At 40.3% G+C, this 72,089-nt stretch overlaps 1 non-coding gene and 1 pseudogene across 1 annotated transcript; one reads left to right on the forward strand and one right to left on the reverse strand.

Moving 5' to 3' along the window:
• Positions 1–24,949: 24,949 nt before the first annotated feature.
• On the forward strand, positions 24,950–25,021 carry trnaq-uug (transfer RNA glutamine (anticodon UUG)). Its single transcript has one exon. It is a non-coding gene; the product is annotated as a tRNA-Gln (tRNA).
• Positions 25,022–48,431: 23,410 nt separating this feature from the next.
• Positions 48,432–52,019, reverse strand: LOC114645033 (zinc finger protein 585B-like; annotated as a pseudogene).
• Positions 52,020–72,089: the final 20,070 nt, after the last annotated feature.

Consider the following 72,089-nt stretch of genomic DNA (forward strand, 5'->3'; position numbering starts at 1 on the left):
ATTTGTTAATTTTACATTCTCTATTACAACTACTCACCAGGGCCACATGTATAAAACTTCCTTATGCTCGGCCACATAAATGAAAGCTGTTTCTTATGCAAAAGTTAGGATTTATAAAACTAGAACTTGTCATTTAAATTAGCTCAAAGTTCCCTCAAGTTTTGAGCATTTGTAAGTCCCATGCAGACTTTATTTGTGTTGGCATTTTAGCAACTTCAGGTGGAAAAACGAAGAAGTGAATAGAAAATCTCATTTCATTACACATTTCACATTCTGATGTTTGACAGGCTACACAAGAAGTGAGTTTTGATGTATCACAATGACATTTTGGCTCATGATGATGACTTAGCTGATTTAGACTCCCTACTGTCATCCTCTTTGAAGTGTGTGCTGAACTGCAGCCTTCATTACAGAGACCACCATGCAGAAATCACACAATCCCTTTTCTCTTACTGGTCTTAACAGCTGTGGGTTATTTGACGATGGCAGCTTTTCAGTGTGAACTGCCTGACTGGTGAGGAATCTCTCAGTCACCCTGAGCCACGTAATGCCATCTGTATGGGATGGTATACTTAAGACGGTAGAGAGATACATGCAATGTCGTTACCATCAGGGTATGCAAGTCGTGATCAAATTGAAATCTGCAGCAATGTCTACTGTCTTCAGCAGTGGTGGTCTTACTTGGCCTACAAGTTCCTTTGTGATTACTGAGCTCACCAGTGTGTTCTTTTTGTTATTGATATCCCAGACAGTTGAATTGGGTAATCTTAAGGTTTTCCGATCTCTCTAATGATTTCATTATTATTTTCCAGCTTCTTTGACTTTCATTGGCACAGCTCTTGCCCTCATGTTGAACAATGGCAACTACAGAGACAAAAGGTAGTCTGTAGGTAGGAGTAAGCTGAGGTGTCTTAGGCCTGCAAGACTAAAGCAATGAAACACACCTGAGGAATCACAAACACCTCTGGCACCAATTGTCCCAAACATTACGGTGCCCTGAAATGGGAGGACATTTTCAGAAGAAGTGCTGTCATTTCTACAAGGTGTGATTGAAATGTTTGCAAATCCCCTTATATGAAAATCAGTAATTTGTACTTTTAAAATTAATTACATCTGAATTATTTAATTCATAATGGTGGATTAAAGGAGTAAATGCAAGAAGAATGTTTCTTTGTCTCCACAATTATGGAGGGTACTATATAAAACAGAATGCCACGCCAAGCATGAAAAGTGCACCTTCAATAATTAGAATGTGCCCTGACGTTTATCCACACTTGAACTAAAACCACTTGACACCAAAACAAACAACAAAATGTCTTCTTTCATTCACCAAAGCAAAAGAGAGCAATGGATGAGTGACACCTCAGTGCAAAGGCCTACAGAAGCTGCAGTGACATCAGAGAAAAAAATAGAAGATGAGAAAACCGAGGAAGAGCTTAGCTGTTGGTGTTTCAGCTCTACAGGGGAGTGGCAGGTGACACCAGGACTGGTAACCTTTGTGACATGCGGGTGACATTTAAACTCACCATTATAATGTTAAAGGGTATCTACTATCAGGACTTATTTATGTTGAGTAAGCTAAAATTTGCCAGGTTTTACTGTCTATTTGATCCAATGTGTGTGTTCATGTATGGAATTATTATCTCTGTTATGGCTGCAAACATCAAGCAGTCCAAGCCTGCACTTAATGAAGAGCGCTATAAAGAAGAAATACAACTGAATTAAACAGTAGTGTTACACAAATTAATCAGTCTTGAATTAAAATTGCCCAGTTGTTGATGTTTATTGTGAAATCGGCTTGTAGTTGGTTGACTGGTCTACTGATTTCATGACATGGAATATGTTAAGCTGAGGACATGCACAGCACTGACAGAGTGGAAACTGATGAAGAAAATAACTGCTGTGTGGAAATATCTTAAAGCATCTGAAATGTGATAGGAATTTTATATATAAAGTTTAAAGTGAAAAAGTTAGTTGTGGTGTATTTAAAGCAAAGACATTTGCCGCAACTAATCTGAGGAGAAACGTTTAGGTACAACACTTGGCTAAGCACATCGACTTTCAGCAATGCAGTGAAAGCAGCAAAACCTCTAAGGAAACAAATGTGTCTTAGCTGTCAATAATAGCACTGACTGAAAAGAACCAGACATATGATCAGGACAGGACAAAAAAAAATCAGAGTATCCCTCAAAAATAATTACAATTTATCATTTTAGATCTCATACACAGTGACATGCAAATGTGTGGGGACCCCCCTGATGAAAATAACTGTTACTGTGAATAGTTAAGTCAATAGCAGATTAACTTTATGGCTTTTGGAGATCAATTAAAGATAAAAAATTCTTTTCTGCATTTTGAACAAGATTTGTGTCTTATTTTTGATCTGTAGAGTGAAAAAATGAGTTCCCCAGAAATGTTTGTGCACCCCAAGAGATTGGAGGTCTGAGGTATCTTTTTTCCCCCCCCAAGACGTCAGACCCTAATTAGCTCCTTAGGGCTTTGGTTCGTTTACAATCATCATTAGGAATGGCCAGGCGATGCAAAATTCAAAGCTGTATAAATTCTCAGACTTCTCAAACCTTGTCCCAGCAATCAGCAGCCATGGGCTCCTCTAAGCAGCTGTCTAACACTCTGAGGAATAAAATAATTTATAGTCACAAAGCAGGAAAAGACTATAGAAGATGTCAAAGAGTTTTCAAGTAGCCACCTCCTCAGTTGGTAACGTTATTAAGAGATGGCAGTTAACAGGAATGGTGGAAATCAAGTTGAGGTCAGGAAGACCAAGACAACTTTCCAGGACAACTGCTCATAGCATTGCTAGAATGGCAAATCTAAACCCCTGTGTCTTAAAGCTTCCTGATGGTCTTTTGTAGTCAGACTCTGGATTGGTGATGCACTGTTCTACTGTGCAGCAACACCACCACAAATATGACCTGCAAGGAAGAGCCATCAAAAGAAAAAAATTCCTGTGTCCTCACCACAAAATTCAAAGGTAACAGATGAACATCTAAACAAGCCTGATGCATTTTGGAACCAAACCATGTGAACTGATGAAGTCAAAAAGTAACTTTTTGGACAAATGTGCAAAGGTGTGTTTGGAGGAAAAAGGGGCACAGAATTCCATGACAAGAAATTAAGGATGGGAGAAGATCAATCACGTTTCAGGCTTGTGTTGAAGCCAGGAGCACTGGGAACTGTTCACTGGTAGAGGGAAGAATGGATTCAATTAAATATTGGAAAATTCTGAAGCAAACATCACACCATCTATAAAAGCTAACAATGAAAAGAGTTTGGCTTCTACAAAAGGATAATGATCAGAACTGCACCCCAGAATTCACAATGGACTCCTCAAGAGGCCCAAGCTTAAGGTTTTGTCATGGCTCTCTCAGTTCCTTGATCTGAACATTAATGACAATCTGTGGTATGACAGACTGCCTGGGCCCATTCCCAGCAGTGATGCCTTCAGCACAGAAAGAAAGGGAGAGAGGGCTTATTCTGTATACCGTCTCCGACAGACCGATAGAGGGCAGCCCCCTTGGCTTGCAACGGGGCCACGGGTTTGGAGCATGGAAGCTCAACCTTGTTGGGGCCCATTGCCACCCCTTACTGGGCCCTGTTTAGCAGCACTTCCGCCACACCAGGAGGTGCTGCACGAAAAAGGTTATTCAAGCCTGAGGGCCTCATGTATAAACAGTGTGTATGCACAAAAATGTTGCATATTCCCGTTTCCACGCTCACATCATGATGTATAAAAACTAAACTTGGTGTAAAGTCACGCACATTTTCACGCCAGCTAAATCTTTGGCATATGCAAATTGGCAACACCCAGTGTCAATGTAGTGCTTTTGTTCCAGTGTGGTTTCCCTTTCTTTTTTAGATCCACATCCCTGACGTGGCTTTATCAAATACACTGAAATTGACCACATATTGTTAATTAATTTAAGGCATCTGATTGTAATTAACCTGCAACAATATAATGGTTAATGGAATGGCCAAATTATTCCAAATACCATAGTAGCCTTAGCGTTGTTACTCTCAAATATTCATCCCACTGTATCGGAGTGTGAAATCACAGCTCTACAGCAGCTGATCGGAAAGAGAATTATCGGGATACAGCATCAAGCACATGCTGCCTCAGCCATGCTGTCTATCTGAACTGCTTTCATATGGCAAACTCTTCAGAGCCTTTCCTGTAGGGACATTGCAGTTCAAAAACAGTTTCATCCCAAGAGCTCTGAACGCACTCAATCAGTTCAAGTGTTCATTGCAGACCTGTTTGTACTTATAAATACAGTCACCTCACTGTAAACTTGCAATATAGTTATAATATTGCAAAACCTGAGCCACTTTTTACAGTGCATATTTACATATGATGACAATATCATTATGAACATGAAATGCAGCAAAATACGTTTATTATATTATACAGCTATGAAGAGGATGAAGAATGGAAAAGCCGTTGTTCCAGATGACAAACCTGTGGAAGCATGGAGATGTTTTGGAGAGATGACAGTGGAGTTTTTAACCAGATTGTTAAATGGAATCTTGGAAAGTGAGAGGATATTTGAGGAGTTGAGAAGTAGTGTACTGGTGCCGATATTTAAGAATAAGGGGGATGTGCAGGAGTGTAGTAACTACAGGGGGATAAAATTGATGAGCCACAGCATGAGCGGTAGGAGTGAGAGATGCATTCAAAATGGAGGTGGGATTACATCAGGGTTCGGCTCTAAGCCCTTTCTTATTTGCAATGGTGATGGACAGGTTGACAGACAAGATTAGACAGGAGTCCCCATGGACTATGATGTTTGCTGATGACATTGTGATCTGTAATGATAGTAGGGAGCAGGTTGAGGAGATCCTGTAGAGGTGGAGATAAAAGGGACAGTGAATTCAAAATATTATCAAGAAATCTGACAGCAAAAAATCAGGATAGCAGAAGCGTAACAAAAGTTGAATTATGATACAGGATAACGAGCCAAATCACAGGAAGAAATCAAAAAGAGAAAGACTTAAACAGAAGGAAATTGGTGTTCTGGAATGGCCAGTAAGAGACAAGCGATGCTGTGGCATGACCTAAAGAGAACTGATCAGAAAAGAGCTCTCAGGAATAAAAGGAACCAAAAAGGTTTGGAGAGAAGGTATGGATTAAAATTCAAGGCTGATCAGCAGCCACGTGAAGTTTGGTGGAGGCCATTTCTATTAAAGAAGGGTCAACCAGTCTGTAAAGACAGGAGGGTCACACAGCGGACTGTGAATGTTAAAATGATGTGTTCAGGACTGACAAGAAGTCCTCCAATTGTTTGTGGGTTATTAGCTTCGGTTGTCTGTATTTGGAGCATAGATGAAGATCAGACCTCATTGTTAAGATGAATTAAAGCAGACATCCAGGGAATTCCAAAAGGTTCACAACCTTCTTTTGCAGCTGTATATTTGTATTGCACTCTTTACCAAGGACATGTTTAGGACTTTTGCATGAAAAATTGCAAACCTTACATAAACATTGATGAAATCTCAAACTACATTTAAGCACACAATAAAACACAGTATTTCTCATAAAAACAGCAAGACCAGACCTATCAAGCCCATAAACTCCAACTCTAAAACTTGCCCATTTTTTATTTTGCACTTACTTTTTCCAGACTGCTTTGTAGATGGTGGCCGATTTTCCTGAGCTCTAACAGATGTACTTTTCTTAGTCCTCTTTGGTTTAGACTGTAATGATTCAGTCTTCACATTGACAGAAGGCTCTGGAGATGAACAGTGTCTGCTTTGAGAAGAGTCTAACCAGGTTACCACTCCATCTTGACACCCATCATGAAGGTTGTCTTCATTTACACTGTCCAGATTTGTATGGTTAATTGTCTCAATACTGACAGACTTCTCTTCAGCTTCATCTTTAATGCCCACTGTCTGTAGTTCACTGCTCTCCTCCTTAATGCTCAGACTTTCCTGTTTAAGGTAGATGGACTCCAACTCACAGTCCTCCTCCTTAATATCCATGATATTTGTGTCCACATCACAGCTCTCCAGTTTCACATCCATTGAGATGTTCCAGTAAACATCAGCGTCTTCTTTTTCTCTGTAAAAAGAACAGGAAGTAACTTCATTAAAACTTCATCACTTAGCTCTGAAGTCACTTGAATGTCATTTCATAACACCCTCTCTGTTAAGGTTTATATAAAGACCAGTAACGGCGTACTGCACGATAATGTGCAGTGAATACACTTGACTTGTGCATTCCTAGTTTTCTTACTCTTCCTCTGTCTGTTTAGCATTCGCTTGCTCAGAGGTTGATGCGCTTGCTGCTCTCTGAGCAGTTCTTTTTTCTACCCTAGCAGCCCGCTGCTTCTCTTTTATCTTTTCGCGTTAAAACTGATTAAGTTAGTTTTTGTGTTGCAATTACTTAGTACATTTACTTTAATTTATCACTTAAGCTGGCACTTAAGTCTTCAATCTGCCTCAAGAATAAATTAGCGAATGTGGTAGGGAATAACGGCGCCCATATGCATGCACTGCACGGCCGCCCTGCTGCATGCTGCCGAGAGTTTATTCTACAATAAAAAAATAAAAAGAGTAATAAAAATTATCACTTTGAAAGTGGACAGTAGACGTCACGTAGTATATGTGTACCAAATTTCAAGTCAATAGGTGAAATGGTTTGCAAGCTACAGGCGATTTAAAATCCTGGACAGACAAACGAACAGCCACGGTAGTGTATTATATAAGAAGATTGACCGTTCGTAGCATGCCGACAGTAACACATTACTTTTTATTTCAAATTATCAGCGGATTAAAGGTCCAACAGGCTGAAACAAGAAGAACAATCTACTATGGGTAACCCTAAGAGGAGAAACCAGGTAAGTAGCAACCAATTACTAACCTTCATGAATATTCTACTCAAAGAGGATCTAATAACAGGAGAGAGGACAGGTGGTATGTAGGGATGACCATTATTTACCGACTCAGTACCAATACTGCGGTCTGAAAGCTGGTATTGATACCAAAGTCAAAAGAGTCAGTATCGATCTAACACTACCTTGGTAAAGCAAAGTTAGATTTATAAATACATCTTTAGAACATGGGAGAATAAATATTATTATTATTATTAATAATAAAGGCAGAAACAGGGCACACATGAAAACTGCACATGGGAAGTATACAGGCTGAGGTTTAAACTCGCACTACTGGAGATGTGCGACAATAACACAGACTTCAAATTGTTAATAACTTCTTTAACACTCATTATCAGGCATTACCAGTTGAACTTTAGCACCAAAACATATAAAATTGTGCAGTACGGTGGTATAGGATTAGGGAGAGAAACAAAAATCCAATCCCACTCAATGCATGGAAATGTATGCTGTTTAAACTGGATTACGCAGTTTACAAAAACCGTACATTGGCTCCAGCAGACCCCCGTGACCCTGTAGTTAGGACATAGTGGGTTGGATACTGGGTGGATGGATGGATGGATAGATGGATAAACCGTATGGAGGCTTCATCAGGTATTCAGAGCCTTTCATTTTCTGTACACTTGATTGTGTTGCAGGTTTAATTTTAAATGGATACATTTTACACTTTTGCCCATTAATTTACACTTAATAACCCATAATGACAACATGAAAAAACATTTTCAGAAAAGTTTCAAAACTATATTCTCTCATTTCAACAGTAGAAGTATTTAAACACTTTGCTGTAGCTCTTCAGATTGTGTTCAGGTGCATCCTATTTGCTTTCATTCTTCTTGAGATGTGTCTAGAACCTCATTGGAGACCACCTGTGACAAACTGACTTGATTTGACATTGTTTAGAAAAGCACACGTGTACCTGTGTATGTAAGGCCCCACGATTCAAACTGCATGCCACAATGAAACCTAAGCCAAGATGTCCAAGAAACTCTCTGTAGACCACAGCAATCAAATTGTGGTCAGGCATAGATAAAGACAAGGGCATAAAAACCATTTCTAAAGCTGTTGGCATTTCCAGGAATACTCTGGCCTCCAATAATTGTGAAATGAAAGAAGATTTGCACCACCAGGATTTCACCTAAAATGTGCAGTCCAGCCAAACAGGGTAACACTCCAAGATAGGCACTGGTCAAGAAGGTGATCAAACACCTAATGGTTGCTGTAACAGAGCATCAGAAGTTGGGAGAACCAGTTAGAAGAACGATCATCTTGGCAGTAATCAATCAATCAGGCATTTATGGTAGAGTGGCTAGATGGAAGTCACTATTGAGTAAAAGGCACAACACGGACCACTTGGAGTTTGCCAACAAACATTTAAAGGACTCTGAGAGCAACAGGAAAAAGATTCTCTGGTTGCATGAGACAGAATTTGAACTATTTGGGCAAAACTCCAAGCACTGTCTCTGGCAAAAATCAGGCACTGCTCATCATCTGCCTAATATCATCCCTTCATTGAAGCATGGTGGTGGCAGCATCATGCTATGGGGTGCTCCTCAGAAGCAGGGATGGAAAAAGTGGTCAGAACTGAGGAAAGAATGAATGCAGTCAAATACAGAGAGAACCTTGAGCAAAACCTGCTCTAGAGTACACACAGCCCCAGACTGGGGAGCTGGATTTCCTTTCAGTATGATAATGACACAAAGTATACCACCAAGTCAATGATACGCTGGCTTTGGGGGAAGTTTCTGAGTGTCCAAGAGTGGTCCGGCTAAACACCACACTTAAACCCCATAGAACAGCTGTGGAGAGACCTGGCAGATTTGCAGATGCTTCCCATACAATCTAACAGAGCTTGTGAAGATCTCAGGTCAGGTCAGGCTGGGGAGCATGCACTGGTACAGCGTGTTGCCACACCCACCACATGACAAAACAGCTCGCGATCCTTGTTGGCAACCCCCATTCAGTCCAGTCCTGCAATTGGTCCTCCATCTTGCAGGAAAAACTTGGGAGTTGGCGGCAGGATTGGTACGCCAACCACCATAAAGTAACTTCACACAACTCAAAAATGGAAGACAGATCTGCCAAGAAGAATTTAATAAACTGCCTAAATCCTGGTGTTCTCAGCTTATAGAGACTTACTTAGGAAGACTCAAAGCTGGAATTGTTGCCAAGGGGGCTTCTGAAAAGTACAGAAGTAAGAGTCTGAGTACATATATGAATGAGAGGTTCAGTTTTTTGATTTGCATTACATTTGCAAACCTTTCAGAAGACATTTTTTCACTTTGTCATTACTTGTTATTGAGTGTATATTGTTGGGTAAAACTGGCAAATTTAAAATTAAGTTAACTTTCTGCACACTTTGTGCTGTGGATGGATGACCTTTGCCAGTTATTAACATCTACAGGAAAATTAGAAAAATTACCGTGAGGAACTACACTTATCTCCCACTCTATACATTTGTATTCGTTCTCATCTCATATTCTGTCCACCACAGTCACAGACTCAAGTTCTGCTCAGTTTGTTTTTCTCATTTACTTATCAGAATTGTAAAGTTCTGTTCTGATGACATTGTGAGCTGTAGCGATATTAGGGAACAGGTTGAGGAGACCCTGGAAAGGTGGACATCTCCTCTAGAAAGGAAAGGAATGAGGGTAAGTAGGAACAAGACAGAAAATGAGTGTGTGAATGAGAGGTAGGTCAGTGGAATAGTGAGGATGCAAGGAGTAGAGTTGGCAAAGGTGGATGAGTTTAAATACTTGGGATCAACAGTACAGAGTAACAGGGCTTGTGGAAGAGAGGTGAAAAAAAGAGAGTGCAGGCAAGTTGAAATGGGTGGAGAAGAGTGTCAGGAGTGATTTGTGACAGATGAATATCAGCAAGAGTGAAAGGCACTGACCAGAAAGAAGGAGACAGCATCTTTAACTCTGCCACCTCCAGGTCTAAGATTTACATTGGGTGTGACGAGGATGGACAGGATTAGAAATGAGGACATTAGAGGATCAGCTCAGGTTGGGAGACAGAGAGGCGAGATTGCGCTGGTTTGGTGCAGAGGAGAGATGCTGGGAATATTGGGAGAACAATGATCAGGATAGAGCTGGCAGGCAGGAGGAAAAGAGGAAGGCTTAAGAGAAGGTTTATGGATGTGGTGAGAGAGAACATGAAGGTGATGAGTGTGACAGAGGAAGAAGACAGAAAGAGATGGAAAAAGATGATCCACTGTGGCAACCCCTAACGGGAGCACCCGAAAGAAGACTTATCAGAAATGTAAAGTAGTAATGGGCGGAGGGAAGCCTCAAGAAGCATCGAAACATTTGAAGCAACTGCGTTGGAAATCACGTTGAAGCATTTAACACTCACCTCCCTAGTGACATCTCCTGGCCATTTGCATTAACATTACACAAACTGATGATTAAGTTCAATGACATCTATTAAACTTTTACTACTTTTAGTTTTCAATTGCTAAAGGCTGGCAATGAAGAGAATGGTACAAGAAGAGTCTGAAATTTCTAGAGCTGAAAATGTATAGGAAATATGAGATAAGCATTCAGCTTTTGGTAGTAAGAATCTGCCATGAACGGTCAGATCTCTAGCCAGCCATGAGTTAATTGTTTTCTTAATGGAGTAACAACTGGATTAAGGTTTAGCACAGGGGTGGGCAGATTCAGTCCTGGAGGGCCGCAGTGGTTGCAGGTTTTTGTTCCAACCCAGTTGCTTAATTAAAAAACAATCCTTGTCAATTATTTAATTGCATGGCTTGTTAGTGCTTTAACTCTGCCATGTCAGGTCATTCTCATATCCTAGTTTTATTTTCCTTTCTAAGGATATCATCCAAATGATTTGAAGTCTAAAACAGATGAGTAATTATCAGTGCTTCACTTTTTTCTCTTCACTTTCCTTCCAAGTATTTAATTAAACCAAATAGTGCATGATAAATACACACAGGTGTAAATGAAAACAAGCTAAATGGAGAAATGCTGGTCTCTTTTGTCATTTGCATGGTATTGCTAATTAGGAGCAATTAAAAACCAAGAATACAGCTGTTTAAGACTAAAATAAGCAATAAGGGTTCAAAATCTTAACGAGCGAGACAAGTAAAGTGAAGCTGAAGTTTTACTTGAGCAATAAGGGCTTCTTATTAAGCAATTGGGTTGGAGCAAAAACCTGCAGCCACTGCGGCCCTCCAGGACTGAATCTGCCCACCCCTGGTTTAGCACACTGTTTTCACTTCTTGTTGTTGTTTTGTTGATTTTAATTTCCAAGTAAGTAAATGTGTTTCAAAAGGGAAATTTAATTGCTTTTACAAAAAAAACAAAATAATTAAATTTAAAATTTTTGTAGGGTTTCCCTAAATTCATAAATACATTTTTGTCAAAAGATATTCATGTCTTATTGCATCAAATACCCTTTGAAAATCCAGAAATAGAATCACTGAGTCTCCACAAAGCAATTCATTATATTCAGTCAAGTCTAAAAATCAAACAGAAATTATTAGAAATATAACCATCTTTAACATAACTTGACTGACATTCGTCAACAAGGTCATTTATCCCACATTTCAGTCTTTTAGCGAATACCAAGGCTAGTATCTTGTAATCATTGTTACAAAGCGCTACAGGATGCCAATTATCCAAAAGTAGAATATCTTTATTAGGCTTAGGAATTAAGGTAATGATGCCTTGTCTCACTGAATTAGGTCATTCTCTCATTTCAAAGCCTTTGAAGAAGTTGCACGTAAAAATATGAAATGTGACCTACGTTCCCAAGTGATTTATTATCTTTTACATTTTTTGATGGCCTATTTCATTTATACTTATATGCTGGGACCCAAATATTTCAATGGCCTTGTCAAGATTACTATTTAATATATAAAGTTCTTTGTAAAAAAATTGGTTGTAAATTCTTCACTTAATGTAGGATTCTCACAAAGGACACCTTCAATTATGAGCTTTCAAAGCATGTTGATTTTACCCCTCTATCTTCTAGACTTCACAAAAAAAAAAAAAGATTTTTTTTCTCCTTTTTCCAACCACTGTCTTATTGATCTCACAAAAGCCCCCTTTTGCTTGGTAAACATTTAAGTTATTAGCTTCTCTGTATCCAACTACATGTATATACACCTGCACACTTTTTTTGAGATTTACATAGTTTGTTTTTTTTTAAATTAAGCTATATTTCAGACAGGACCACTACCAGTCAAAAGGTAAGCAGTAAACTGTCAGAGGTTTACATTTCAAGTTTAGGTTAGCAACAACTTAAAAAGGGAATTTCAGGGAAAACTAATAGGTTACAACCTACAGATGTTCTGCAGCAATTCAAGTAAATGAAGCCTTGAAATTTGAAGCATACAATTTGCACAGGTGTCCCAACTTGTGTTGATTACTAACAAACCATCTGTCTGCATTAAAGCAGAGTTGGACCAGACTGTGTTACTACACACCCTGAAGTACCACCTGGACAATATTCCAGTGATAATGGCAAGAAAATGGCAATTAACAAATCAAATGAGGCAGGGCATCATTTCCATTAGATGTGTAGGCCTTTTCATTTAGAGCAGTGTATAAAGTATGAGAAGTTCTGTGATACGGTTTGCAAAGGAAGAAAATGAATCACGTATCATAAAGTAGTTTTTAATCCTGAGCTTGCACCCCTGTCAGGGGCCTTCACCAGAGTATAATGCTTAGACTTGCAAGAATCGAAGGCAAAATATAGAAAAATTGACTTGGAGGTGTGGCGGATGGGATTTGGGCTAAGTCAGTGTGATCGGGGGGTGGGGGTTTGGTTGTAAAGTTTTATGTATTATGAACATGTTCTTCTTAAGTTTGCATATGCTGAGTTTATGTCCAAATGTCTGTTGATGGCGTTGTCGTTTGCAAGATTCGACCAGCTCTCTGGCACTTTTAGTACTGGCCTTAAATCTTACTGACATTAACAGACATTTGGACATAAACCCTGAATATGCAAACTGAAGAACATGTTCATAATAAATAAAACTTTACAACCAATATGTGTGTGTATATATATGTATGTGTGTATATGTATATATGTATGTACTGTATGTGTATCATGACTTACAAACCAGAGCGCACATTAAGATCTCAAGATGCTGGTCTGCTTATGGTTCCAAGGATTAATAAAATAACAATGGGAGGTCGAGCTTTTAGTTACAGGGCCCCTAGACTGTGGAATGGTCTGCCTGCTACTATAAGAGATGCCCCTTCGGTCACAGCTTTTAAATCCCGGCTGAAGACTCACTACTTCAGTTTAGCATATCCTGACTAGAGCTGCTGATTAACTGTACAGACTGCATCTCTGTTGTTAGTCATTAGCACTAAAACATAAGTAACATGATAGTTAGAATCGGATACTAACCCTCACCTATTCTGTTTCTCTTCTCGGTACTCAAATGTGGCACTTGGTGCCACGGCCCACCCACCAAGTTGTTTTGCCTGCCTAAGGTAAAGTCATTCCTGATGAAGGATGGCAGGAATTGTGGGAAAGAGGGGTCCTTTCATTGGATTGGCTGGCCCAACACTGTCTCAGCTGTGGAATGGTCAAATGGGGGAGGCAGCTTGATGGATGAGGTCTCCAGGAGTCTAAAATTATCCAAATTTTATTATGTGATATCATCTACTGTTAAATTCTGCTCCGTACTTCTAAAAAAAGTTTCATTTTTTATTGAGGATTTGTTCTGTTCTGTGTATTGTATTGACCCCCTTCTTTTGACACCCACTGCACGCTCAACCTACCTGGAAAGGGGTCTCTCTTTGAACTGCCTTTCCTGAGGTTTCTTCTATTTTTTCCCTACAAGGATTTTGTTTTTTTGGGAGTTTTTCCTCGTCTTCTTAGAGAGTCAAGGCTGGGGGGCTGTCAAGAGGCAGGACCTGTTAAAGCCCATTGAGACACTTCCTGTGTGATTCTGGGCTATACAAAAATAAACTGTATTGTATTGTAATTAAATAATTGTAATAAGTTCACTTTTCAAAGCTGCTATATACAATTACATGTTGATAATATAGCCATTAACTTAGTTAATAACTCTGTAACTACAATACAAGATATACTGTGTATATGTATTTTTTTAAGATTTGGTATACTGTATTAATCCCCGAGGTGATATTGTCTTTTCACATAACCTTTATAGGACAGAGTGCGGGGTCGGCCATTGTACAGCAAGAGATCCTGAAAAAACTTTCAGGTTAAGGGCCTTGCTTATGGGTCCTTCATGCAGTAAAGAGATTTGAATCTGCATCCTACCCAATACTAGCACATGTAAGAGATGGATACCATCATATGCAGAATAAAGTGGGTATGAACCAATCTATTATTAAATCAACTCAACTACACCCATAGGTTTGTAATCTCAACAAAAAGAAACCATTTACTAAATCAACTGCTCTGATAAGAATTCTTAACTTAATCTAAGTTTGATATTCAATTTTCTGTGTGTAACTTTTTCCAGTTTTATCCTGTGTATTAAAACCTAAGAACCGTATGCCTTATATTGGTTATATCAATTGTCATGTTATGTATTCTTGGAACGTGTAGATTTTTTTTTTTTTAATAAAAAGTAAACGATCCTACACTACATGTCTCGCACAAATACTCATTCAGTTGGAAGAATTCAAATACACCCGAGCTTGTAACTCAATGGAAAATGAGGTCTAAACTTCATAGGAATAAAATGTAATTGTCTCTCTGAAGAGATGTTCGGGTGTTTGCGGGATTTATTAAAAAATAATTTATCGTAAAACCGCTTGCCAGGTAATCGGTTGAGTATTAGTGCCGTTTTAAACGGAAACACAAGGAGGTTTAAGTTGGCTAATTGTTCTCATTTTCAGTCCCACCTTAAATCGTGGTACCCCAAACGGCTTTTTTTGGCCATATTTGCTCTCAGATACTGATCGGAGGAGGAGGTTGTGTGTGCGCTTTCTCTTATCTGATGGAGTTTTAGGACACAATGGCTGTACTGCTGCACTGCTCTCACGAGTTATGTTTAATTTAACCGTGTGTTGCGGTGGGCGTTTTACTCACATCTCTTTAAAAAAAGCGTACTTTGACTATGAAATTGCCTTCTCCTCAAGCTCAAAGAATTCTTGGATCCCACGGAACACAGACAGAAGATACGGCTAAGGATGGCGAAGTTCCTCGGTGGTTTAAAGTAGAATCAAGTCTCGACAACACGAAGCGACGCGAGCCGCATACAGAAAACAATGAATGGCGAGTACCGAAGGACACACAGAAATGCAGTCGAGAACAATCTGTAACACTCCGTAGCGTAGCGTGCAGTAACTCGGAGTGAAGTTGAAAGATTGAAACAAAATTCACATCAGAAAAGTCAAGACTCCAAACTCGAACCACTTACCTTCTGCCTCTGGGTGACATGATGCTTTTTTAAAAGTCTGCTCACTCAACCGTCTCGTTTTACTTCTCCAGTTTAGTTCTCACAAGTAAAATACACGAAACCCACGCGCTCTCCAGTTTTGTTTTCCTCACTATTGATGACGTCACATTTCCTGTAGATTACGCGCGCGCCAAGGGTATCGCGGATTGGTGGAGGTGTAGCTGCGATTCTTGAGAGACGGCCTACCAAGAATTACCATAGAGATTTCTGTTCGAATCCAGCTCATGGCACATCGCTGAATGGAAGAATATACAGTATCTCTAAAATATATATTTTTTAAACTTTCTCTTCGACGAACGGTGCTTTGAATTCTACTTTGCAGATTTAGTTATTTTTATTTTTTGATTAAACAAAAACTGTTTAATGAATGATTTATTTGTTAAGGAACACATGGACAACAAGCATAGTTAAAATCACAATTAAACAAACTGCCTGCAAATTCTATTGAATCATAATTATAACAAATAATAACGCATTTCACTTACTTATAGAGCACCTTTACCATGGTCTCAGACGGCCGCAAAGATAATCAAGAGGGGTACAATAAAAATGAAAGCACAATAAGAATGAATAAATAATAGTTCACAGCCTTGTGTTTGTATGTATGTATAAAATTTGGGAAGTAATATATTCTAGTTGATGCTGACATTTAATTAATTTGAAGCAGGTAAAAATAAATATTTGGAAATATTGCGAAGAGAAATGTTTAGATATTATAGTAAACAGCACACACACCTTATCAAATAAAAGAAAACTAATCAATGGTTTTATTCACTTTCCTTACTTCAGCAAGCCGAAAAACAAAATGAAGTCAGGACAAAAGAAACAGCAAAAAAACACACCACACTAAAAACCCAACCCACATAAAAACACCCCACCTTTCCAGCACCCCAGAGGCTGTTTTATTAAGAGTGGCAGTTGTGTCTTAATTATTTGCCCCTCGGAGACGCAAACGCACCCGCCGCCGTCGTGGGAAAAGAGCCGGGATTGCTGTTAAACAACGGCGACTCAAGTCCCAGAGCTTTGTTTCCCGATGCCTGCGAGTTGTTTATGACCCATCTTCTCCTGCTCAGGACTCCACCACTGGTTCATGGGCGCTGGACACCGGATTTAATTTCTCCATTTCAAGACAGCATCACTTTTCCTCGGCCTGCAATCGAGTAGTAAACACTGCTAATCTTCACACGCTCACCCGTGCTCATCCTGCAGCGAGCTCTTCATCTATCAGGGCTGCTCTCTTGAACGTGAGATCAGTGTCTAATAAAACTTTTATTCTGCAAGACTTTATTAGCTCAAATAATCTGGATTTCTTCTTCATCACTGAGACTTGGATTTTAAATGATGACTCTTCTTGTTTTACTGACTTGACTCCACCACCCACCCACCCATTTTCCAACCCGCTGAATCCGAACACAGGGTCACGGGGGTCTGCTGGAGCCAATCCCAGCCAACACATGGCACAATCCCGGGCAGGGTACCAACCCACCGCAGGACACACACAAACACACCCACGGGCCAATTTAGAATCGCCAATCCACCTAACCTGCATGTCTTTGGACTGTGGGAGGAAACCGGAGCGCCCGGAGGAAACCCACGCAGACACGGGGAGAACATGCAAACTCCACGCAGGGAGGACCCGGGAAGCAAACCCAGGTCCCCAGGTCTCCCAACTGCGAGGCAGCAGCGCTACTCACTGCGCCACCGTGCCACCCTAGACCGTCATAAACGTCATCTTAAAACCGACCCAGTTGTTAATCGCTATGAGCTTCTGGGGCTTCCTCCAGCAGGGACAGCAGCAATCGCCACACAGAACACATTACATTTATGATATTTCAGCTCTCTGCACATTTAGAATCCTTAGGTTTACACTGGATATCACTTTCAGGATGAAATACATTAAAGTATTTATATTACATTTTACAGATAAGTCATTAAGTTCATTTAAACAATGAATACTGTTAATAATTACACATGTGGGGGCGGCACGGTAAAAGAGCGGTAGCGCTGCTGCCTCGCAGAGAGTCACGTCGCTGGTGTTCCCTGCCTGGAGTTTGCGTGTTTTCCTGCTGGGTTTTCACAGTGGGCTCCGGGTTCCTCCCAAATACATGAAGGTTTGGGGATTTGGTGCTGCTAAAATGACGCTAGTGTGTGAGTGTAATTGTGTTCACCTTCTGATGAATTGATGCCCCGTCCAGGGATTGTGTTTCTGTCTCGTGTCCGATGCTTGCTGGATTGGGCACATCCCCGGATTGAGGGATGTAGTCATTAAACATCCTTTTCAGAGATATTGTGCCAAGGTGTCCTGGGAATTTAATGGATGTTTCAGGCAGTGGCGTAGCTAGTATTCGTGCTGCTTGGGGTGGGACGGTGCCTTAATTTGCACCCTCCAACTTATCTGAATATGTTAACCTATTTAAATAGAAAATTAAAATGACGTATAGAGAAAAAGTAAGATACATTTTGCATAGATTTGTTCATATATAGAGAAACAGCAATACTTTTTCACATATAATTATTAATAAGCATCAACTAGACAAGAATATAGTATAGACGCATTGATAAGCCGTGTTCTAATTATTAGCTTCATATAATTATGCTGTGAAAAGCAGTGTAGTGTACCAGTGATAGGTGGGGATGTTTTCTGCGCACAAGGCAAAGCTCTCAATCTACCAGTCGATCTATGTTCCTACCCTCACCTATGGTCATGAGCTATGGGTAGTGACCGAAAGAACGAGATCGCGAATACAAGCGGCTGAAATGAGTTTTCTCTACAGGGTGTCTGGGCTCTCCCTTAAAGATAGGGTGAGAAGCTCAGTCATCCAGGAGGGGCTCAGAGTAGAGCCGCTGCTCCTCCGCATCGAGAGGAGTCAGATGAGGTGGCTTGGGCATCTGATCAGGATGCCTCCCTGGTGAGGTGTTCCGGGCACGTCTAACCGGGAGGAGGCCCCGGGGAAGACCCAGGACACGCTGTAGGGACTATGTCTCTCGGCTGGCCTGGGAACACCTTGGGATTCTCCTGGAAGAGCTAGAAGAAGTGGCCGGGGAGAGGGAAGTCTGGGCATCTCTGCTCAAGCTGCTGCCCCCGCGACCCGACCTCGGATAAGCGGAAGAGGATGGATGGATGGATGGATACCATTAGCATTCCATATAGATGATCGATCTGAAATTATCTGGTGTATGTAGCAATGTAGGAGCCATCAGAGAAATATTCACAACAGCAGGAATGGAGGTCACAGTCATAATATCTGTTCTAGTTCTTGTTGCACATAATTTAGCAATTAATGTCTTAACAAATTTTAGAAAACTTCTGGTTTTGGGGCTGGAAAATGTTTTAAGGCTAAGAGAGCAGAAATATTTTCCTTAGAGGGACCAGCAGGGTGAGCCTTGAGCCCATTCTGTTTAATCTGAGAAAGGGGTTTCTCCTCTGGGAGGACACCGGGTGTAATCTGCTCTGCGCTCGGCAGTTTTGCATTAGTGTATAGTCAACAAAAGTCCTCTAACATCATCTGTGAAGAAACACAGTGCCTGTTCTTCCTGAGGAGGGATAGACTTCCATATTTTTGGTCATGTTGTGACAACAAAAGGAACCTGGAAGTGACGCATTTTATTATAGATTCTCAGTACCATTTTCTTGAGGTGAGGATAAGTTTCCTGTTCACTTGTCTGCTCACAGCAACTGTCACGAGTAGAGTTTTACATATTCCACAGTGACTTCACCTATCAATAATTTATTCAAGCCTCTTAGCTTCAGGCTGCATATGTTAATTCTTTTGTCTCTCCAATTCTGTTTCAACAGTGGATTTGTTCTGCTGTGGCTTGTAGCAAATAATTACACAAAGATGCGCCGAGGGGCCAGTATAACAGCAGAGCCATCAGTATGGTATGAAATCTTCTGGTATGAGTATGCACATAGCAAAAGGCGACTGTGTGTCTATGAGGAGTTCAGGACATGTAGTGTTCACTCTGGAGTGTCGGTCAGAACACAGGCAAAAGAATTCAGAGTATTTCACACTGCAGCTCAGAAGGAAATTATAGCTTATTTATTGGATGGTATATAAAGAAGTATACATACATGGATATGAGTATGAATGTGTGTGAAATTATAAAGTAAAAGCCATTAGTAACTTAAACAAAAAATCCACTAGATGTCAATATTGTTCTCAAATGAGTCTGGTTACTAAATTGTCGGAGGTATAAAAAGTAAAGCAATACAGTTTATCAATAAAACCTCATCGGGAGACTTAACGTAAAGTATTGCATTAATATAAAAACAAGAAAATAATGAGGTCAGTAATGGCACAGTTCACAGTAGTAATGCCAAGTGAATATTCGAAAGAACTTCTGAAGACCGGCATGCACTGTTTACTCAAATTATATGGTTTATTTGATTCATATTAAGGAAATTGTCTATTAATACAATTCATAATGGTCTATTGTATTTGTAGTAGTCGAGACAATAGCGAAACTATACCTTATGCCGTTTTGCACTATGCCACCTTAAATAAAAGTAATGTTTGATACGTTGTTCTTGTGTTTTATTATATTGAAATGTGATGACATTGTGGCGTTCTTATTATGCATTTATTTTCTTACATTCTCCATATACAAAAATTAACAGACAAACTCATTCTGTGGTAGTGACTTGCTGTAAGAGGTCCAGATGTGAAAATACATGTTGCAAGTTTTTGAAGCGTGCATTACACAGGCCTCGAAGCTCCCGATTCCATCTGAAAACGGGGAGGACGACACACGAGCGCATGAGGAGTGTGTCTCTAGAAGGCGACGGGAACGTACGGGCTTCATAGTGTCTGAGGTGCGCTGATATATTAAGAACTGAAACATGCCCTGACTGCAGTTGGATGCTTGTATAGTTTTTTTTACATCACTGCAAATTTAAATTCTTAAAAAGCAGAGTGGCGCAGCGGGAGCGTGCTGGGCCCATAACCCAGAGGTCGATGGATCGAAACCATCCTCTGCTAACTCTGTTTTTGAACATTAGCATATCTCAGCATTGTATTCTTCACATGCTATTTACGTAGATCCATTGGTATACGTTAATTTTAAAACCCTATACATTTGAAATATTGTTTTCTCTGGAAAGTGTTTTGTGATCGCACACATTGCTATTAAAAGTACAGAATGTATTCATTTTCTGGGTAATATGCACAATTCAAAATGACAGATTTTTATCCGCGTCCCGGCTTTAGTCTTTAAACAACGCAATTATATAAGAAAACAAACGAGTACTTACCAAAACAAAATACTTTTTACCTATTTTAATAAAGTGAATGCCTAAACACCGCGGGCATTTTAGTAGTACGATGGTATAGAAATTAAGGTGTAATGGTTAGCACTCTGAATCCAGCGATCTAAATTCGAATCTTGCTGGAACCTGCGTTACGTTTTAAATAAAATTGCTATTGACCAGTTAATAGTCGGTAAAATGATTTCTACTTACGTATATCTGATAAATACGTTAATTGTAACAAGTCTCAGTCATAAACAAAGATAAATATCTAGATAGATTGACGCGCGAACTCAGTTTGGCATAGTAACAGAGGGGCGCTTTACTTAATGTCGTTCGTTAAAGCAAGCTATTGACTGGAAGATATTTAGCAAAGTAACCTTTTAATGGTTCGCCAATCCTCAGAAAAAATTATTTGGTGACACAACAAGTTCCAAAAAAAGTTAAATAAAATGACTGTAGCACGTAGTCGTTCATATACTGTAGATTCAGAAGGCTCAATTAAGAAAGGCTTGCGATAAAGTATAGGCAAAGAGGATAACTACAGTATGTGCATGTTCAACAGTAAGAGAAGAGATTCTGCAGGTAGATGAGCCTGTGGTGTCCCGGATAACGGGACCAACTGTCAGACAGACCTCAGTTTGTGAGACTTAAGGACCACACCTCTGACGTGGATGTGAACAACACTGGGACACCATAAGGAACAGTCCTGCCTGCTCTTTTCTTCACTCTGTACACCTCATACTATAAATATAGGATCAGGTCATGTTACTTGCGGAATGTCTCAGATGATTCAGCAATTATGGGGTATATAATGATAAGGGGGATGAGACAGAGGAGAGGAGTCAGGTAAACAACTTTGTTTCTTGGTGCAAAGAGAATTGTCTGCATCTCAGAAATCAGCAAAACCAAGGAATTGCTTATTGACTTTTGACACACCAAATAGCCTCTATGTCTGGTCACTAAGCAGGTAGTGGATATAAAGATAACGAGGTTCTACAAGTACTTGGGGGGCCACATCAATAACAGGGTGGACTGGTCTCAGAACACAGAGGAACTATATAAGGAAGGGCACAGCATGCTCTTTTTTACTTGGGAGACTCAATAGTGACATCCATCACATCTTCTGTGACTCTTTGATAACCAGTATGGTGTGCGTTGGGCTGGTAAGATCACTTCAAGAGAGGCCACTGAATGTACAAGCTAACTAAAAGGGCAGGCTCAGTTATAGGATGCATTCTGGACCATGGAGGTAGCAGCAAAGGAGAGAGGTAAAACAAAACTGAGTGGCATTATGAACAATGCTGCACATTCTCTCCATGACACACTAACACTGAGGCGTTTTCTTTCTTCTTCCTTTTTAGTCATTCTGGTATATGTGTGTATATTTGTATTTATCTGTCTATTTATGTATTTATTCATTTAAAGAGCTTTTATAGAAAGCCAAATTTCCGCTTGGGGACAAATAAAGATCTATCTATCTATCTATCTATCTATCTATCTATCTATCTATCTATCTATCTATCTATCTATCTATCTATCTATCTATCTATCTATCTATCTAAAGAGCAGACAAGCGTAACTGAGGGATGTCCAGCTACTGACATTTGAATACATTTATGATGTTGTTGTTGCAATAATTTGCAGAGCTCTGAATTATTGTAAGGTTTATTCAGTGAGGCAAAGGCATGTTACTGTGCACTATTTTGTTTCCTAAGTATAAATTCTAAAACTTCACAATTGTACTTTTCCAAACAAAATGTATTTTCCAGATGACTGGATAAGCAGGTTTGAAAGATGGAAGGACGAATGGATGTAATTGGGTAAAGCACGATGCACATAGCCACCGACTATGTTCGGCAACAATTATCCATCCATCCATTATCCAACCCGCTATATTCTAACTACAGGGTGACGGGGGTCTGCTGGAGCCAATCCCAGCCAACACTGGGCACAAGGCAGGAAACAAGGGCGCGCACACACACACACACACACACACTAGGGACAATTTAGAATCGCCAATGCACCTAACTCACATGTCTTTGGACTGTGGGAGGAAACCCACGCAGACACGGGGAGAACATGCAAACTCCACGCAGGGAGGACCCGGGAAGCTGCGCCACCCAGAAAACAATTATGACTTAAAAAAAAAAAAAAAAAAAAAAAAAAGATTTTAACTATTGTATGATACACAATATTTCAATTGAATAATAAATGTATTGCTTTTCTTTTGCCTTGTTATTTTTATACTCTGGTGTCTTTTGTGATTTAGTTATAGTTTTGAACATTTGAGACCTATTAAAATCATTTTATGGCACCGTTAAGTGATCATTTGGTTTACTTTTATTTTATTTAAATAAAAATAAACTAGATTTGAAAACATCGCCCTCTACCGACATGTTGATTATTTATTTATTTAATTTACAAGTGGACAGTAATATCGAGCAGAGTGGCGCAGCAGAAGCGTGCTGGGCCCATAACCCAGAGGTCGATGGATCGAAACCATCCTCTGCTAAAAATTTCTTTTTAACCTTTTATTATTCTGTTCAAAGCATCAATTGTATCTTCCTGTTATGTAACATTGCTTATTTTGCAAAGTTGTTGTGCCAATAACATACTGAAATAATGTTTTCCTTTTAAAGCTCCTTGCAATGGAGCACATTGTCAATCGTTTTCTAGACGAGTCTATGCTGCTGGGTACAAGGCGGGACCTCACCCTGGTCATTGTATACCCACACGTCTATCTGCACTCAGTAAGGGTTTCCCAGGGGAGAATTTCACATTAGATAGATAGTTCCTTTCTAAGTAGTACCTTCTAGTGAGACAACGAAGTAAAATAAAACCGGCCTTATCCAATGTACAAAACATACACACTGTAGTAACCAGCATTGTCACCCTAGAGACGGGGATGGAGAGGCGATCGATAGCAGGGTATTCACAGGTGTCCTGAGTTCTACGTTCCTGGAACCCCAGGACATTTCTCGTTATACCTTTCAAGTCCGAGAAGGCTCGAGAACGCTGGTGGAGATTGTCAGGACAGTATAAACACGGCGATGTAAATGATAACGGAGAGACGTGGAAAGGGACACCACACGATCTGTAACACTGTGAGAGTGCAATAGCCCGTCTAGAGAAGTGACTGTTATTTTTACGAAGCGGTTTACATGGCTTTTACAGCGTAGTTTATTTCTGCAAGAAGACTATTGTACATCATTTGTTGTGGAAAAAATGCGCCCATTATTTGGCTTAACTCCCATTCGTTATGGGTCTTATAGTCTTTCTATCTCGATTCTCTACAATAATGTATAAAAAATGGGCCCAAAAGAAATAATTTTTGTTGTCGCGTTTTATCTAGAGAAATTCGACACGTTTAATATTGTAACGGGATTGGAATGGAATGGAATTTGCCGCTTTACACTCCGATGGGCGCTCCCAGCTGCTTATCTCATTTGCCCACACATAAACACCGCCTGCCCAGTGGCGTCGTTAGGCAGGGGTGTTCCAGGGCTTTAGCCTCCGATCTCAAGCGTGTTGCTCCTAATCTTCGAGAGACGTCCCCCAACATGTTCACAGAAGCTAGACCTATAGCCCCTGATCTTTAAGCCTTGTTTCCCCTGTTCAGCTCTCGGAAAACGGCCGTGGACAGCGCGAAATCATCACGCCACCCCCCATGCGGTTTTCAATCGGACGCATCTGACAGTAAAAGGTGTATTACAGAGGTAGGGCTAAATTCTCGCGTACCCGGGGTCACAGGTAACGTGTCTGTCTCCCTGTTCCTCCCCTCCGTGAGCCGACCTAATACTCGGGTACACATTAGAGCCACGCAGCCAGGGGGATGGGCTTCAGCAGCGGTGACACGCCCCTCTCAATTTCCGCTCACTAGCGAGGATTTCAAGTCCGCTTCTCCAGGAATCCCATCATTTTGGACTTGGCCTCTCAAACAGTTAGTCCCTCTTATATCCGGACACAGGTATTCTACAATATGTTTCGTTTGCTTCTTATTTTTTACGATTTTTTTAGAACATCTATAATTGCTTTTTGAGCAACATAGCAAATGAACAGGTACTGCCATCCAAAGAGTCTCCTAAGACACTCAGAAAACTTCAAGTGAGCTCAACTATGAGGGAAGGTGAGATGTCACAGGTAGGAACTGCGGAAATTCTCACCAGAGGTAAATAAAAATAAATGTGTGAAGGTCGTCCCAAATATGAGACGCAAAAATGCAGTGTATGCATCGGGTAAAGATTCCGAGGGCACAGAAGTATTACAAGTATATTTACATTATTAAAAAAGAACTGAACAGTTTTTAGTATGTCAAACTAGCACCTAAAATGTAAATAAACACTTTACAGTGCTTCGCCATTACCGTATTTACTGTAGAAAAGTGCTTAAGACGGTTCCATGGTGTAATGGTTAGCACTCTGGACTTTGAATCCAGCGATCGGAGTTCAAGTCTCGGTGGAACCTGTTTGTCTGTCTTGGTTCATAAAATTCGGACGCACGAAATAAAGAGACATTACTGTTCGGTGATAAAAGTTCAGAGCGAGATTTAAAAGCATACATTTAAAAGGCCTGTAACTGGTTACTTCACTTGCACACTTCGTGAAAAATCTAAGGCAGTTTACTCTGTTTGTGCGTTTTTAAATATCTGCAGTGTGGATAGCGGCTGACAATTGAAGTTAATCTGCTTGGGGGGGGACTGTGCAGACCTCCAAATTCTCCTGGAAAGCACTTACTTGCCCTTTGGCTCTCACAAGTGATCAATAATCTGAGGTAGCTAACATCTGTTAATATTAATAATAATTACTATTTGCTAATATTAATCAGCTAATATTTGTGTTCTCAACACCCTCCATCCAAAATCTATAAAGACAATCGGAGAATTATTTACATTGCAGGGATTTCTTTTCTTACCCCGAACGGGGACCATTTCTTTCTCTTTCTGTATTTTCTTCCACATAGAGATATTTGAGGGCACTTTTTTACATGCACAAATTTAACATGATATGGGTGATTTATGATTTATAAATATGCCACAAGTGTGAAGAATTTAGGAACATTTATTAATTCATACAGATGTCTTATATACTTTGCACAAGAACTTTTTGGGAAGTAATTGTACATTACAGTTTTGAATCATTCATGTTTTTATAAGTTAGGATATGTTCAGTATTTTTCAAATTGAAGTTACCTCTTCACTGTAATGGTATATTTTAATTTGTAACATGACAATGATTTTTGAAGTGAAGCATATTTTTTAAAAAATTCAAAAAACTAAATAGATAGATAGATAGATAGATAGATAGATAGATACTTAGCCTGCTCTTGTGTTTTACAATCGAGCTAATGGGTGGAACGCATATTTGTCATGTTCCTGAGGCATCGTTGTAACAAACAAAAGTAAACTGGAAAAATTTAATTTTACCACAGATTCTTGGTATTATTTAATTAAGGTTAGGCTACGATTCTTGCTTATTTTTCTGCTCACAGTGGGTGTCATAGCTAGTGTTATGATACCACCATTCCCCTTCTTTCTTCAAATTACAACCCCAATTCCAATGAAGTTGGGACGTTGTGTAAAACGTAAATAAAAACAGAATACAATGATTTTCAAATCCTTTTCAACCTATATTCAATTGAATACACTACGAAGACAAGGTATCGAATGTTCAAACAGATAAACTTTATAGTTGTTTTGCAAATCTTCACACCTTTTGAATTTGATGCCTGCAACATGTTCCAAAAAAGCTGGGACAGGGGCAGCAAAAGACTGGGAAAGTTAAGGAATGTTCAAAAAACACCAGTTGTGAACATTCCACAGGTGAACAGGTGAATTGGAAACAGGTGTTTGTCATGATTGGGTATAAAAGGAGCATCCCCAAAAGGCTCAGTCGTTCACAAGCAAGGATGGGGCGAGGTTCACCACTTTGTGAACAACTGTGTGGGCAAATAGTCCAGCAGTTTAAGAACAACGTTTCTCAACATACAATTGCAAGGAATCTAGGGATTTCATCATCTACTGTCCATAATATCATCAAAATATTAGAAAAATCAATATTAGGAGAAATCTCTGCACGTAAGGCCGAATACCAACACTGGATGCCCGTGACCTTCGATCCCTCAGGCGGCACTGCATTAAAAACCGACATCATTCTGTAAAGGATATTACCACATGGGCTCAGGAATACTTCAGAAAACCATTGTCAGTTAACACAGTTCGTCGCTACATCTACAAGTGTAAGTTAAAACTCTATCATGAAAAGCGAAAGCCATATATCAGCAACACTCAGAAACGCCGCCGGCTTATCTGGGCCCGAGTTCATCTGAGATGGACTGACGCAAAGTGGAAAAGTGTGCTGTGGTCTGACGAGTTCACATTTCAAATTGTTTTTGGAAATCATGGACGTCGTGTCCTCCAGGCCAAAGAGGAAAAGGACCATCCAGATTGTTATCAATGCAAAGTTCAAAAGCCAGCATCTGTGATGGTATGGGGGTGTGTTAGTGCCCATGTCATGGGTAACTTGCACATCTGTAAAGGCACATCAATGCTGAAAGGTACATACAGGTTGTGGAGCAACATATGTTGCCATCCAAGCGACGTCTTTTTCAGGGACGTCCCTGCTTATTTCAGCAGGACAATGTGAAGCCACATTCTGCATGTGTTACAACAGCGTGTCTTCGTAGTAAAAGAGTGCGGGTACGAGACTGGCCTGCCTGCAGTCCACACCTGTCTCCCATTGAAAATGTGTGGCGCATTATGAAGAGCAAAATACGACAACGGAGACCCTGGACTGTTGAGCAGCTGAAGTTGTACATCAAGCAAGAATGAGAAAGAATTCCACCTGCACAGCTTCAACAATTAGTGTCCTCAGTTCCCAAACACTTATTGAGTGTTGTTAAAAGGAAAGGTGATACAACACAGTGGTAAACAGGCCCCTGTCCAGGCTTTTTTGGAACGTGTTGCAGGCCATCAAATTCAAAAGGAGTGAAGATTTGCAAAACAACAATAAAGTTTATCAGTTTGAACATTCAATATCTTGTCTTTGTAGTGTATTCAATTGAGTATAGGTTGGAAAGGATTTGCAAATCATTGTATTCTGTTTTTATTTACACAACGTCCCAACTTCATTGGACTTGGGGTTGTACATTCTGCTTATTATTTTACTTTTCATCTTCAGTTCCGTTTCTTAAGCAGTTACAGATGCATGCTCAAATTGTATGATTACATTTCCCAAACAGTGCATAGTTTTCACATTATACATTCTGTGTGGTTAATTTACAAAGCCTACAGTGAGAGATTTGGCATGGCAATGATGAGTACACATCAGAGAGTCTTTGTACTTTATATACATAACAATACATCTAAACGGATTACACTGCATTAGTATTTTTAATAAAAGTATTAGATTTTTTTGAAAGAGCCAAACAAAGTGCACATATTACAAAAAATACTCAGAAAATGAAAAGTACACCGTGTGCAACACAGCCAAGCTGTGATGAAACCAACTTCTTCTTCTTCTTCTTTGTCTTTTTATGGCAGTTAGCAGCCCCACCTATGGTGCATTACTGCCACCAACTGGACTGGAGTGTGGTGCAGAATAAATATGAAGTAATCATGTTTTCAAGGAGAATGGAGGTACAAGAAAATGTTATGAGAGAACAGGCGTCAATGATGTACAATAAATAATATCAAAAACAACCATGAGAAAAGAAAACCTCACTTTACTCGGGTCACAGAATCCAAATACCACTTATCCCCTTGTGGTTTCACAACATGCAAAATGCATTTATATTTTGCTAAAATATTTTAAATACTTCCAGAAAAACTAGCATAGGGCATAAATGTGAAACATATCCATTAGGATTGAGCTTTTCAATTCAACATCTGTCTCTCCACCTCATTCATCCAACAAGGGTCCTGACTGAAGTGACCTGCTTTTGGGTAACAAGTGTATCAATAACAGAGATTTAAAAAATAATATTTTAAAATTCCAACGCCTTATCTACAAACTCAACCTGGCTGCCCTTAACTAGCCCAAAAGAAGAAATGAAAATTAACAGAGTACTGAATTATACTTGCTAATTGTAAAGGAAAAAACACCTGACAAAATGCAAAAAATTGCTTACATACATAACACAAAACAATTATAAGTTACTATTGAAATTTCTAAAAAAAACAAAAAAAAAATCCATTTAGAATTAAAAAAGGTCACATCAAATATAGTTTTTAAGAAGACAGAAAGAGTATTATTTAAATTTTGAATACGGAAATCTTGTTTCACCAGGTTCAGTTTCGGTTTTACGTGCATCTGCTGTCAATCAGGAGAAAAGTAAAGCCGAGTGAGCTCGCGGTTTGAATCTGAGCGCCCATTTTAGAAGTGCGTGTTTCCTAATAGGTCCGGTCAATACCTTTACAGTACTTAGCTTCGGTTTGTTCGAAAAGTAGTCTACGGCAGTCTGTTGGTGTTTATTTTGTGTTTGAAAGCTAACGAATAGTGAGTGGTAATGTCCGGTCGCGGAAAAGGAGGAAAGGGCCTTGGCAAAGGTGGTGCTAAGCGCCATGGTAAAGTTCTTCGTGACAATATCCAGGGTATAACAAAGCCTGCCATTCGCCGCTTAGCTCGTCGAGGTGGAGTAAAAAGAATTTCTGGCCTGATATACGAAGAAACTCGCGGAGTGCTTAAGGTTTTTCTGGAGAGTGTGAGTCGAGATGCCGTTACTTACACAAAACACGCAAAAAGGAAAACCGTCACTGCTATGGATGTCGTCTATGCGTTAAAACGGCAAGGTCGGACACTATATGGTTTTGGGGGTTACGATATGAGCTAGTTAATGTATAGAAATCAATGGCTCTTTAAACGTTCATCCAGGGCGACTGTTACTGAAACCACGCTGCCGCCTCACCGCATTATAGTAAGAAGTTCTATACTGCTCAGAGAGACTGCGTATCCTTGGGAAGAGGAGAGCAGGCGTGTCATGTGACTCTACTGGCGCGACCGCATGCTTTTCAGTCATGTGATTTGCCGCATGTGATGCGGTTCTCTCGTGTACTCTTTACTTGAATGTGTGTGCCGCCATCAGGCCGACCTTTTTGTGTCTCCTTTCCTTAATATACAACATCTATGGACTGTTTAATAAAACACGTCCGTCTGTCTGTCTGTCTCTGAGCGTGTGGTCCCTCTGAGCAATCTGATTGGTCAGTTTGGCTTTGATGGCTCCGTGGTACGAAAGATAGACATGGTACTTGTGCAAAGTTCAATTCCTGATTGTGACTTTTATTATTATTAATTATTATTATTATTTTCACAAAAAGTGTTAAAATAAAGCATTTCAAATAAAATTACGTCTGGCCGCTAATTACTAATAGGGTGCAAGTGAAGTTGCCTTCAAAGATGGGAAGCATTAGCAAGAATATGACTGATGTTTTCACAGCAGGTAGTGGCGGCTGTGGCGGAAAACCTTAATGTTTTGTTTTTTTTGTCTATTATCATTTTCAGTTATATTTTTTTTTTGTTTAACTGCTATAAGTAGGATGAGTTTATTCAAGTTTGCAGGCCCTCAAGGTCACTCCGGACTTGAAGTATCAGGTATCTCTCTGAGTAACTTAATACAGGATGTCCATATATGGCCTTATTTATATTAGATGAATACGTCATCAGCCGTATGCTAAACATGCCTCGGTATATTCACACTCTCTAGTTGAGATGGACCGTTAAACATTACTGGGCTCTTTAGTTAGATTGGCCAGCAGCCACATCAGAGAGTACGTAGTTTGAACACCCTTTTGGACTCTGCAGCAAAGATAATAGATATATGTGCGTGTGTGTGCGTTTGTGTGTGGTATCTAAACGAAATAAATAAATAAAGAATTGCATTAAGTATATAAGTACCAATGAGCTGCGTATACAAATATAATCGATTAAAATATCAACACTGATCCATTATAGATTACCCGCAGGAAGACGAATTACAACCACCGCATTTTCAGTTTACTGTGATCTGCTATTTGTTAAGTTGACCAGTAGATGGCACTGTTACTCCAGTTTCCAAATGTGGGCACTGCGTGAGGCTCAGGACGGCGTTCGTCTACTGAAAGTGAAATGCCTTACGTTTAAATACAAATCTGTCCAGTTGAAACATATCGAAATTAGCGTCTGAGTACAAAGTAAACTACAGCGTATTGGCCTTCAGTGTTATCCGAGATTAATATTAATATCCTGCTCATTCCTAATCTGAAACAGGGTTATCATGGCGTATTTACATTTACGAGAACAACATGTTATTAACCGTTAAAGTGTCGGTTATAAACTAAAAGTGCACTAAACGTGTTAATGACTAAAGGTGACAGAAAACTTCAGCAACACACAATTAGCGGGTGTGGAATCAAACGCTGAACAGAAAGCTCAAACAAAAAGTCTCTTAAGTGTTTCAATGCTTCAGCACGGCAAGATGGCTCAGCCGGGTTCAATTCATTGGCAGTGAAAGCCCTTTAGATAGAATTTCTCACTCTATGGTTTGCTTGTGCAGATATCTCAGATGAGACAGGTGGACAATATCATGTCTTACTGTTCTCAGTGACAGGATCTCCTCAGCTCCTTCCAGCCCAAGATGCTTGGCAGCTACCAGAACGTATTTTTGTCCTTTCAGCTCCATCATCTAACACAGCATTTGTGTCTAATGTCCTCAGTTCATTCCGTATTCATGCAGGGACCACCTTTAGCTTCACACTTCCTGGGTGGCTGACTTGATTGACCTAAAATCGAGGTGAAGGTGTGCTTACAGTGAAGATGCTCTGGTTCTCTGCAGCAGAAGTAACTTCATGAAGTACACTATATGCTGACGACCACATATTGGGCAGGGTATCTTCAGTGGACAGCTGTCCAGCTTGTGATCTCAGCTGCACCTCCAGCACTGGTTTTGTTTCTTAGTCCACTTCTTCTTGTCTGTGGGGCTCAGTTTGCTGAATGTTCCACAGGCACTGAGGTGGTGTTCATGGTTATGTCAATGTGGGCAGCATGACTTAGAGAGGTCCTGCTTCTTAGCTGTGTTTGAAGCTTTGGTGTCTGTGGATGAAGCACCAGATATTGTAGTAGACGGCGTGTGCTACTCATGTCCTGTGAGACCTGTACATGTCTTGCATGGTCTTTGTAAACTTGAAAGGTTTCCACTCTCGTTGATAGGGTCCCCCCTTGATGGCCTCAGACACACACCAGGGTATCTGTATGGCTTGAGTTTGCCAGTCAAGCCACTCATCTAGATCTGGTAGTGTGGAAGTTCTGGCACTGCCACTCCTAATAATGAGCTTGTTGAGTCCGTGATCTCCAAATGTGTCTCCATAGGTAACTGGCAGTTTATCCAGCAATGTATCTACATGAGACCCCCAGTGCAGTTCAGATCTATAGAGACCATCCATAGAGTTAAGCAGACCCACCAAAATGTTAGCAGCAGCAGCAAAGTTCTGAAATCCTAGAGCATCATCTGTCTGTAGAGCTGGCATATTCAAAATTAACTTCAATTGGCATTGAACAAACTGTCTTGGTTGACCATACATCTGCTCCAAAGCCTGCCTAGCACTGGTGTATGGGATTGGGATATTCAGGTACCCTTTAGCTACCTGGCAATCAGCGGGCAGCTCTAAATGATCCAGCAGTACTTGACACTTAGAGTCCTCAGTTAAATGATGGTGATCACCGAGGACATTGTCCAAACCCTTCTTAAGCTCACTTTGGTTATGATACTCCATATGATGAAGATGTGGCCATGTCCATTAATCCAGATCCACAAGAATCAGTGCGGATAGAGATGTGTGGAGGAGGCTGCCTTTGGTAATGATGATGTGGAATTACATTGGACAATGAAGACTGGAACTGTGGCTACAGTGGAGATGGCACTGACTGCACAGGAGCTGGCACTAATGATGGCACATTTGAAACCAAGGCTACAAGGCATGTATTGAACAGAAATATCTATCTATCTATCTATCTATCTATCTATCTATCTATCTATCTATCTATCTATCTATCTATCTATCTATCTATCTATCTATCTATCTATCTATCTATCTATCTATCTATCTATCTATCTATCTATCTATCGTAGAAGCCATAAAGAATGGACAGACATCTCGAAGAACAAAACCTTATCTGGCCAGGGGACTATAACAGAGGGACAGCGTAGATGGAGGTATATCCCACTCTGAATGAAGTCTAATTCTAATCCCAGTCTGGGGCCAAGACTAAGGGATGCACTGGGGGAGTTTATCTACCAAAGACAATTTATCTTACAGAACAATAGGTGGCAGGGCTTCTCTGTCAAGGTCTCAGATTGGATGCCAATAGGGTTGCTTGGGAGCTGTAGTTCTGAAAAGCAGCCCTGTTGAGGTCCCCAGGGTCCCACTAGAGGACGCTACTGGCAGATGACCTCCTTTTTTTGGAGAGCTTCCCCATGACCCAAAAGTGCTTCCACCTTACAAAGCCAAACAAATCCTGATGCAATACAATTCAATAAGAACTGATCCTGAAGAGCAGTAAACAACATCAAAATATTTGCAAAAAAAATCTCCAGTCACTAATGTTGAATAATCCAGACATATGACATCCAGTCAAGTGCTTGTGGAGGTTCACAAGGTTCTGTTGACTTCATTTGTTTTAGAGGACATCACTCAACAGGTGAGATCAAGAGCTTCTGTTTCAAACACATCATAGATGAAGGTCAGCTCTAGATGATAGTGTTACTAACATATTGTAGTCATATGGAATGGTGATCTAAAATAATACATATATATTATTAGTTTCTAAGAGTTGTCACCGTATAGATTAGGGCATTTTTCTTAACTTGTACTCCTGTCTACTTTCTGCATCTCTCTGACTATCCCACTTCTTCTTTGCCATCCTCTTCCTCTGTATATGCTCCTGTACTTCTCCATTCCACCACCAGGTTTCCTTTTCCTCCTTCCTCTGTCCAGATGTCACGCCAAGCACCCTTCTTAGTGTCACCCTTATTATTTCTGCTGTAGTTTCCCAGCTGTCTGGTAACTCTTAACTGCCACCCAATGCCTGTCTCACCTCCTCCTAAACTCAACCTTGCAGTCCTCCTTGATCCTTGGCTCTGCCCTCACTCTCCTCCACTCTTGTACGTAACCCTATGTTCCTCCCTCTTCTTAAAATATGTATTCACCACAGCCATGTGCATCATTTTTGCAAAATCCAGTATAATCTGACCTTCTTCATTCCTCTCCTTGACACCATACCTACCCATCACCTCCTCGTCTCCTCTGTTCCCTTCATCAACATGTCCATTGAAATCTGCTCCAATCACCACTTTCTGTCCCTTGGGTACACTGTCTACCACTTCATCCAACTCATTCCAGAATTTTTTTTTCTCATCTATCGCACACCCAATTTACGGGACATAAGCACTAACAACATTCATCATCACACCTCACCTTTCCAGCTTCATAATCATCACTCTGTCTGACACTCTTTTCACCTCCAAAACACTCTTGACATGCTGTTCCTTCAGAATAACTCCTACTCCATTTCTCCTCCCATCCACACCATGATAGAAAAAATTGAATCTCCCTTCAATCCACCTGGCCTTACTCCCTTTCCATTTAGTCTCTTGCACGTACAATTAATCAACCTTCCTTCTCTCCATCATATCTGCTAACTCTTTCCCCTTATCAGTCATACGGCCAACATTCAAAGTTCCTCCCCTCAGTTCCACTCTCTTTACCTTCCTCATCTCCTCTTTCCTCTGGACACGTCTCCCCCTTCTTCTTCCCCTCCTTTACACAACAGTAGCCTGATTTCGGCCAGCACCATGTTGGCTAACAGTACTAGTGGCAGCCATTGTTAATCTGGAAATCTGTATTGTTGTCTGCAGCTTGACGTGGCAAAATTTGACACCAGACTCCCTTCCTGATGTAATTCTCCCCATTTAACTGGGGTTGGGACTGGCATGAAGAAACACACTGGTTTGTGCATCCCTGTGGCTGACATTCTCCAGAAATTAAAACTGTTTAGTCTCGAGCAAAGGAGACTGGGAAGGGACCTCATCCAGGTATTTAAAATCCTCAAAGGCATTGATAAAGTAGATTGAGAAGAATTCTTTGAACTTAATTGAGATTAACACATACTCAAGGAAGCCGGTGGAAATTACGGGGATGTGCATTTGGACTGAAGACAGAATGCACTTCTTTACAGAGTTGTGGGAATTTGGAACAAGCGATTGAGTCATGGAGTTGAAATGGAATCCTTGAGAACCTTTAAGAAGGATCAGATTGACATTTTGGGACAGCTTAGCTATTAGCTAAACAAACCAGCTTGAGGGTCTCCTCTCATTTGTCAGATTTCTTCTGTTCTTGTTTTCAGAGGTGTAATGGGAGGTGAGCACACTTGTGTGTAACTAAGAACTGGTGTACTCGACATCGTGTAAATACGTTTTACTGACTTCAGTAACCTTGCAGTGGTGCCACATTAGTGTTGTTGTCTCTCATTATTGTTTGTTTCCTTGTTTTGACTTTCTGAAAAGTGGAGATGGGAACTGCGCCTTTAAAGGAGTACATCTACTGAGGACTGGACAAATGGACAGGCAGGAAGAAGCTTAAAGGACACAGAAATCTCCAAAGAGATGAAGGATATTAAGATCTAGAGGACCTCAGTAGTTGCCTTGGAGCAAAAAATGTTTTTGTCCAGAAAGGTACCACTTACCGGGGGGGAGACCTGTGCCCCACTGTCTTGAGGGGGATTGTTTAACCCTTTGTGAAAGATACATTAGGAAGGATTATTCTCAGGTTGCTTTGGAAAAGGTGGTAGGAGTTCAACTATGCTTTCTGTCAGTGAAGCTTCTCCATCTCTCACATTACTTTTAACTGGGGTTCATCTGGTCATGGATTGAACTTTTGTCACATCAGAATTGATATTTTATTGACAGTTAATGCTACATTGTGCTCATCTTGCATTTGTGAATTTTGCACATATGTGTTGATTTTGTATTTTGTGTTGTGGTCTCAATGTTGTTGCCACATTTAACTGCCTGTTATAATTAAGATGTCCTGTTGTTGTCAGGGTAGTGTTTTGTAGGACCCCATTATGTTAAGAAATATTCAGCAGTCAGTAGCTGCAGGCCTCATCCAAATGATTTTGCAGAATATTGGGGCACTGGTACAACCTTCACCCAAAATTATTTCTTCCTCTTCATCTCTCCCCATTTCTCTGTGAGGTCAGTGTGTGTCTGATCGACCTTCTCCATACAGCTCAGTCCTACACCCCTTACCCTGTTAGACCCTTCAGATCTTTCTTTCCCTTATCCACTTCAGCCTCCCCCCTCTTCCTCTTTGTCACGCCCATCACTCTTTTGCCCACATATTCATTGTCTCTCCTCATCACTTATCCATGTAGCTTTCACCCAACACTGCCATTCAAAGTCCTTGTTACTTTACTCTTTTATTTCATGAGCTGCAATGAGGCCAAAGTGCTAAAAGTCAAACAGAAACAGGAGGAACCCTCAAACTGCTTCATGGCTCCCTTTGTGTCTGCAGTGCTGCTGCATCGGCTGTTGTGTCAAATTCAGGTCACTTGTACCTCTGGGAAGAAACATCAATTAGACCTCAAAATTTAGTGACATTTCACAACCATAGCTGGCAAAGAATTCAGTTCTAGGGGACTTGGACAGCAGACAGACTTGGGCAGATTTGTGGCAGCTGAAATTCAATGTCAGTGAATGTAAAGTACACATAGAAAGTAAAAATGTGAGGTCTGAATACACAATGGGAGGTCTGAAAATCAAAAGTCCACCTTATGAGAAGGATTTAGGAGTCAAAGTGGACTAAACGATCGACTTCCAGACAGTGTTCTGAAGCCATTAAGAAGGCTAACAGAATGTCAGGTTATATAGCACCTTGATGTGTGGAGTACAAGTCACAGGAGGTTCTGCTCAACCCTTATAACACACTGGTGAGGCCTCATCTGGAGTTCTGTGTGTAGTTTTGTTCTCCAGGCTACAAAACGGACACAACAGCACTAGAGAAGGTCCAGAGAAGAGCGACGAGGCTGATTCCAGGGCTACAGGGGATGAGTTAGGAGGAAAGATTAAAAGCGCTGAGCCTTTACAGTTTAAGCAAAAGAAGATTAAGAGGAGACCTGACTGAAGTGTTTAAAATGATGAAGGGAATTAGTCCAGTGGATCGAGAAGGTGACTTTAAAATGAGTTCATCGACAACACGGGGACACATTTGGAGACTCCTTAAGGGTAAATTTCACACAAACATTAGGAGGTTTTTCTTCATACAGAGAAGCACAGACACTTGGAATAAGTGACCAAGTAGTGTGGTAGACAGTAAGACTTTGGAGTCTCTGATCATAACCAGGCTTTTTGGAATGACCTTCTAGCTTTCCTATTTTAAATCACTCCTCACTGATGTACTCCTCTCTATTGCAAGTCTTACACTAATTTTCAGTTGAATTTTGCTTTGCTTTAACACCAGTTGCCCACTGACAGGGCCAGCAACTTTGGCACAGGACGTACATTCATGAAACGTTAACTGACAGCTGATCTCATGAAGGTCACCTCCGGTCCCAGACACCATTTTAAGCACAGACGATGTTTGTTATGGTGGTACCAATACATCTTGCCATTTTAGATCACGTTCTAACCAGGCTACAGCCTTGATATGCCAGTATACCTCGTCTAGCTGTGGGTTCAGTTATGTGCCCACCATTAAATCTTGTTATTGGCCCAGCTGACTGAAATGCAACAGTGAGGCTCTGGACCGGAAGACGTATTGGTGGTTTGCCTCTGCCATGGATTAGTAACAGCTAGGAACACACCATACTCCTCATCTTCTTCAGCAAGGGCTTCAGTGCCATTTTGCTAATTTTGTGTCGATTGAAATTGTCTAAAAATTGAAATTGAAAAACTATAAAGTGATAAAAATGTGACTAAAATGTTACAGAAACTCAAGTCTTTGAAGAACACGTCATGCTGATTCATTTTGATCTTGGAGATATAATCACATTGGGGTTAAATTTCACCATCTTTAAATTACACTTGTCATACATCTAATCCAATGATGGAAAAAGGCTGAAGATATCATAATCAGACTCCAGTTTTTACTATTGATGTTTAAAGATTACATTAGCTGTACTTTATGAATTGAATCATTTCTGTAATATCTGAGTTAGCATCAGCTTACTATCATTTACAAAACTTTGCTATAAACCCTTAGAAAGTGGAGCTGTGACCTCCGAGGCTAAGAGCTGTTTAACTAGCGCATGTTTTATAGGGAAACCTCAGGGGCCAAGTCACCTTCTTAGCGTGTGTTACATGAATAACATTTAAATGAGACCTCAGAGGCTGAGCGCCATTACTTACTGTGTTTGAGAATAAAACTTCAGAGAGCAGGCAGCTTAACTTACTGTGTGTTACAAAAACTAAATATTAAAAGAATACTCAACAAGTATGAATATTCAGACTGTGAACCTCAGGCATGAGTTGTCTTTCTTGAATGTCTTTTCAGCAGACGATTGTTTAACAGTCTTGTGATTTGGGTTCAGAGTTTCACTGCAAAAGTCATTTCAGAAACATTTTATTCTTCGGTCTGTCGTGGTGAAAAAGGAGCTGAGCCGTAAGGCGAAGCTCTCAATTTACCAGTCGATCTATGTTCCTACCCTCACCTATGGTCATGAGCTATGGGTAGTGACCGAAAGAACGAGATTGCGAATACAAGCGGCTGAAATGAGTTTCCTCCGCAGGGTGTCTGGGCTCTCCCTTAAAGATAGGGTGAGAAGCTCAGTCATCCGGGAGGGGCTCAGAGTAGAGCCGCTGCTCCTCCGCATCGAGAGGAGTCAGATGAGGTGGCTCGGGCATCTGATCAGGATGCCTCCTGGACGCTTCCCTGGTGAGGTGTTCCGGGCATGTCTAACTGGGAGGAGGCCCCGGGGAAGACCCAGGACACGCTGGAGGGACTATGTCTCTCGACTGGCCTGGGAACGCCTTGGGATTCTCCCGGAAGAGCTAGAAGAAGTGGCCGGGGAGAGGGAAGTCTGGGCATCTCTGCTCAAGCTGCTGCCCCTGCGACCCGACCTCGGATAAGCGGAAGAGGATGGATGGATGGATGGATTTATTCTTGAACTTGATGAAACATTCTTGATGGCTTTACTATAAAAGAACAAAACAGCAAAAGTGATCAGTGAAATAGAAAGATGGCCCAGAGAATGAACTGACTGAAAGGCACTTCAGTGGATTTAAAGAATTCTATTATCGTGAAAAAGTCCCTTAGTGTGTAACGTGTGCAGCTGATCCTGCGAGCTTCAAATCAGCGCCTGACCCAAAGTTTGTCTTCTTTGAGAACAAATCAACTCTACAAAGATAAACTGCAGTCCTCTCACTTACCGTGGCCTTCAGTTGTCGACTCCCCTGTGGTGGATTACCTGGAGGTGCACCATTTGTGATCTCACACACACTCTGATGAGTAGACAAGTCATCGGGTGATGCACTTCTTAGGGTAGACATCTGCACTCACCTCATATGGTGGGCTGATTAATAAAATGTTCTTCTGTCAACACTCTCTCCAATATCCGGCTACCTCTTTGTGAAAACCGCTTGACATATTTTTAAAAGAAATCAGGCTTCTCTTAGGGATTCATTTCTCTACAATCGTTTAGTTTGCTTACTTTTCCAGACAGGAGTGAACGTCACTCTGGAGTCCTGAAGTCTGCTTGTTATTCTGGAGTGATGTCTGCACTGCGACTGCTGTTATTCTGTTAGGTTTGCTGTCAGGGCTCAGTGCAGTACATGCATTGTCCATAATAGTGACTCCTTCTGTAATTCATATGGTGTGATGGTCACTGGTAACACATCCAGATGGGGCTGGAATTTTTATTTTGTTTTATAAGGCCTGTTGATCTCAGCACTGGCACATTCTCGGAGGTGTTATTCCACATGTGGTTCATCTCAGATTGTGTTTCGTCTCTACTGTGTGAATGTGTTTGTGGCCCTGAAGACGACTCTTGTGACAGAATTGTTTCCCACATTCACAATATGACTTTTCTCTCGGGTTGATTTCTCCATTATCATCATGAACCTCACTCTTACATCATGGTGTCCTCTGTTTCCTGTTTTTCTTTATTCTTTTAAGTTCACTGCTAGGGCTCTCTGTCAAACCTGCATTGTTCCTAACAGAGCCCACTTATGGAGCTCATAGGGTGTAACTACGAAGGGTAGGAGAAGTAAATGTGCTTAAATGATCTTTTTAACAAGCCCTGTGGATCCAATGAACACTGGGACAATTTCAGCTGGTTTCACATTTAGGTCCACATCTCTCATTGGATCTCCTGATATTTTGTTATCTTCTTCCGCTCTCTGTTTGAGGCACAGTGATATCATGTGGGACTGATAAAGTGATTATCCAGGCATTGTCTGAATGTTTCTTCTCAACTACAACATCACCTTTTCTGGCTGTGAATTTTCTGAAAGTTTCAACTGGTATAAAGTCTTCATTTTCAGAGATTCTTTCTGGCACTGGGATGTCATATTTTTGGCTCAGTTTCCAATAAAGCAGTTGGGCTGCTTTGATGTGTCTTTCCATGAAGGGGTTTCTGGACAGGAGTATTTTAAATCCTGCAGTACTGTTTCCATCAGTTTGTTGCCAAATCTACATTGGTTGCTTTTTCCATTTCTTTGAAAACAAATTGCAAACAACCTCGCATGTGATCCACAATCTAAAGTGGCCAGTAGCGAGTATTCATCACTGCATCTCATTTGTCCTCTAATAAGCCGTTCATGGTTTTCGTCCTCCTGAGCTTATAGTAGCAGATCTGTGTATTTCCCATTGCATTTCTGGTCTCTCCAGTTGTGTTTTTTCTCTTCTCTTGGTCAACCTTATTATTTTCTTTTTGTTTTTTCACAAAATTGTGTCACCTCACTCTGTGCAGACCGTTGGGGTAATGGCAGGCACTCCTTTGGTTTTGTGGATTGCTTAACCAAGCTTTATGATGGAAGTTGATCTTGGCTTTCCAGTTCAGGGTGTAATATTTTACAAATGTGGCAATCCTGTAAGCCGAGAAGGAATGCTGGCACTCGTATGACTGAAGATCTGCGTCTGTAATCGACTTCTGTTTGGTGATTTCCACTTTCTGCCCTATGAAAGTAAAGCCTTGGCATGCATTGGTTTTTGTATTTCAGTTGGTTGGCACGGAGCAACTTTGTTTTTACATCCACACTGTTGAGGTCTTTCTGTGGCCACTCTAAGACCCCAAAGCTGTATGAGATGACATGGTTTACTGGCTGATTAACTGGTGGCATTTTGTTCCTCACTCTCAAGAAACTTGCTTCCGTTAGGTCAGATTATCTCGGGGCACAATGTGAGCTACAACAGCTATGCTGATGACACACAGCTGTATTTATCAATAGCACCTGATGACCCCAAATCTCTTGATTCACTAACACAATGTCTAACTTGTATCTCAGAATGGATGAATACTTTCTCAAGTTAAATAAAGAAAAAACTGAAATCTTAGTAATTGGCAGTAAAGGATACAATGAGGCTATTAGAAATAAACTGGAAGCATTAGGATTAAAAGTCAAAACGGAGGTAAAAAGCTTAGGGGTAACCGTTGACTGTAATCTAAATTTTAAATCGCATATTAATCAGATCACTAGGACAACATTTTTTCACTTAAGAAACATAGCAAAAGTTAGACCTCTTATATCACTGAAAGATGCTGAGAAATTAGTTCATGCGTTTGTTTTCAGTCGGCTAGATTACTGTAATGCACTCCTCTCAGGACTACCCAAAAAAGACATAAATTGTTTGCAACTAGTGCAGAACGCAGCTGCTAGAATCCTTACCAGGAAAAGAAAATCCGAGCACATTTCTCCAGTTTTGATATCACTACACTGGTTACCTGTGTCATTCAGGATTGACTTTAAAATTTTGCTTATGGTTTATAAAGCTTTAAATATTCTCGCCCCATCCTATATATCGGAATGTCTGACACCTTATATTCCAAATCGTAACCTCAGATCCTCAACTGAGTGTCTCCTTAGAATTCCAAGAGCAAAACTTAAAAGAAGTGGTGAGGCGGCCTTCTGCTGTTATGCACCTAAAATCTGGAATAGCCTGCCAGTAGGAATTCGCCAGGCTAATACAGTGGAGCACTTTAACAAACTGCTGAAAACACATTATTTTAACATGGCCTTCTCATAACTTCACTGTAATTTAATCCTGATACTCTGTATATCCAATTCATTATAATAACCATTCATGGTGGCTCTAGAATCCGTACTAACCTCTACTCTCTCTTCTGTTTCCTTTTCCGGTGTCCTTTTGGTGGTGGCGTGCGCCACCACCATCTACTCAAAAGCCAGAAGCCTGTATGACCATCAGCATCAAGTGACTCAGTGAGAACTCTAACTACAAAGAGGACTATTTCATTTATGTTAGGTAGAATGCCCAGAGGGGACTGGGTGGTCTCGTGGCCTGGAACCCCTACAGATTTTATTTTTTTCTCCAGCCGTCTGGAGTTTTTTTTTTTGTTTTTTCTGTCCACCCTGGCCATCGGACCTTACTCCTTATCTGTGTTAAGTAATGTTGCCTTATTTTAATTTCTTATTTTGTCTTTTATTTTCTTTTCTTCATTATGTAAAGCACTTTGAGCTACTTTTTGTATGAAAATGTGCTATAGAAATAAATGTTGTTGTTGTTGTTCTAAGGATCATATTTACCCTTCTTGTGTGTTCACTGCTGATCTTCAGTCTCTGCTCTTTACGGTTTATGCCTGCATCCTCACCAATCCCAAGTATTTCTCAAGGCTCCATTTGGTCAAGTTCTCTTACTGGATAATCTTCAGCAAGGATGAGTTCAATTTTACATTAATGAAGGCTACCTTTGTGCATATTTGTCAAATCCAAACACTACTCTTTTGTGTGAATTCTTTTGTGGCACTCAAGATGGTCTCTACGTGAAAACTGTTTACTACATTCAGTACAGCAATATGGCTTCTCTCCTGTGTGGATTGTTTGGTGGATCTGAAGAGTACGTCCTTACAGGACCTGAGCTACTCCAGAGTCACAAAATGGACCCTCACATCCAGGCCACAACCAATAGCCAGAAATCAGAGATTAATATACACCAAAGGTTTCTTTTTTAATTTCTCCAAAGATCATCAAGCTCACAAATGGTTAATTCAGCTCAATCAGGCTGGGCCCCCCCCCCACCCTCCAGGCCTCTGAGTTGCAGTCGGGACGAGTATATACAGTGCATCCAGAAAGTATTCACAGCGCATCACTTTTTCCACCTTTTGTTATGTTACAGCCTTATTCCAAAATGGATTAAATTCATTTTTTTCCTCAGAATTCTACACACAACACCCCATAATGACAACGTGAAAAAAGTTTACTTGAGGTTTTTGCAAATTTATTAAAAATAAAAAATCTGAGAAATCCCATGTCCATAAGTATTCACAGCCTTTTCTCAATACTTTGTCGATGCACCTTTGGCAGCAATTCCAGCCTCAAGTCTTTTTGAATTTGATGCCACAAGCTTGGCACACCTATCCTTGGCCAGTTTGGCCCATTCCTCTTTGCAGCACCTCTCAAGCTCCATCAGGTTGGATGGAAAGCGTCGGTGCACAGCCATTTTAAGATCTCTCCAGAGATGTTCAATCGGATTCAAGTCTGGGCTCTGGCTGGGCCACTCAAGGACATTCACAGAGCTGTTCTGAAGCCACTCCTTTGATATCTTGGCTGTGTGCTTAGGGTCGTTGTCCTGCTGAAAGATGAACCGTCGCCCCAGTCTGAGGTCAAGAGCGCTCTGGAGCAGGTTTTCATCCAGGATGTCTCTGTACATTGCTGCAGTCATCTTTCCCTTTATCCTGACTAGTCTGCCAGTCCCTGCCGCTGAAAAACATCCCCACAGCATGATGCTGCCACCACCATGCTTCACTGTAGGGATGATATTGGCCTGGTGATGAGCGGTGCCTGGTTTCCTCCAAACGTGACAAGTTAAATCTTTGTCTCATCAGACCAGAGAATTTTCTTTCTCATGGTCTGAGAGTCCTTCAGGTGCCTTTTGGCAAACTCCAGGCGGGCTGCCATGTGCCTTTTACTAAGGAGTGGCTTCCGTCTGGCCACTCTACCATACAGGCCTGATTGGTGGATTACTGCAGAGATGGTGTCCTTCTGGAAGGTTCTCCTCTCTCCACAGAGGACCTCTGGAGCTCTGACACAGTGACCATCAGGTTCTTGGTCACCTCACTGACTAAGGCCCTTCTCCCCGATCGCTCAGTTTAGATGACCGCCCAGCTCTAGGAAGAGTCCTGGTGGTTTCGAACTTCTTCCACTTACGGATGATGGAGGCCACTATGCTCATTGGGACCTTCAAAGCAGCAGAAATTTTTCTGTAACCTTCCCCAGATTTGTGCCTCGAGACAATCCTGTCTCGGAGGTCTACAGACATTTCCTTTGACTTCATGCTTGGTTTGTGCTCTGACATGAACTGTCAACTGTGGGACCTTCTATAGACAGGTGTGTGCCTTTCCAAATCATGTCCAGTCAACTAAATTTACCACAGGTGGACTCCAATGAAGCTGTAGAAACATCTCAAGGATGATCAGGGGAAACAGGATGCACCTGAGCTCAATTTTGAGCTTCACGGCAAAGGCTGTGAAAACTTATGGACATGTGCTTTCTCAATTTTTTTATTTTTAATAAATTTGCAAAAATCTCGAACTTTTTTCACATTGTCATTATGGGGTGTTGTGTGTAGAATTCTGAGGAAAAAAAATGAATTTAATCCATTTTGGAAAAAGGCTGTAACATAACAAAATGTGGAAAAAGTGATGTGCTGTGAATACTTTCCGGATGCACTGTATATATATATATATATATATATATATATATATATATATATATTAGCAAGAAGGGTTACACAAAATCCTTGTTTACTGAAGAACCGTCATCTTGTACGGTCAAAGATAAAAAAAAGCCCTCATCAAGAAATAAATGTTATGAACGTATATATTTATGTGTGTGGGGACTCTGACCTCAATTTTAAATCACATATTAATCAGATTACCAGGATTTCTTTTTCCACATAAGGAATATAGCTAAACTTTGGCCTGTTATAACTTTACAAGACGTTGAAAGTTTAGTCAAGCTCATGTTTTCAGTCAAACAGATTACAGTAATGGACTCCTTACAGGACTACCTAAGACAGACACCAATCAGTTACAGTTAGTACAGAATGCAGCAGCAAGAATCTTAACTAGTAAAAGAAATCTGAGCACATTTCACCAGTTTTAGCGTCTTTACGTTGGTTACCCATGTCATTTAGAATTGACTTTAAAATAATACAACAGACAGTCCTCTACTTATGAACTTTTGAGATGTGAATTTTCATATTGTAACTGACTGGCCACTTGGTAGCACTATTGCCCACCTTTACCCCAACAGACAAGCACACTGGACACAAGTTAAAAGCACTAAGAAATAATTTAATTTCCTCCTTCTTCTGATAAAGTGCCCCCAAAGCACCCCAGCCACATTAAACAGCACAATAAATAAACACAATACTCTCCTCCACCTCCCAGCAAACTCCATCACACTCCCTCCCAATTCCATCTCGCCTGCTGGGTCTCCATCAGTCCTTTATATATTGTCCTCAACCCAGAAATGCTTCTTTCCTTCCATCCCTATGACTCGTCAGCACTTCCGGCTCAAGCGGAGAATTACATTTTTCTTCAGCCCTGAAGTACTTTTGTGCTTTCGTCCCCATGACTTTATAGTACTACCAGGCTATATAAATAATAAACTCCTCAGTCTCCCTATAGCGTGTCCTGACAGCACCCAGCAGCAGGGGTGTATTGTCGAACTCCAAGACCCAGGATGCCCTGCGAGAATTCGCAGCCCCGCCAGATCCAAGGGAAGCTGCCATCTACTGTTTGGGGGAGGCACTGATCGGGAAAAACTGCCTTCCTCCATCCTTCCATCACAAGGGCATCCCGGCCGGGATGAGCTGCCAGCCGTCCACCAGAATATATATGAACAAAGTGGTCTGACAGTCCAAAATTAGCACTTAAGGATAACTCACATGTCCACTGAGTGGTGGCAGCAGGGGTGGGATGATTTTATTTTTGTTATAATCTTTATTTCATGTCCAATACCTGTAAGCTGCTCAAAGCACATTAAAAACTACTGAACAAAAATAGTTTACATGTCCAATTCTAGAGCCGCTGAAACTAAAACACCACACTAACGAACAAGTACTGGACTTATGAACAAAATGGACTTACAAACAGCCTCTCAGAATGTAACCTGCTTGTAAGTAGGAGATGGACTGTAATGGTTTACACAGCCTTAAATAATCTCACCCAGTCCTACATTTTAGAATGTCTGTCCCCTTACACTCCCAGTCAAAAACTCAGATCTTCAAATGAAGGTCTACTTAGAATTTCAAGATCCAATCTGAAAAAAATTGGCGAGGTGGCCTTTTGCAGTTACACACCTAAAATTTAAAATACTTTACCAATAGAAATTCACCAGGCTAATACTGCAGAACATTAAACATAATGATAAAAACAAATTATTTTAAAATGGCTTTTTCATAGCTACATTTTAGTTGTATCCCTGTTAGTCTATATGGACACTGGATTATCATTTTCCTCAGTGATGTGCAGTTCCATACTAATCTGTAGTATTCTCTGCTGTCTTCTCCATTTCTTCTGAGGTGACGATGTGCTCCACCACCTCTTGATCAACATACCACACTGCCTCGTGTTTATGGACTGAATGGCGGGTGTCCCAGGTGTCCACATGGCCATCATCATCATCATCAAAATCTTCATGTAAACCACGAGGACTGATTTAGGTAGAATGCCCAGTGTGAGCCGGGCAGTGTTTTAAATATTTTTGCATTGGATCCCCTGCAGATTATTTTTCTTCAGCCTAAATGGAACTGTTGTGTTTTTTCTGTCCTGCTAGCCATTTGACATTACCTTTTACTTTGTTACATATTGTATAGTATTATTGCCTAATCTTGTTTTATATTCCATTTTATTTCAACTTGTAAAGCAGTTTGAGTTACATTGTAAGAAAATCTGCAATACAAATAAATCTTGCTGTTGTATACAAAAGGTTGTTTCTTGATGAAAACTGCTTGCCACATTCAGAACATACAAATGGCTTCTCTCGGGATTAATTCTTCCAAATTTTCTTGGTGTGCTTACAATCAAAACAGAAGTGAACTTCACTCTTTAGTGAGGACAGTCTCATTGTACTGCTTACCTTCTCACTCTCTTAAGTTTCCCACAAGGACTCAATGTAGAACCTGCATTGTTCCTACAAGGCTTCTTCTTGTAGGTGTGGATGCTGAAAGTCAGGAACAACAAGGAAACGGACACCATTATAAAATAAAAATCAATTTCTTTATTCTTGGTGAGCAGAGAGGCTGCCTCCACCTGCCACCTCAATTTGCTAATGACAGGTCAGATCAGACAGCCTGTCCAAAGAAGGGAGTTAGCTCAGTTTTATACCAGTCTGTTTACTAAACAAGAAGAGGAAGTATGGCAGTTCAATTTGAGGTCATGCAGAGTTTGCAAGCAACTTAAGATGACACATGAGATCATTACGTGCAGAAGTACACGGTAATCTTTATGGCTAGTTTTGCAAGACAGTTTCAGAGACAGCACTTAAGAAAACGTACTTCCCTATTCTTCTGCACCATCAAGGTTACAACACTTCAACAGCTATGTGGCAGTTACAATTTAAGAATCTTATTTCAGCTTATAAGAGGATTAATGTTATACAGTCGGTTAAGGCACAGCACATTCTTATTAGAGCTTACATTTCGCACATAATGATCATCACACGTAATAATTGATTATACAATATCAAAAGCTACCTTAAAAGTTAGTTTAGTACATTTGTCTTACAAGAATATTCTCTTACAGCTTAGCGTCTATATTAGGTTACATTTGTTCAGTTAGCTTAATACATCTGTATTTATTAATACATAAGTGACATGTTTCTTATAGTTCTATTAGCACCATACTTTATTATTTGGAAAGACTGAAGCACCTTAATTCTAAATATGTCATCCTCTCAGGTCAGAAGGAGGTATTGTGATTGGTCAACATGGGTCTGAAAGTTTTTCTTTATCAGTCCTGTTGATCCTAGAACAAGAACAGTTTACATTTTTTTTTGGTCCCATATTTCATTTGTCATATCTCAGATGGCATTGTTTGGTATTTTGTTACCTTTTAGCCTCTCCATTCTTAGGACTAAGTAATGACTAAGGACTGATACTTCTATTATCCAGGCTTTTTTAGTCTGGTTTTCTATCCTCTATTTTTCAGTCAGTCAGTATTGCTGTGCTACAAGTGACCTGCACCTCCTCATTGTCCATTGTGTGGTCTGAGTTGTGGTCCCAGTGTCTTTGTGGTCCCAGTAAGTTGTACTTCTTGCAGAGTTTCCAGCGAATGAGCCTGGCCACTTTGCTGGTGATTATACACTGCACAACACCACAATCAGTATCTCGCACCCAGCAATGAGATGTGTGACTGTTTCCAGTTCTCTTTGGTAGAAGCAATAATTCTGGATTATTTTTTGCAAATTTTTTCTATTGTGGCAGAAGCGACAATTATGGGTTGTTTTTTTTTTTTAATTTTGTTTTTCTATTTATGATCTGAACCACTTTGTGTGCAAGCCAATGTGTTGTGCACCTATGATGAGGTGTACATGTTTTGGTCTTTGTTCACTCCTCATAAGCCATGCGTGTGTGAGTTCTCTATCCATATGAGGCTGCTGGACGTGGGCAGTGTATTTACCACTTTACTTGTAGTTTCCACAATTACTTCTTTTTGTTTTCATCAAACTTTAATTACTTCTTCTGCTGCTTAGCATATTGTACTGTGTTCATCTGTAGACAAGTTGGGGGAGTTTGCCATTTTTTTTCCCCTCTCGTGTGAATTACTTGATGTTTCTGAAGATAGCTTCTCAGTGAAAACTTTTTGCCACATTCAAAACAGCAATATGGCTTCTGTCCTGTGTGAATTACTTTGTGGCACTGAAAATTTCGTCTTTCTAAAAACTTTTCACCACATTCAGAACAGTCATATGGCTTCTCCCCTGTGTGGATTCTTTGGTGGATCTGAAAATGGCCTCTCTGTATAAACTTTTTACGACATTCAGAACAGCAATATGTTTTCTCTCCTTTGCAAGTTTTAATGTGTGTCTGAAGATAACTAGTATGAGAGAATTGTTTATCACATTCAAGGCAGCAATATGGCTTCTATCCTGTGTGAATTATTTTATGGCGCTGTAAATGGCTTCTTTCTGAAAATGGTTTACCACATTCAGAGCAGTCATACGGCTTCTATCCTGTGTGAAATCGTTGGTGTCTTTGAAGCTGTAATCTTTGTGAAAACTCTTTGCCACATTCAGAACAGTCATACGGCTTCTCCCCTGTGTGAATTCTTTGGTGGGTCCGAAGATTGCTTTTCTGTGAAAACGTTTTACCACAATCAGAACAGCAATACGGTTTCTCCCCTGTGTGGATTCTTTGGTGGGTCTGAAGATGGATTTTCTGTGAAAACGTTTTACCACAATCAGAACAGCAATACGGCTTCTCTCCTGTGTGAATTATTTGGTGCCTTTGAAGCTGTAATCTTTGTGAAAACTGTTTACCACATTCAGAGCAGTCATATGGCTTCTCTCCTGAGTGAATTATTTGGTGGTTCTTAAGATGGCTTCTCAGTGTAAACTTTTTGCCACATTCAGAACAGCAATATGGCTTCTGTCCTGTGTGAATAATTTTGTGGTGCTGAAAACTGCTTCCATCTGAAAACTGTTTACCACATTCAGAACAGCAATACGGCTTCTCCCCTGTGTGGATTCTTTGGTGGGTCTGAAGATGGCTTTTCTGTGAAAACGTTTTACCACAATCAGAACAGCAATACGGCTTCTCTCCTGTGTGAATTATTTGGTGCCTTTGAAGCTGTAATCTTTGTGAAAACTGTTTACCACATTCAGAACAGTCATACGGCTTCTCCCCTGTGTGAATTCTTTGGTGGGTCTGAAGATGGCTTTTCTGTGAAAACGTATTACCACAATCAGAACAGCAATACGGTTTCTCCCCTGTGTGGATTCTTTGGTGGGTCTGAAGATGGCTTTTCTGTGAAAACGTTTTACTACAATCAGAACAGCAATACGGCTTCTCTCCTGTGTGAATTATTTGGTGCCTTTGAAGCTGTAATCTTTGTGAAAACTGTTTACCACATTCAGAGCAGTCATATGGCTTCTCTCCTGAGTGAATTATTTGGTGGTTCTTAAGATGGCTTCTCAGTGTAAACTTTTTGCCACATTCAGAACAGCAATATGGCTTCTGTCCTGTGTGAATTATTTTGTGGTGCTGAAAACTGCTTCCATCTGACAACTGTTTACCACATTCAGAGTAGCAATATGGCTTCTCCCCTGTGTGAATTCTTCGGTGGATCTGAAGATGGCTTCTCCGTGAAAACTGTTTACCACATTTAGAACAGCAATACGGCTTCTCTCCTGAGTGAATTCTTTGGTGCCTCTTAAGACTGCTTCTCAGTGTAAACTTATTGCCACATTCAAAACAGCAATATGGCTTCTCCCCTGTGTGAATTCTTTGGTGGATCTGAAAATGGCCTCTCTGTATAAACTTTTTACGACATTCAGAACAGCAATATGTTTTCTCTCCTTTGCAAGTTTTAATGTGTGTCTGAAGATAACTAGTATGAGAGAATTGTTTATCACATTCAAGGCAGCAATATGGCTTCTATCCTGTGTGAATTATTTTATGGCGCTGTAAATGGCTTCTTTCTGAAAATGGTTTACCACATTCAGAGCAGTCATACGGCTTCTATCCTGTGTGAAATCGTTGGTGTCTTTGAAGCTGTAATCTTTGTGAAAACTCTTTGCCACATTCAGAACAGTCATACGGCTTCTCCCCTGTGTGAATTCTTTGGTGGGTCCGAAGATTGCTTTTCTGTGAAAACGTTTTACCACAATCAGAACAGCAATACGGTTTCTCCCCTGTGTGGATTCTTTGGTGGGTCTGAAGATGGATTTTCTGTGAAAACGTTTTACCACAATCAGAACAGCAATACGGCTTCTCTCCTGTGTGAATTATTTGGTGCCTTTGAAGCTGTAATCTTTGTGAAAACTGTTTACCACATTCAGAGCAGTCATATGGCTTCTCTCCTGAGTGAATTATTTGGTGGTTCTTAAGATGGCTTCTCAGTGTAAACTTTTTGCCACATTCAGAACAGCAATATGGCTTCTGTCCTGTGTGAATAATTTTGTGGTGCTGAAAACTGCTTCCATCTGAAAACTGTTTACCACATTCAGAACAGCAATACGGCTTCTCCCCTGTGTGGATTCTTTGGTGGGTCTGAAGATGGCTTTTCTGTGAAAACGTTTTACCACAATCAGAACAGCAATACGGCTTCTCTCCTGTGTGAATTATTTGGTGCCTTTGAAGCTGTAATCTTTGTGAAAACTGTTTACCACATTCAGAACAGTCATACGGCTTCTCCCCTGTGTGAATTCTTTGGTGGGTCTGAAGATGGCTTTTCTGTGAAAACGTATTACCACAATCAGAACAGCAATACGGTTTCTCCCCTGTGTGGATTCTTTGGTGGGTCTGAAGATGGCTTTTCTGTGAAAACGTTTTACTACAATCAGAACAGCAATACGGCTTCTCTCCTGTGTGAATTATTTGGTGCCTTTGAAGCTGTAATCTTTGTGAAAACTGTTTACCACATTCAGAGCAGTCATATGGCTTCTCTCCTGAGTGAATTATTTGGTGGTTCTTAAGATGGCTTCTCAGTGTAAACTTTTTGCCACATTCAGAACAGCAATATGGCTTCTGTCCTGTGTGAATTATTTTGTGGTGCTGAAAACTGCTTCCATCTGACAACTGTTTACCACATTCAGAGTAGCAATATGGCTTCTCCCCTGTGTGAATTCTTCGGTGGATCTGAAGATGGCTTCTCCGTGAAAACTGTTTACCACATTTAGAACAGCAATACGGCTTCTCTCCTGAGTGAATTCTTTGGTGCCTCTTAAGACTGCTTCTCAGTGTAAACTTATTGCCACATTCAAAACAGCAATATGGCTTCTCCCCTGTGTGAATTCTTTGGTGGCTCTGAAGATGGCTTCTCCATGTAAACTGTTTACCACATTCAGAACAGCAATACGGCTTCTCTCCTGAGTGAATTCTTTGGTGGGTCTCAAGATGGCCTCTGTTTATAAACTGTTTACCACATTCAGAACAGTAATACAGATTCTCTCCTGAGTGAATTCTTTGGTGCCTCTTAAGACTGCTTCTCAGTGTAAACTTTTTGCCACATTCAGAACAGCAATATGGCTTCTCCCCTGTGTGAATTATTTTGTGGCGCTGTAAATGGCTTCTTTCTGAAAACTGTTTACCACATTCAGAACAGCAGTGAAGATTGATTCCTGTATAAAGTTTAAAAAATAAAAAAGTTTTTAACCCACCACTTTAAAACTGACATTATCTTATAACAATAAATACATATTTGTTTAATTTATGAACAAACTTTAAGCATTCATAAGACTTAAGTTGCAAGTAATTAGAGACTCAACTTGTTCATTATTTTCATTTGTATTTCAACTACTCTGCACATGAGCACAATTATAGGAACCAAAAAGTGAAAATAGTAAAATAAATACATCACATGTGACAGACACAATCAAAAAGACTATTGTTCATTTTTTTTACTACATTACAGAATGGCATCACCATTTCGTCTATGAATTTCCCTGTTGGGATTAATAAAGTATCTATCTATCTATCTATCTATCTATCTATCTATCTATCTATCTATCTATCTATCTATCTATCTATCTAATATTCTTAAAATATTATAACATTAGATATTGTTAATTATTGCAGGTAGAAAGTAATAATCATCATGACCCATCATTATACTGGAGAGTGTCATGTCAAATGTGTGAAATTAACTTATTAAGCAGAATGTGTCTTGATATTTGTACACAATTAGTCCAAAGCCATGGACTCCATAATGTTTTTTAAATTGATTTTAAAAACAGGCAGAGAAAAGTAAAGCAAAAACATTTTAATATACAATGAGAACAGAGTAAAACTTAAATGAATAAAACACGCAGGTCACAAAAAATCCCAGAGACCCAAGTGACCCCTGACCTGAAAAAGCAAACAGGACACTTGCAGCTAAAATGCAAAATATACTTCTGTCTTCAAACCACCTGGGTCAGGGGCTTTTTTGTTGCTAATGGATTTAAAAATGTATTTAACTCTTTTAGGGCTAATTTTTTTTTTGTTTCTTTTCTCCCAGGGCTGAAAATTTTTCCAAAAACTAACATTTTTAAAAAAGAACACAAAGCAATTGTTTAACATATCAAATCAACAAAAAATATTTCCTTTTGACAAATGTTACTGTCTTGCATGTTGTATGAGCCTGCATACTCTATGATTTCACATACATATCACATACATTTTACACAGCAAAGTCTGATCTAGCTCAAAGCAGCCAATTTCAGTCATTGCCACATTGCACTCCTTACAATACGTGTTGCTTTGGTGCCTCCTTTTCAATTGTCTGTTGCTGCACTTTCTCACACATATTGTTAGTGTGTACTGTAGAGAGACAAGTCACCCATTTGCCATCGTGCCATGCCACTGCCACCAAGTTTTCTGCCTGCATGAAAACCATATTGTCACCTCTTTTCATCTTCTGAAACTTTATGAACTTTATGTATGGCATTATAGCCTGGCTCACCCCATGGGATTTGCTTCTGTTTATTACAGAAGTGAATAAAACTTTGCAGCAGCACGTACCTAAGCCACCAGGGGACAAAACACGTTTGGACCAATGCTCCCTGAAGTTATATCACCAGTTCTGTCCCATCTCTATTTGTAATGCCACAGCGCATTTCATCTCATCTGGCGTAAACGACATAAGGCACCAACAGTCGGAGATCCTCAAGGCACACTTCACTGCATTAATTAAAGACACAAAGGAGAGGACCCCATCGGCAAAGATCTTCATCTCGGGTCCACTCCCTCTCGTCAGACGATCAAACGAGTACTACAGTCGTCTGCTTGGTTTAAACAACTGGCTGCAGGGCTTCTGCAAGAATCAAGACATCGGCTTCATCAACAACTGGGACCTCTTTTGGGAAAGACCGCGTTTTTTCAAGCGAGATGGCCTGCATCTGAATAGCTTCGGCGCCCGGGTCCTCTCCGAAAACATATCCAAGGTAATTCGTTTATCTTGACTATCTATCTCTGCTTTTAACCCCTTCCGAAATGCCACTCCTGTACTTGGTCATGATAATTGTTTAATAAAATCTTCCATAAAAGTGCACAACATAAATACTGTAATAACCAATCTTAATGCACATAGAAAATCTAGGCAATACGGCATAAACACCAATAATTTAATTAAAGTTACTACTTTAGATGAACAATGTATTAAAACTGTAAAAACAGATCATAGATAAAACAAAAAATACACACAGAGCGGCGCTAATAAAAATAACTTAATTCCTGTTCCATATATCAATAACGCACATAGTATTCATCTCTGCTCCTCCGAAACATTGAATATGGCACTATTAAATATTAGAGCTTTAACTAACAAGACTTTTTTATCAACGATCTTATTAGTGATAAAAAAATAGATTTTATTGCACTAAGTGAAACGTGGCTTAGCTCAGATGGCGCAGCTGTTTTAATCGAATCTGCGCCTCCGGATTACAGTTTTACTCGTGCTGATCGCCAAGGAAAGAGAGGTGGAGGATTAGCAAACATTTACTCAAGCAGGTTAAAATGTAAAAATATCAGTTTTGGTAAATTCAAGTCTTTTGAGTATCTCGCCATTGTTATTCAGGGAGATTCTCACGTTCTAGTATTATCCGTGTATAGACCTCCAAAATTCAACGCGTCTTTCTTTGAAGAATTCTCTGACTTGATGTCAATCTTAATTACGAACTATGACACACTCTTAATAGTCGGCGACTTTAATTTTCATATCGATAATCAATGTGACCAGAAAGTAAAAGAATTCATGAACCTCCTAGACTCTTTTGATTTGAGACAGCTCGTTAATCAGCCTACACATAAAGCAGGTCATACGTTAGACTTAGTAATTACTAAAGGACTAAAAGTTGATATAAAGCAGGTCATTGATACGGGTCTATCAGACCATTTTCTTCTACTCTTTAATATAGAAATAATGATAGAAAACACTCATGAGAAGCATATTGTTAAAAAACGCTTCTCTGACTCATCAGCAGCTTTAAAACTTTCAAACATTCTAAGCAATCAGTCCGTTTATAGTGCCAACTATAATAGCGAGGAGAATGTAAATAGTAAGGTGGAAAGATTTAATACTAAAGTGAGGGCTGCTGTTGACATAGTTGCACCTGAAAAGACAGTTAAAAAATCTTCTAGCATTGTTATACCATGGAAGACCCAAAGAGTGTCTGATTTAAAGAGAACATGACGTAGAGCTGAGCGTAAATGGAGGAAAACTAAACTAGCTATTGACTATGAAATATTAAAAGTTAAAATAACAGAATACAATAACACAGTCTGTCTTGAGAGGCGCTGCTATTTCTCTAAGATTATAAATAACAATGCTAGTAATCCCAGAGTCTTATTTTCGACAATTGATCGTCTGTTAAACCCAGGTAACTCAAAGGAATGCCTCCTAAGTACTTCCAGTAAAACCTGTGAGGCTATCGCTGTATTTTTCAATCAAAAAATTAATGATATTAGAAACAACATAGTATATCTCCCCAACACTAAGGATCCTCCTAAACCCCAGTACTCCATAATAAACAAATTAAAGTCTTTCACTAGGATAGATTTACCTGATTTTCATAAAATAATTTCTCAAATGAAACCCTCCACCTGTGCCCTTGACCCAATACCAACTAATTTTTTCAAAGAAGTATCGGGCGTTCTTATTGATAATGTTCTTGACATAGTAAATTCGTCATTAGATACGGGGGTCTTCCCAGACTGTCTTAAGACTGCGGTAGTTAAACCCCTACTTAAGAAAAATAACCTCGACCCCTCTGCTCTTGAAAATTATAGACCCATCTCTAACCTGCCTTTCTTAAGTAAAATTCTAGAGAAGGCAGTCATTATACAGTAAAACGAGCACCTCAATAAACATGCTATTCTTGATAAATTTCAGTCAGGTTTTAGAACAAATCACAGCACAGAAACTGTACTTGTTAAAGTAGTAAATGACTTGCGGGTAAATGCAGACAGAGGCCATTTATCTGTTCTCATCCTCTTAGATCTGAGTGCCGCATTTGACACCATTGATCATAATATTCTTAAGAATCGCCTTAGTCAATGGGTGGGCCTCTCTGGCAGGGTCTTAAATTGGTTTGAATCCTACCTGGCAGGGAGAAAATTCTTTGTTAGTTGTGGTAATTATAACTCAAAGACACATGATATCCTATATGGTGTTCCACAAGGCTCTATCCTGGGTCCGCAGCTCTTCTCAATCTACATGCTTCCATTAGGTCAGATTATCTCGGGACATAACGTGAGCTACCACAGCTATGCTGATGACACACAGCTGTATTTATCAATAGCACCTGATGACCCCTAATCTCTTGATTCGCTAACACAATGTCTAACCTGTATCTCAGAATGGATGAATAGTAACTTTCTCAAATTAAATAAAGAAAAAAACGAAATCTTAGTGATTGGCAATAATGGATACAATGAGGCTATTAGAAATAAACTGGATGCATTAGGATTAAAAGTCAAATCGGAGGTAAAAAGCTTAGGGGTAACTGTTGACTGTAATCTAAATTTTAAATCGCATATTAATCAGATCTCTAGGACAGCATTTTTTCATCTAAGAAACATAGCAAAAGTTAGACCTCTTATATCATCGAAAGATGCAGAGAAATTAGTTCATGCGTTTGTTTTCAGTAGGCTAGATTACTGTAACGCACTCCTCTCAGGACTACCCAAAAAAGACATCAATCGTTTGCAATTAGTGCAGAATGCAGCTGCTAGAATCCTTACCAGGAAAAGAAAATCCGAACACATTTCTTCAGTTTTGATGTCACTACACTGGTTACCTGTGTCATTCAGAATTGACTTTAAAATTCTGCTTATGGTTTATAAAGCTTTAAATAATCTCGCCCCGGCTTATATATCGGAATGTCTGACACCTTATATTCCAAATCGTAACCTAAGACCCTCAACTGAGTGTCTCCTTAGAATTCCAAGAGCAAAACTTAAAAGAAGTGGTGAGGCGGCCTTCTGCTGTTATGTACCTAAAATCTGGAATAGCCTGCCAGTAGGAATTCGCCAGGCTAATACAGTGGAGCACTTTAAAAAACTGCTGAAAACACATTACTGTAACATGGCCTTCTCATAACTTCACTGTAATTTAATCCTGATACTCTGTATATCCAATTCATTATAATAACTATTCATTCAAAATCTGTACTAACCCCTACTCTGTCTTCTGTTTCCTTTTCCGGTGTCCTGTTGGTGGTGGCATGCGCCACCACCATCTACCCAAAGCACCATGATGTTCCAACAATGATGGATGGATTAAAAGCCAGAAGTCTGTATGACCCTCAGCATCAAGTGACTCCGTGAAAAACCCGAACTACAAAGAGGACTATTTCATTTATGTTAGGTAGAATGCCCAGAGGGGACTGGGCGGTCTCGTGGCCTGGAACCCCTACAGATTTTATTTTTTTCTCCAGCCTTCTGGAGTTTTTTTTTGTTTTTTCTGTCCACCCTGGCCATCGGACCTTACTCCTTTCTATGTTAACTAATGTTGTCTTATTTTAATTTCTTATTTGTCTTTTATTTTTCTTCTCTTCATTATGTAAAGCACTTTGAGCTACTTTTTGTATGAAAATGTGCTATAGAAATAAATGTTGTTGTTGTTGTCTTTCGTTGTGGGTTTCCACTTTGAAAAATGAGAATGCGATGCAAACGCAGCCCGCGATTCAAAGAACATCTCTGCCTACATGTTTGTCTCGTCTGACAGTAGCTGAAAAGCAGCATCAGGAGAGAGCAGCCTGAAGTACAGCAGCTGGTGATCTGTCGTGTCCAACAGCAAGCCATGCCGTCTTGTAAACTCCGGTAGCCAGATCGGCTCTCAACGGATCAATGTCTGTGTATTTATCCCATGCGAACCTTGCCGTAGATGCATCGGCTGCGCGAAGGCACTCAACTGGCAGCAGATCCGCTGGTGCGGCATCGGCTGGTGTGTGATCAGCTGATGCCTGCTTCTCACTCTCTTGCTCGATCTCCTGATCACTGCCAATAAAATCAGATTCTGAAAAATCAAGAGTCTGACTCCGCGATAATGCGCAAAAGATTGTCTGCCGAGTGTTTTCTTTTCTGCACTTGCTTCGCTGCCTTTTCACATGTCGGTGCCATCTTGCCTTTGTTCACATTTCGCAACTCACGCACACGCAAGGTTTAGTTGCCGAGTCAACGAGTCTAGCATTCCTCCAAGCACAGAGGGAATGCCTGTGACGTGACAGTGAGATTTGTCGCCATTAACAGTGGATTGTCGCCCCCTATCCCTGGATGTCGACATTAGCCTTCAACCCCTCCTGTCGACAAAAGTCGACATACGCCCTAAAAGAGTTAATTTCTTCAGATAAAACATGGGCCTCCAGAAAAGCAGCATCATTTTGTTAGAGTTTTGTAAATTAATAAAATTAAAAAATACTTCAATCACTCCGAAGGTGGGGGTTCAGCAGAGGGAAAACTTCAAGAATAAAATAAAATAAACCTTATTTCCAAGCTGTAGTTAGTGATATTATCTATATGTCTGTATTATCACTATATTTTTGATCGACTTGGGACATGGAGGCTAACAAATCTCATCTGTGCAGTCTAAGAGCTCACAACTCGCTCAGTTTAGAACCAGAGAGATAGCAACAAGTGCACATGAAATGAATTCCCAACTCACAAGATGGTCATTTACCTTCTCTCTGATTAGCGTCATTTTGACCTTTAGTACTGGATCAGAAAAACACGGGTGTATTTTCAAGATTATTCAGATGCTTCTCAAGATTGTCAATATTACTGTATGCTGAATGAGTTTTCTTCAACCAGTCTCCATGAACACATAACAAAACCTGCCTTCTGAAACACCTCCAGAACCACAAACCTTCAGAGGCAAAGCATAGTGAACTCGGCCCAAACCTCCATGTCTTTTTTACTAGTGGCAGAGGAGGACACAGCCACACAGTAGCACCTTAAGGCAGCTGGATGAATGTCTTTAACCAAAAGAAATGATTCTTGAAAACAGGCTGTATCGGCCTAACTCAAAGATAATAAAATCAGCAACATTTGAGAGCTTACAAGTAGAAGAGAAGACACTGAGATTAGACAGGAGAGAGGAAAATAAAGAACAGCAATAAAGGAGAACTGTAACTTACAAGGTGTCAAAACGAGTCAACCCAGTAGCCCTGCCAGCAGTCATGTATAACGTAGACTGTAGTTCCAGAATCCCACTCCTAAACCGTATATGCAAAAAACTAAACCGAGGTCTGTCAAATAAAAACACAAGAAAAAATCAACAGGTTATGATTATGAGTGGGCAAACATGGAGAGAGCTCAGTAAACAATCCCATCCTGACCCCAACATTCACAATACCACTGTGAGTCACTGTGGTGATAAAATGAAAAAACATTTGAAAATAAAAATGACATGCAAGCAAAATATTAAACAATTGTGGGTCGTGTCCTGAGCCCTCACAACCCACAATGACTCTCTAATCACATGTGCATGTACACGTATAACATCTATATCTGTAATTCACTAAGCCGCCGACAAGTAGCCACCCATGGAAAGCACACCGGAAGGGGCGTGGATTCACTAAGCCGCCGACAAGTAAGCCGCCCATGGCGCACGCTGGAAGGAGCCACGCCCACCAACTCTAAGACCATTGGATACGACGACAACTCGCAGAGCCACGCCCACCAACTCAGATGCGATGACTCGGAAAACAGCGTCATTTATGTTCGTCTGGGCTACAGTACACATGCACCTCTGAGCCACGTTGACTGTTCATAGAGGCATGATTCTCGCGGATGTGAATTGCTGTATGCAGCGTGTAAAACAGTTTCTGAGGGGTATCCCATGGGATCCTTAAAACAATCCTTTAAAACTGAGGTTAAAACACAATGAAGGAAGCAGTCTTTAAAACCAATAAGCCCTGTTCCTCTTTTTCATTAGCGACTCACCTGCTTCACCGATGCAGGCCCTGCAACATGTATATTGAGTCTAGAAAACATGATCAGCAAGTCTTTGATAGGCTGCAACAAAATGATGAAAGAACGGGCACATTTTTTTCACACAAGCTGGGTGGGTGGGTGTTAGTTAGTTAATTAGTGACAAATTAAACGCGTGTGCATTGTACTTACTGAAAGCAGCATTACGGATTTTGCAAATGTTCATTTTTTTCCCTCTGCTTAAAAAACATTACAAAAGCGGCGTGATTATGCGTCGTATACTACGCCGTGGGTTGGTATGCAGCGTGTAAAACAGTTTGTTTGTCACAGATAATTTGCCTATTACTTTTACACGAAGACAATTTCCTATTAGATTTGCCTTTGCGATGACAATTAATAAGGCACAGGGCCAAACTTTCAAAAAGATGTGATGCACGCACCACCATTGCAAACTGTTTTACACACCATGGTCTTAGAGTTGGTGGATGGGCCTCTGTGAGTTGCTCTTGCGAGCGGGCAAATGACCAGGTGGTGTGTATGCTTTGAAAATGAGGGTGGACACGGCAGGACCATGTAAGAAGAGACATGTTTGTCGCGGATGTGAATCGCTGAGTGAGCGTGCGACAGCGGTCCTCCAATTGTCAGTCACGGACAATTCTATGTTTCCCTCTCAAAACACAATAAAGGAAGCAGTCTTTAAAAACCAATAAGCCCTGTGCCTCTGTTTCATTAGCGTCTCACCTGCTTCACCGATGCAGGCCCTGCAACAGTCCAGACGCTCTCTCAGCAGCTGACCTTCTACACAAGCTGTGTGTGTGGGTGGGTGTTAGTTACTTAGTTAATTAGTTACTCGAAGGATTTCAAGATTTAATATGCACAAGCGGTAACACTGCAAAAGCAGCCCAAACCAGAAAAGACGGCTGGCTTTCACTTCTGTAGATAGCATTGTTGCAATGTTACTTTTCTTGGTGGCTTATTACATTACGGATGTTTCACTTGTTTATTGTTTCCCCTGTGCTTAAAAGACATTAAAAAAGTGTTTCTCAACTGTGACTCCGGAACCTCACAGTACACAAGCTATATTAAGCGTCAACAACGAAGACCCACTACACCTTAATCTACAAGTACTGACAACTGTGTCGTTCAGGAAGTGGTCACCCATCAATACATAATTATGTGGCATATGCTACGCCGCGGGTTGGCTAGTACACATAAATAAAGGAAGAAGTAGCCATTATGAATAAATATTCAGGAAAATGTATAAGAAATACTGGAATATCATACATAAAACAGTCAAAGTGGCCAACCACTTGAACCACTCCTTCACAATGAAGGAGTCAAGGACATTGAGAGCCTGTTGAGGGTTGATGAACAGCTGCACAACTAGGAAGGACATTTGAGGCTTGGCCAGATAAATGAGGAAAGCAGAAAGACACAATTTGTGGAGCCTTTGTGATCACCAGAGACGAGGTCTTGTGTGGTGTGGACTGAGTCACTGGCAATAAACGTACAGTAGATCTTCCATCCTTCATAAGTTACATTTGAATTTCTCTTTCAGAATAGTAACTCGGTCAGAATAGCGAAGCAGCTTGATGATAATTGGATGAAGACGTGCACTGTCACTTTTCCTGGTTTATATTCTATGTGCCCACACAATTTCTGGCCTCAAATTTGTGATAGTCAGAAACCAAAAAGCCTTTGTTTTTCACAAAGCGGAACAAATCCCCACTCTTAATATCATCTGGAACTCCAATAATTCTGATGTTGTCTCTCCTTCTCCCATCTTCATGTCCATAAAGTTTCTTATGGAGAGTTTGGGCCTCAGTATAGGAACGTATCTCAGAGTCCTGGTGCTCCACTTGAGTACACAACTGAATAAAAACTAACAAGAGTTTCTGCTGTTCGTTTCTGATTTTGACAATATCAGCATGAAGGTCAGAAAAAAGTTCTCTCTTCTGATGTGTTCAAGGTCACACAGCATTTTGCTCCGATATAAAGGCCTTCAGTCGATCAACAGTGGAAACTGTTCCAGAGTTATCTGACACCATGGCAGCCTCAATCAGACTCCTGTGGGTTTCTTCACTGGCCTTGAATCAGAAGAACCAGGGTGTGTCTTCCGATTTGAACAATTCATATGTCACACCGACAAGTAAAAAATGGTATGTTGAGGCTCTGATGGGACATTTTGAGATTAATTTGGAAAAACAGTAATGGCAGGGTAGAATCAAGGAATACTCTTACAACACAGCCATTACTCCACTAAGCATCAAGTGGCCCCTCAACTACAAAATGTATACAAAAATAGCTTATTTAAATCACTAAATCAAAACAGAAGAATGAAGAAAGTGAAATATTAATGCACTGACCAAGAGGAGCACCAGTGATGTGGGAGAATAAATTTAAGATGAGAAATCCTGGGATTGGAGAAGTTACTCGTATTAGTGTCTGTTCTGGATGAGGAGTGGCAGGTGTAACCAGGACTGGTCAGCTTTATCACACACCGGCCTCATTTATGCTGCCCATTAGAATATTAATGGACGTGTACTGCCATGATTTACTTATGCTAACAAAATTGAAATTTCAATGATTATTGTGTATTAAAGTTATTCTTTGAGTTCATATGTGCAAATGATGTGTAGTTAAATTAATTCTGTGGTTGTCATTAATCAAAGACACGCTTCTGCCACCTTTTGATTAATTTCAGTCACACCAGATGTTCCTGCTAAAATTGTATAAAAGGCCTCATTCTTCAACCTGATGATAGTTTCCCTCACTTCTAGTATCCATTTACCTTTATTTATTTGGCTGACGCCATAATCCAAGGCAACTTACAACATTTATGAGAGAATTGGTTGCATTTCGTCTGGAGCACAGGCAGGTCCAGTGACTTGTTCATGGACACACAAGGAATCAGTAGTGGGATTTGAACCAATGACCTCAGGGTTTGCAGTCCAAAGCTTTAACGACTCCACCACACTGCCTGCTACCCTCCAAAGACTTCTAGGACTGTCATCATGACTGACACCAACAAACTCCTGTCCAGAGTTCCTTACAGTGGCCTTTACTATGGATTTCTTGAACGTGGTCAGTTCAGACTCTACTGCATAGATAAAAATACACTACAGTATACATACTACATCATCAGAGATACTAACCGAGAAGAAAATGATCAGGAGATAACAAAAGACGAGCTTGAGTCAGAACGGTGAGTCAAACTGACAACTGAAGAAATAATTCTTCAAATAAGAAATCAGAAACAATTTAAAATTCCCAAGCCAACCTTACTATCATCACCAAAATGATGATGTAATCATCACATACCCAAGCAATGCTGGGTAAGACCACTATGGACACTACAGAAACAATGGCAATAACATTGCCGCAAGTAAACAAAGATGGGGTTGGAGCAAAAGCAATTGTTTTTGGATTGTTTTAAATTATCTTGGATATAATTTTCAATACCTTTTTTTTTTTTTAGTCATTGCATTTATTTTCCTGGAAGTAGTTCAATAGAACAGTCACACTGGAAATGCCGGTGCAGTTTTTGGAGTAAATCTTAAGTAAAACAACATGATACTCATGACAATCAATACATAACAAAGTAACATTCAAAACAAACCAAGACTTCTGAAGGGGGATTGTAAACAAGTCCAATGACAATCCAAACTCCACCTTTCAATGTCTTTCTCTTTTCATCAGCTGAAATACAGAGGTAACTGAGCGACCTCAACATGTACCATTAAAAGACAGACAAGTCAAAGCCGGAAAAATACAAACTTGAACAATACTAAAGTAAAGCACAAAAAGGCTTGCTATATGAAAAAGGGAGAGGAAGCAAATAAGAAAACGAAGAGCCGAGAGAGCAACAAGTCTGTAATTTTCCTTCAGGTGACTGCAGATCTATTAGGACATTAGAACAATATGGATGAGAACAGGCCATTCAGCACAGCAAAGCTCACCAGTCCGATCCATTTAATTCTTCTAAAATAACATCAAGTAGAGTTTTGAAAGTCCCTAAACTCCAACGGTCTAACACACTACTTGGTCATTTATTCCAACTGTCTATCATTCTTTGTGTAAAAGAAAAACTTCCAAATGTTTGTGCAAAATTAACCCATATCTGGTTTCTAACTGTGTCTCTGTGTTTTTGTATACATGACAACACAAACAGGCCAAACTCAAGACTGTTAGCTAAAGATCCAGAGATGGACACTCGGTTGGATTAAGCAGCTCTGAGAAGGTGTTGCTTAAAATCTTCCATAGAATTAAATCTCTCCACAGATGCATGAAAAAGTTAGTGAACCCTTTGCAATCTCCTGAATCTCCTGAATTTTGGCCCAAATTCCTCCTGAGAATGTGGTCTGATCTTCAACTTCACTACAATAACAGACAAACACAATCAACCTAAACTCATAACACACAAACATCTGGGGCCTCATGTATAAACGGTGCGTACGCACAGAAATGTTGCGTACTCCCGTTTCTACGCTCAAATCGCGATGTATAAAACCTAAACTTGGCGTAAAGCCAAGCACATTTCCACGGTACCCCATACCCTGGCGTACGCAATTTCTCCGCTCGGTTTTGCAGACTGGCGGCACCCAGCGTCAAAACAGTGCTACTGTTCCTGCGTGGTCACCCTTTCTTTCTTAGACCCACATTCCTGACGCGGCTTTACAAATACACTGAAACTAACTGCATATTGTTTATTAGTGTAATGCATCTGATTGTAATTAACCTGCAGCAATATAATGGTCTAGGGAATAGCCATAGTATTCCAAATACCATAACTGCTTTAGCGTTGTAACTCTCACTGCATCTTCTTCTTCTTTCAGCTGCTCCCGTTAAGGGTTGCCACAGCAGATCATCTTTTTCCATATTACTCTACTGCACCACTCGGAGTATTTATATCACTGTATCTGAGTGGGGAATCACAGCAGCAGCTGATCGGAAAGAGAAATATCAGTGTACAGTATGAAGCAGACGCTGCCTGAGCCACAGCAAAACGCTTTAGAAACTTCCCAGTACGGACTTCGCGGTTTAGAAAAGGTTTCATCCCAAGAACTCTAAATGCACTCAATCAGTCCATCAAGTGCTCCTTGTAGAACTGTTTACTTATAAGTACAATTACCTCACTGTAAACTTGCACTACAGTTATAATATTGCACAACCTGCCCCACTTTATAAAGCGCATATTTACATATGATGACGGTATTCATTTTTAAGATGAAATGCAGCAAAATATGTTGATTATATTATACAGATAAAACTTTAACTTCATTTAAATAATCTGTATTGTTAATAACTAAACATGTGAGGACACGGTGCCGCAGCGCCAGCTAGTTCAGGGATTGTTCCTGCATTGCGTTGTATTCTTGCTGGTACTGACGCGACACTGGAAGGATAGACGGATAGAGTAATTAAACATGTACTATGAAGATATTTCAATGTTCCTTAAAAGTTTTGAAGAATTGGCGTTTTAAGCTTACAAATGGCTTCACGTCTATTGCATAGCTGATTGTGTGGCGATTGGATTTTTGGAGAAAGAAAAGTAAGGACAGGAATTGGTTAGTACGTTTGAAAGAGACAGTACTCCTGCAATAAATTATTTCATCGAAGGTCGTGCATGGCGCAGCAAGCCTCTTGCGTGAGACATGAACAAGCACTGCGCCACCGCGTTCCCATGTTTAATAACATGCTTTCATTCCTATCATCATGAAAAAGATATCACGTATACATCTCAGTATTTTAATTATTCAGAGAGCTGTAATATCACAAATATAATGGATTCTGTGTCCTGTTGGAGAAAGAGAAAACCCGTTTAAGAAGCAGGTATTGATTCACACATATAGAGCACATAGAAGATCAAATACAGAACAAAGCATTTAATGTGCCACTTTACTTACAATGAGATGAGAAACTAGTAAATTAAACGATTTTAAGATGAAGTTTATGATGTTCTACTTTAATGGCAAAATAAACTACGTGATTAAAGTGGAAATTTCGAGATTAAAGTTGACATTTCGTGCTTTTTTCCCCACTGTGTGCCTATTTTTTTTGTCTGTACCCTAATAAGCTTTCATATGACACTCAGACGGTGGGCTACGACTCGCCTTTTCACGGCGACTTTGATATGTGATTTTTTTTATATTTCGGGCACTGTGCCACTTGGTGAAGTTGAGCCTTCGATTTTCTCCGACACTCTGTCACTCGATCAACTTTCTTTTGTTGATTATACCACTGTTTAAACCAACAAATAGTACGTTTTTCCTTTGCCTCCACTTGGTATTCACTGAAATTCTTATATTTTCCCACCGTGCTTTTCCCATTGTCTTTTCACAGAAGGCTATTTATATTGATTTGCATATTCAAAGAGGCGTAATTCTGGGAGGAGTTGGGGCAGGACAGAAGGCGCGTGCACGTGCGTTACTTTTCACGCTGATCGGGATTTATGTAGTGGAAGAATGTGAAAGTTTGCCTAAGTACAGATTCCTGCATCTGGATTTTTCTGTGCGTACGCACATTCCCACTTTTGTGCTTACTCCATGTTATAGTGTGAGTTCTACGCACAGCGTTATACATGAGGCCCCTGGACTGTTAATGCTGAACACGTCAATTAAACCTTTGCAGTCCTGTCAAGTCAGGTGTTCAACCAATGAGAGGAGACTGGAGGTGTGGCTTGGAGGCACCTAGACAAATAAAAGGGAAGAAATGTGGGTGCTGGCAAAGCTGTCTCTTCTTGATAAAGATCTGCTCATGAACATACAGAACAAGAACATAAGAAATGTAACAGACAAGAGGAGACCATTCATCAAACCATCAAGTCAGTTGGTTTAGCTAACAGCTAAGGTGTCTCAACATCACATCAAGATAACTCTTAAAGATTGTCAAGAGGAGATAAGAATAAAGGTGGAAATGCTAATAAAAGCTTTGTTTTGCTTCATTAGTGCTTTCGTTGTTTTTCAAATATTACTTGCCCTTTCATTTAATTTATGCAATTTCATGTTTTGTTTATATTTTGTTCTTTATTAATTATCCAAATATTTTTGTGTTTTGTGGGTGAGACCCTAAGAGACGGGGACGCATTAATGTCACTCCTGAAAGACCACCCCCAGCCTTTATATTGGTGGTCCTTCAGAGGTTCACTGACATTTGATAAGAGCTTTATTATAATTATCTAAACCAGTAATCCATTTTGAGCCTGTGCAGGCCGAAGCCTCCTATTGAGTTTGGAGTCAGGCTGTCTGGAGTGAGATCTCTCTAGAGGTAGACAAGTGAAGGTCCTGAGCCCTCATTTACAAAGCTTGAGTACACACAAAATGAGACTGAAAATGTGTATATGCTCATTCAAATGTCCAGATTTACAAAAGAAAACTTCACAGGGGAACAAACGTATATTTACAACTCCTCTGACCAATGCATACATAATATTTCAGAGAAACTGGGAAATGACGCCACCCTTGATCAAGTAGTAAAATGCTACCAAACCAGCTAAATGACAACTCGGAAGCATAATAATTCATTTCACCAAGCTGTTCTTATCAGGTGCGTTGATGTGACAAATATTACACCTCAAAAATGATGACTATGATGTACTGACTGTATTTTAGTTGCTTTTAAGAGCGCCAATGATACATACGTATTTGCAATAAAGAAATTCTGTTGTGTCATCACTTTATCTCGGCTAGGTGTTGTCACTTCTCAGGGAGCTGGCCGTCACCTCAACAGAATCTCGGCTAAGCTTCACTCCATTATGCCTGCTATGCTGGAAGTCATTAACTGACTGCTGATGCACTACATCCGGTGTTTGTACGGTGTGGATGTACACACATAACATGACATGATTCTGACAATATAAAATGGCAATCAGCAGCCGTGTCCAGCTCTCCTAACTCAATCGAAGCACTTTACTACACTCATATTATAATAAGGGCATGTAGCAAGGCTGAAGCTGCCTTTGTTAACTGTAAGCAGTGAAATTTGTGGATGACAACCTGCACAGGTCACCCTTGCTGGGCGTCCTGTTCTCCCTTTACATTAAATAAAATAAGTACAGTCGGGATGAAGAGTCAATCAATCTTCTTTTACTTTGCAAGTCTTGCAAAGTTAACACTCAAATCAGCAGAACAGTAAAATGAAAGAGTTACAAGAGGCATTTGTGCTGTGTCCTTTTGATTCACTCCAAAGTCAGATCTTTAGTTCTTACTAATAACATAAGCTCTAATACCATTGGCTACTCCTAGTTGCTAACAGGACATGGCAGAACAGAGACACCTTAAAAGGTGATTATCAACCTGGTCCACTTGGCTGGATGGCCACTTGTCAGTTTCGTTATCCTTAAACATTCTTGACCTTAAGGTGCCAAAGTACATTGGCGTCTTCAACTTCTGTACGCTTTATCTGCACAGTCCAGTCAACCACAAGTTCCCTGTTCCATTGTTATTATGAGTTGTCAGCCGTAGACAATACAAGCAGATAAATGTCAAAGCAAGCACACCCTAAAGAAAAGCACTTTTAACTTTACTTCATTTGTTGAAGCCTTACTGTTACTGCAATACTAAATAATAAAACACACTTAACTGTCTTTTTCTCACTTAGTTCAAACTTTTTTGTTACAGTAAACACCAAATTATACCTCAGCTTTTAAGCATAAGCTCAGAAGAGTAGAGACTCCATATAAATCCAGTAAGTAATGTAGCTGTTTTGTTCTTGTCTTGTCAGCACACCTACATGACATGCCAGGTGCACAACGGACCGGTGATCCAAATCCAACTTCTGCACACTCCATTAATACACAAGTCATACAAGATGTGGCTGACAAACATCATGTCTCCATGGACTCGCTCAACCCGTGATTCATTTATTTTGACGTGATAGTGCTGTACGTGGTGAACTGCTTGTTGGTGAAGTAACCTGCTGACCTCTCAGTGTTTCATGTGGCCTGAACTATTCATTATAACAGCAATCATGTCATTACATGTGCCATGTGACAATGGCTACTCGCTCAGTTTTGCCTCACACCTTTCCTGAACCCCAGAGCACAGAGGAGAGGCGCTGTAACTACATGTGTGACCTTTCACTCTCGGATGAAGAGCAAAGCCAGATATTATTGAATGGAGGTGATGGGGTCTCAAAGCGTCAGGAGGGAGGAGGCTGATCTACCAGCTAATGAAGTTCTGCAGCATCCTGACTGCATATGTAGGAGATGGATTAGCAGGCTCCATATGTGAATGGTTCAGGGTGGGGATTAAAAGGAGTGATCACATATGAGTATTTAAAAAGGTGATCGTGATTTATAAAAAGAAAGTAAATTATGTACAAAAGTGTGTACGTCAGGTTTTATACATCTGATTTTTTGGATGTGCACATTTTCCTGTTTATTTTGCCATGCACATATTTTCACTTTCAGTTCTATGCAGATCGTTAGAAATGTCACCCCCGGTCTGGTGTTTGGTATTTTGAAGGCCTGTCACCCCATGTCAACCAGTGTGTGTCAACATTTCACAGTGGTTTGGAGGTAAAACAGCACAGCACACTAATGCTAACGCCTCATTGCAGAATCATAGTTGGGGGCTTTTTTGATTCTGCAGGACCAGGACAGGACGTCATCATCAGTGTAACGCCGAGTTAAAAATTATTATGAAGAAATATGAGAGGAGAATGTCAAAATAGCAAAATCTTTATAGAAGTTAGGTAATGAAACAAGACAATGAGCAGAATGAAAAGAAATCTACAAGAGAAAGGCTTAAACTGAACAAAACTGTTGTTGTGCACTGGCCAATCAGAACACAGAGCTTTACCTGAAGTCAGCTGATCATTCAAGGAACCCCAGTGACATTAAGGAATTGAACACTCTGGAAAGGAGGAATGAAGTAAAATTGAAGGTTGGGCAGAAACTGCAGGAAATGTGTGGTGGAGGTCATTGGAGATAAAGAAGGATCAACAAGTTAGTAAAGACAGGGGGTCACAAACTGGACTGTTCAGGTTTAAACAATGTATTCAGGAATGATGAGAAGTCTAACTGTTATTACTTAACATCATAGTGTTTGTGCAGTTTTGGGGACTTTAATTAAAGATCAGACCACACCATTAGGAGAAATTACAGCAGAAATTCCAAAGGATTCACAAACTGTACATTTGTTTAACACTTTAGCTAAAGACAGGTTTAGAAAGTTTACATAATTTTACAAACTATAATGGAAGAACAGAAAATTCCTAAAATCTGTAAAAAAAAGTAGTGAAATTGAGTTTTACTGTTTGTTTAATATTGTTTGAAATCTTGTCCAAGTTTGTCTTAAAAAAAACACAAGACAGCACTCTCGGGCCCATAACCCTAAAATGTACACCAATTTTTATTTTTCACTTACTTGTTTTAGCTGATGTTGTAGGTGGTGGTGGCTTATCTTGCGGACTTCTAGGAGATGAAACATCTTCAGTCCCCTTTGTGTCAGACTGTAGTGATTCATATTTTACATTGATAGAAGACTCCAGATATGAAGAGTGTCTGCTATAAGAAGAGACTAACCCGGTCACTGCTCCATCTTGATCTCCATAATGAAGGTCATCTTCCTTGACGCTCTCCATACTCCTACAGTTGTATATCTCAGTGCTGACACACTTGTCTTTATCCTCCTCTTTAATACTCACTGACCCCAGCTCATGGTCCTCTTCCTTGATTTCCAGACTCTCCTGTTTGGGGTGGACACTCTCCCACTCACAGTCCTCCTCTTTAACATTTATGGTCCTCTCCTCCAAGATATTCATGTCGGCCTCAAATGTCTCCTCTGTCACATCCATTTAAGCGTTACAGTAAAAATGTCAGAGTTTTTCTTATGTCTGTAGATAAAAACAGGATTTAATTCAATTAAAACAGATCTTAAGACATTTGATATTTATAACATCTTCTCAGTTAAAGCTGATGTCAAGTCAAGTAGCTCATAGCAAGTTGACAGTAACTCCTCACTTTTCATATCAAATGAGGTGTAAAGTGAGTATGGGAATAAAACAAATAGATTAGACTAAATGGAAGGGGAGTAAGGCCATGTGGATCAGAGGTGGATTCAAATTGTTCTATCATGGTGTGGATGGGAGGAGAAATGGGTTAGGGGTTATTCTGAAGGAACAGTATGTCAAGAGTGTTTTGGAGGTGAAAGGAGTGTCAGACAGAGTAATGATTATGAAGCTGGAAATTTGAGGCATGATGATGAATGTTGTTAGTGCGTATGTCCCGCAAGTTGGGTGTGTGATGGATGAGAAAGAAGATGATTTCTGGAGTGAGTTAGATGAGGTGATGGAGTGTACCAAAGGGACAGAAAGTGGTGATTAGAGCAAATTTCAGTGGACATGTTGGTGAAGGGAACAGAGGACGAGGAGGTGATGGGTAGTTATGGTATCAAGGAGAGGAATGAAAGTGGTCAGAGGATAGTGGATTTTGCAAAAAGGATGGGCAGGGCTGTGGTGAATACATATTTCAAGAAGAGGGAGGAACATACGGTGACGTACAAGGTTTGACTCGCCTACCTGCGACAGCAACTGTTGGGACTGCGCCCTTTATCTCCCAGAGTGCCTGATCTAATCGCTGGGCTCCCAGCAGAGATACAGAGAGGACGGTGAGGAAAAAAGAGCAGGCGTCCGACTCCACAACAAGACAAGAAGGCACAGACCGTAGCTGCCTTCGGTCATCATGGGCAATGTAAAATCAAACGCTGGTCAGGAGCTCAAGGGAATACAAACTCAGCAGTCTCATGTGCTTCAGTGAGACGAGGCTTAGAGCTGAAACACCGGACTCTGCTGTTGGATTTAAAATTGTGTGGGAGGACAACAGCAGGAATAAAACTGATAGGAAGAAAGAAGGCGGACTTGCCATTGTTGTGAATGAAAAATGGTGCAACACTTGGACACATTACAATTAAAGCACTAGACGTGAATATAGTGCTTTTACGGGGGGGCCTTACAATCTTATATTATGAGACAGTTTTCACACGCCATTGTGCTGATATTTTATATCTCCCCTCTGCAGATGCAGCAATCACAACAGGCACAGTATATTCTGTAATAAGAAAACTCTCTACTGACCATCCCCGTGCTTTCATCACAATTTCAGGGGTGTTTGACCCTGTTTCACTTTCCTGCACCCTCACTGATTTTTAACTAGTTTGTGGACTGTACAGCAAAGGAAAACAAGACCGTGGACTTGCTGTGCGCCAGTGTTAAAGAGGCATATAACTTTGGTGCTTTTTTCACTGAATATGAAAAATAATG

This window comes from Erpetoichthys calabaricus (assembly GCF_900747795.2).
Source record: "Erpetoichthys calabaricus chromosome 1 unlocalized genomic scaffold, fErpCal1.3 SUPER_1_unloc_25, whole genome shotgun sequence".
Taxonomy (NCBI): Eukaryota; Metazoa; Chordata; class Cladistia; order Polypteriformes; family Polypteridae; genus Erpetoichthys; species Erpetoichthys calabaricus.